This window comes from Nuphar pumila, chromosome 17 (assembly GCF_984573655.1).
Source record: "Nuphar pumila chromosome 17, dmNupPumi1.hap1.1, whole genome shotgun sequence".
Classification (NCBI taxonomy): Eukaryota; Viridiplantae; Streptophyta; class Magnoliopsida; order Nymphaeales; family Nymphaeaceae; genus Nuphar; species Nuphar pumila.
Genome location: NC_143265.1, coordinates 77,762,903 through 77,834,991, shown reverse-complemented (window position 1 = coordinate 77,834,991; position 72,089 = coordinate 77,762,903). Strand labels below are relative to the sequence as shown.

The window sequence follows — 72,089 nt, the reverse complement described above, 5'->3', positions numbered from 1 at the left end:
AAACATATACCTGCAGCAAACACACTCAAATATCCCGCTAACTAATACCACGACTAGCATGGAATCCGAACTCCAAAAATAAGAATATTTCTATTTTCATACATTAAAATCATGCTCAGCATGATCTCCAAACTCCATCAAAGCAGTCCTAGATATCCACAACTAAGTGAGTGTGTGAACAGAAAAATATTGCATCCAAGAAATTAAATAACCTGTGATGCACATGCATCACTTACTCACCATGGGTATTTACTCGATTTGCATTGCTTTAGTCACTTACTTACCATGGGTCGCGGGGCACAAGCGAGATCCGTTGCGGAATCTGCAGAAGACACTGTGTTAAAATGATTGTTATTTACCGAATGACAAGGAGGGTGACGCTCCCTGTCAGAAATAAGCCCAGACAGGAAGATGCAGCCCTCTGCGAAAAGCGAGACAGGCAGGGGCGCTGGCCCCCTGCCGAGGCAAAATTTTTCGGCAGAAAGATCCTCTCCATGTCGGGAAAACAGACAAGGGGCTTTGGTGCTTAGCCCTCTGTCAAAATTATCGAGGACAGGGGGGGCAAAGCCACCCCCTGCCAGGGAAAACAAAAGGGAAGGGGGCTTCTCCCCTGCCAATCATTCTCCGGCAGCGGGGCGAAGCCCCACTGCAGGTGAAGTCAAGAGGACAGGGAGCTTCATGTGGGAATTTGAAAGGACAGGGCTGTCGGAGATCGGGGCAAGGGGAGGGCCTGACAGAGGTGATCGGGACCTTAGCCAGCCCCCGCCGACTACAGAGAGGTGGGAAGGGCTTGACAGAGGCTATCAGGCCTCTGCTGGCCCTCCGACAACCATAGGGGGGGGGCTCCAGCATAGGAGAAAGGGGGAGGGTTACCTGCCGGCGGGCTGGGGTTGTCGGCCCTCCGACAATGGGAGAGAGAATGAGAGGTCGTCGATAAAGGAGGTCATCGACTGGCAGGTGGGCGATGGGAGGTCGACGGGCGGCGGGCAGGTGGGCGATGGGAGGTTGACGGGCGGGCGACGAGTGGTGGGCGAGCGACAAATGAAACAGAAAGATAAAAGGGTCTCACAATAGGGATTTACGAGAAATTTAGCGTCGAATTAGCGACGACAAAATTCTATCGCACATCTGTCGCAAATTTGCGATGAAGTAGCGACATAAAATTTATACTGATGATTCGTCGCGAAGTTGCGATGAAGTTTGAGACAAAATATTTTCATCGCGAATCTGTCGCTAAGTCGTGACTGATACACGATACATGCAAGATGGAATTTGATCTGTCGCTAATTCCATAAATAATTTGAATGTTAGCGACGAATAATTTTCTTTAGCTAATCCATCATAAAGTTACGACAGAAAAAATCCATCACAAATTTTCGTCGCTAATTAGAGTTTTTCTCATAGTGTTATAGGGTTGATTGGGAGTCATCTTGATTATTTGTGTTCTTTTATAATTATTTAATTGATTTATGGTTCTTGAGTCATCGAGATGGCATGTGAAGACTCTAGATAGAAGTAATATGAGTCATGAATTATGTGAGTATGCAAGTAAGTATGGATTGTGTTTTTTGACATGAAAATATGATTTTTCAAAGCTCTTGAAAAAGCTTCACATACATTACAATCTCATTAGTTTCTACTAAAAAGACCATGTAAATCACATCTATAGGGTCATATCTTCTAAAACAGTAAAAAATACAATGTTTCCAACTAGCTAGTCAGTACGTACAGTCGACTATCCATATAGGGAAAGTATTTACCACACTGATGGGTAATGAACCCCCAAGTTGAAACTCACTAGAGAGGTTTTGATCAAATCTCACCCATAGATGTATTAAGCATGGTTAGAATAGTAAGAATCGCCATTATTATTATTGTATTTTTACAACATAAAAATATGACTTCTTGAGGACTGACATTATAGGCCATTGATTTTTCAACTCCCAGAAAATCTAACATACACATCAAAAAAATAAGATCCAATGGTCATTTTCTACTAAATAAATATGTAAATCACATCTAGAGGGTCAGATGTGTTAAAAAAATAACAAAATAAAAAAAAGTTACAGTTTTTCACTATCGAGTTCCTTACCCATGAGAGTAGCAAACATTCCCCCACATATATATATATATATATATATATATATATATATAAAATTTATTTATTTTTTTTAGTGGAGAACATTTATTAGATGTTTTTTATGTTGAGATATGTTTTGCGAAGAATCCAAAAATCATATCTCTATATTGCATCAAAACTTCGCAACTAAGAAAATCACGTTTCTTTGCAAAACAATTTTATCCAAAGCATGACTTTTAGTAAATAAACAGTGATAAAGACATCTACGATCTCACATTATTTAAAATGCACTCGCTGTTATGACCTTTTGAAGTTGTCCATAATCAAATCAGGTATAACAATATATATATATATATATATATATATATATATATATAACCCATTAAAAAAATGGACCCAGGTCGGGTCTGGACCTGACCCGGGTCCCGGCCTATTGATGGGGGCTTACGGGGGGTTTCAAGGGGCGACACACAGATGGCGCTCGTCCCATGTGTTTCTTTTATAAAGGGCAAAGGGGGGGAAAGGGAGAGGCGTTCGAAACCCCTCCCCCTTGACTCCCGCTTTCCCCCCTCTCTCTCGGTTCTGACCCTCCCCGACGCCTCTCTCCTCTTCAGTGAGCTCCCATTCCGGCGACCCTCACCCATCGGCTCTCTCTCCCCCTCTGTCGTCTCTCATCTCCCCTCTCCCTTTGTGTCTCTCGTTCGGCTCCCCCTCTCCGATGAGCTCCCATCTCGGCAACCACCGCCTGACGACCTCCCACCTCTCTGGCGACCTCCCTCCTCTCCGACAACCTCAGGTGAGTCCCCTCTGTCTCGCTGCCTCCTTTCCCGTTAGCTGCAGGCAGGGGCCAAAGGGCCCCTGCTTTGTTTTTCCAAAGCATCGATAGGGGCCACTGGCCCCTGCCTCGATAACTGTCGAGGTCGACAGGGGCCATTGGCCCCTGCCCTCTCCTCTTTTAAGTCTAGCAGGGGCCGATGGCCCCTGTTGTTTTTCTCAATGACCGACAAGGGCCATTGGCCCCTGCCTCCTCTCCTGAAAGCCGCAGGGGGGCCTTTGGCCCCTGCGCTCCCTCTCTTCCTTCTCCTATGTTCGGTAGGGGGCCATCGACCCCTGCCCCTCTCTTTGGTTTTTGGCAGGGACCGACACCCCTGCCCCTTTTTTTTTTCTCCGGCAAGGGCAAGCCCTTACCCCTCCTCTTTTATGAGCAAGTAGGAGCCATCGGCTCTTTCCCCGTTCCGTTTCAAGTCAGAAGGGACTGTTGGCCCTGTCTTGTAGTTCAGAGAAGCTGAGTCTTCTCCCTGTTCTTATTCATTTAAATGCATGCTAACGACGTACTTTTATAGTTTGCATAACGGAGCCCGTTCGTGCCCCGTGAACCGAACTAACACCTACGCTCGTAGATGACTTCCTCCTCGCAATACCCCAAGGTAGGGGAAGTTGCACAAAGACTTAAATAATTGAATCAGGCTTGAATAATTAAAGATCGAAAAGACTTAATTACATATTTATATACATATACGTATATAAGTATGCTTTTAATTTAAGGACGCGATTTTGCGATCCTTTTCCTTTGCTTTCGCATTTCCTATTTCTGTTTGTCGTCGCGCTTTGCTCTCAGGCTTTTGCTTTCATATTTACTACTTACTATCTTTTGCTCAAGGACGTGGTTTCGCGATCATTGTCCTTTGCTTTCGCATTTCTTGTTTTTGTTTGCCGCCGCGCTTTGCGCCTAGACTTTTGCTTTCGTATTTACTACTTACTGTCTTTTGCTCAAGGACGCGGCTTCGCGATCCTTGTCCTTTGCTTTCACACTTCCTATTTTTGTCATTTTGCTTTGCCATCGCGCTTCGCGCCCAGGCTCTTTCTTTTTGCATTTTGTCTTTCATTTTTTTTCGTCATCGTACATGTTTTTCCCTGTTGCATTCTTCACGTAGAATTTCATGGTTTTGACCTCATGAAATGTGCTTCGGCCTCCACCACTCTTGCTCTCGCAACCGTGGTGGATTTGAGGCTTAAACGACACAACCTCAAAGTTAATTGGGTCCTTTACGAGGTTTCCAGTTCTTCGATTGCATAGTTCTGCAGGTAAAGTTTGAGCCCCTTCTTTATGAGTGATGCGCTATTGCATCTAAGCCTCCCCGACTCAGCGTATTCGGGAGGAGTACCTTTTCTACTATTTTTGTTTACCCGATATGTTTTGGGAAAATCCTTGATCTGGGGCAAGATCAAGCTATTGGGTGATGGGTTCTTTTACGAAGCCTATTTACCGAGACCAGTGTCGAGACTTGCGTAGCATCGAGACACTGCATTATCGGGTGCGAGATTCAAGAAAATCGCATGCCATATGTAGGCAAGTTGTTGATCATTTTGAAAGATTTAGAATATTAAAATAACTTTCTAAAACATTATATCTTTGCGAAACACACTGCTGAGGCTCCTATTGAGGACCTATATCCCTTTTCTCGTAGTGTACTCTTGAACATGCGAGGCATGTTAGTACTACGACGATTGGATGAGATGGTCTTATGACCTCGATTAGTGCTTTGTGCATGCTGTTGAAAACACATAAAAATGGGATCACCTTTATAGGCAAGATGCTCGTTTGGTCTAATGGACCAGAGCATGAAGAATGAGGCGACGACTAAGAAACTCTGTCGCTCTCAATTCAACCTGGCTTCGCCAAGAGAGAGGACGAAGGGTACCAACTTTGATAGACATGTCATTAATGGCTATTTACGAGCAAAAGATCTGGCTTCCCCAGTCATCGAAGGTTAGAGGATAGGGGCTACATAAGTCAACCTAACACTTTGCAAAAGTTGGATGCATCTCTGTCAAGCCTTTGGGGGCTTACTCTTTCAACCATTGATCGTCCCCTTAGGAATATGATTCAGTCAGACAACCGAGGGATCTTAAAATAAATAGCATAATGAATTCTCGGCTTGGTCTCGACTGTTTTGACTCACGTGCCATGTAGGTACCCACAATGCCGGTTAACAAGAAATAACTAAATTGAGCATGCTCACCTTTTAGTTTGTTACACATTCAACTTTCTAGCTTTTAGCTCGCGTGCAATTCAACTTATGTGTTAGCTCATGTGTTAGCTTTCATGCTTGACTTACTTGCTTAAGTAGGATCACTTAGCTTATTTGCTTAGTTTGCTCATTTTGCTTACTGTTTAGTTACTACTTGCTGCATTAATTATTTATGCCTTATTCAGTTCTTTCTGTTTTTGTGCTCACCTACTAGTTTTTCGCAAAACTAACCCATTTTATGGGTACAAGTGATGAATAGGTGTGCAACAGGCGATGACGTGACTGCGAGATGGCTTTAGGATCCACTGTTTCTGCTCGTAGTTCTTCTCCTGGATATTTTGGGTTTTTGTTACGATTTTTCTAGAGGAATCCAGATTTTGTACAAACTTGACATTTTTTTTTATAGAAGAAATGGTTTCCTAAGTAAATTGCAAATCGTCCATGGTAAATCCTTGTTCCCTCGCTAACGTGCCCAAAGTTGTCAAACTTAAAAAAAAAAATTCAACTATTTCAAAGGATTTATAAAGTTTAAAATTTTTGGGTGTTACAATATATATATATATATATATATATATAGAGAGAGAGAGAGAGAGAGTAATGGGTCAGTGTTAAACCCATTTAGTGTTAAACCACGTGCTAAATGGTTTTTTTTTTCATTTTATTTTTAAATTATGACCATATACATGTGATCTATGCACTTGATTTTATAGGGATAAGCTTTTGAAGCATTTGATTCCAACACATGGGTGGGTTTTTATAAAGTTCAAAAAATCAACGGTTTAAAATCATTTGTAAATTTTTGAGGCTCCAAACATTTTTTTTTTCATCAAAGACACATGATCCAAATGTGGATCCTTAGTAAATTGACCATGCCCAACACATTTATAGGGCTGAAACCGCATAAAAAACACCCAAGAAGCTGAAAACCCCATTTACAAACAGTTTAGCACTAAATGGGTTTAGCATAGACTCATTATTCTCTCTCTCTCTCTCTATATATATATATATATATATATATATATATATATAGAGAGAGAGAGAGAGAGAGAGAGAGAGCGAGAGACTTTCATAGAATCTCATCTAATTAGTGAAAAACAAAGAACCATGTTGATTGTGCAATACCTTTTCTGGAAGAGAGAGAATTCTTACCTACTTTTTAATTTAATAACATAATCCATTGGTTGTATACTGGTCATGTGAGCTCTCATTGTGGGTCCCTTGCTCCCCCCACTTGGTATTCCTTATCCACAAACTTTATTTTATTAGTTTATTACATATGCTTTAAATAATCCCATGGAAGAGCATTATACTATCACACACTAATTGTGCGTGATACGGGGAATGGTGGTTTAATCTATGCAGTTGACCACGACTCAATTCCCAATGCGTTTTCATCTTGCTATGGAAACTGCACGCTTCCTGTCGCTTTCTTATCTTCATATATCTTTTTCTTTTTGCTGTGAGGAGACAGGAAATAGAAAGCAGACAAAATTGAATTACTCAATTCAATCTTTGGTTATATACATAATCAGCCTTATTCTACAGGATAATGACAAGATACCCCTGTTCTTAATAATATTATACTGTCATCGATCTTGAAAAATGTTAAGATGGATGCTCATGGACCGCTGCAGAAAAAGTACTTATTATTATATATATATATCTATATATAGAGAGAGAGAGAGAGGAAAACTGAAATATGTCAACCAGTATCAACGAAATTTTCAGAGTTTATTTTACAAAGCTAATTCTGTATATGCATTCTGATCCATTTTGTGTTTGCTTGCTTTGGACGTCTTGCTGCAGGCTGAGACGTGCCATGGTTAGGGTTGTCACCGGGTCGGGTCAGGGTAGGGATAGTAGTGGATCGGTGAAAATGAGGCCCTGCCTCGTCTCATCTTGTTTGGACCGGGGATGGAGGATATGAAACGGGGATGGAGGCGTGGATAAAGGTTAAAGTCAAAACCTGTGTGGGGATGGAGGTGGGGATGAACTTATGGTTTTTCCCCATCCCTGATCTCCGTTAGTAAAATAACTAAAATACCTTTAGGGATGACAGTGGATGGGGGAGAAATGGGGTCCACCCGGCCTCACCCCATTTAGACTGGGGATGGAGGGGGTCCACCCCGCCTCACCCCATTTAGACTGGGGATGGAGGTTAAAATCGAAACTCGTGCGAGGATGAAGGACAAAATTTTGAAACGGGGTGGGGATGGAGACCTTGTCCCCCACCTCTGCTATAGTTCACTACCATCCTAGGTCAGGGTTGACCCGGACCCACCCATATAATAATTGATCAGGTTTGGGTTTTGCCGGGTTACAAAAATAAAATCTCAAATCCGGACCCACATAATTTCAGAAAATCCTTTATTAAAAAAATATATAAAATACTCTAGTGGGGTTGGATGCCAGACAAAAAAGCTAGGTCTGGTTACCCGGCAAAATCATGATCCAAATCTGCCCCACATATTGCTCGGGTTGGGTTCTGGTTGACTCAAATATTATCCGGGTCAGCATTTTGCATGCTCATACTTGGAAATTCAGGTTCAGGTCAGGTCGGACGCCTGATGCAAACCCAACCAGCTGACAGCCCTAACCATGGTCCATGATCAACCGTGGCGTTATTTGAGTATTTGCAGTTTGAAACTCTACAAGAACTCTCGTCCTGCCAACTTGGGATAGTTATTGGCTTCAGGCTTGCAACAAGGGACGTCCTTCAGGAACCAAACTCTTTGTGTTCAACTGTTTTTTTTATTGAGAGGCAAGCTGTGTTTAGGCAGACCCCCACCAGGTTATTATTCAATGTACCACTGGGGTTTGAACCTGCAACGTCCCACCACAAGAAGACGTGCACTGACAGTTTGTTTGTGTTGTTCAACTTGCACGCCTTAAGCTGACCAATTTTAGCTAATGCGTAGCTCTTTTAGGCTATACCCTTGTTAAGGGTACCTTTCCTAGGGCCTACTTAGTCGTGTCAAGGGTCTTAATACATAGAAATAGAGAAATTGGTTCCTTCTAGAAATGTTATTTTTTAATGTTCCAAGTTATATTTTGCAAATCAAGCGACATAGATATATTCAACATATTTTATTTGTTAGCATCTGACTGTTAGAACATGTTTTTCTGATATAAAGGTATGGTTTTATGAGTTTTGAAATTTATGAAAATTTTAGGTCGATTATTCTTTTAACATTATAAATAAGAGTTGGGTTTACCCGGACCCATCCCGATCCTAACTCTTTAGGGTTCAGGTATGGTGATAAATAAGAAAACCTGGGTATGTACCCGAAGGTCCGATTAATACATGGATCCGAGTATAGTTTATGAAATTTTATGCCAAACCCAGGCCCGACCCGATTTTCGATTAAGACCCACAAATTTTCAATGTAAAAATGATAAAAAATATGATTTTACAGGGTATGGCCCAGGTATGTGTGTTGGTTCTTTTTTTCTAATTTGACTTTTGAATCATCCAAGTATGACATGTGAACAAGTTTATAAGTAGGGTTGTCAACCTCCATTCCCGGTCCATCCCCGGGGATGAGGCGGGGGTGAGGACGGGGATTATTATTTTGAGACGGGACGGGGGTGGAGGTCCAAAGTCCCCCCGCCACGGGGATGGACTGGGGATGGAGGTTGAATTTTTGAGACGGGGCAGGAGTGGAGACCCTGTCCCCCGTCCTGGTCCACTGCCATCCCTATAGAACAATAAAACGCGATAATCTTAAACTTGAATTCTTGTATAATAATTCTAGTCTATTATCATTAAAAGACATCATATAATGCATTCATGTTAAAATGCATGAAGAATCATGCAACTAGAAAATGAAGTATGGTCATCATGAGCGAAGCTAAGAACACGGTATTGCCTATGTCTACCATAAGTCCAACCATGTTCTTGAAGTGAAGTGGCGTGTCAGGTGTAAGGGTGTCAATGGATAGGGTATGACCCAATCCCAACCCATACCGGATCTTATAGGGTCAGGGTCTGGTTACAAAGAAGGGGTCAGATGAACTATCCAGGTTAGACCATGAAGTCCAATTATTAAATGGGTTGGGTATGATTTATGAAATTTTATACCAAACTTGGGTCCTAAACCCAATTTCAGTTAGAGTCCGCAATTTGACATTATAAGAAACTTTTAAAAATATTATTTTATTGGGTGTGAATAGGGTCTGATTTATGTAATCCTTATTGGATTCCGGTATGATTTTTCTTATAAAAGGTCTGGCTGATCTGATAACTGCATCACTTAGTCAGATCCGGGTTTGGACCCACCCATTGTATCGGGTTTGACCCGTTGACAGCTTAGGTGTTGCCTATCACAAAGGAAATATGCTGAGGAAAGTGTTCTTGTGACAAATAAAAACTCAAATCTTTGATGAGTAGTAAGCGTACCCCAATGATTCTTTACAACAACAATAATAACAACAACAACAACTACACCTTCATCCCAAAACAATTGGGGGTCGGCGATATGAACCAAAAAAGAAAATCATTCTGGGTCCTCCACATGAATCATTCTCCTCCAATCATTTCTATCCAATGTCATGTCCTCAGTGAGGTTCAAAGCATTCATATCCTTTCCTATCATCTTCATCCAAGTCTTCTTAGGCCTACCCCGACATCTTTTAACTAGTATATTTTCCCATTTCTCCATCCTTCTAACTGGAGCATCATTAGGCCTTCGCCGAATATGCCCAAACCACCGTAAATGATTTTCTCTCATCTTATTTTCAATGGATGTAATGCCTACCTTCTTGTGTATCTCCTCGTTTCGAATCTTATCTTTTATTGTATTTCCACACATCCATCAAAGCATACGCATCTCAACTACACTCATTTTTTGAATATGATGTCTCTTTGCAGCTCAGCATTCCGTACCATATAGTAAAGCAGGCCTAATTGTCGTCCTATAAAACTTTCTCTTCAACCGCAATGGCATTCTACGATCGCACAACACTCCAGTTGCATTTTTTCATTTCATCCACCCAACCTTTATCCTATGGTTTACATCTCCATCCTTTTGAATGATAGATCCCAAATATTTGAAATAGTCATCTACCGATAATTTTTGCTCGCCAAGCTTCACTACACTCTCATCACTACTGTGTTGCTTACTAAACCGACATTCCATATATTCTGTCTTACTCTTACTCAACGTAAAACCTCTTGCTTCCAATGTCTGTCTCCATAATTCTAACTTAGCATTAACCCCAGCTCTAGACTCATCAATCAAAATAATATCATTAGCAAACAACATACACCAGGGCACATTTTCTTGAATTGTTTTCGTAAGCTCATCCATCACTATAGGAAATAGGAAAGGGCTTAATGTAGATCCTTGCTGTAACCCAACTGTTATAGGAAAATTGTTTGTCACCCCTTCACAAGTGAGGACATTGGTTACTACTCCTTCGTACATATCTTTAATTATACTAATGTACTTGAGAGAAACATCTTTCTTCATCATTGTCCACCAGAGAACATTCCTAGGTACTCTATCGTATGCCTTCTCTAAATCAATAAAAACCATATGCAAATCTTTGTTCCTCTCTCTATATCTCTCAATAATTTGTCTAAGAAGATGTATAGCTTCTATAGTTGATCTTCCAAGCATAAAATCAAATTGATTCTCCGATATCATGACAACCTTCCTCAGCCTATGCTCAATCACCCTCTCCCAAAGTTTCATTGTATGACTCATGAGTTTTATACCACGATAGTTTGTGCAATATTGTATGTCACCTTTATTCTTATATAGAGGCACCAAAGTACTCTTCCTCCACTTGTTAGGCATCTTATTTGTTCGCCAAATCTTGTTAAAAAGATTTGTCAACCATTTTAAACCACTCTCACCCAAGCATTTCCAAGCCTCGATAGGTATACCATCTGGTCCAACTGTCTTTCTTGATTTCATTTTCTTTAAAGCCTCTGCAATTTCTTTCTTTTGAATCTTGCACATGAAGTCACGATTCATCTCATGAAAAGGAATGGAGAAGTCTCCAAGATCCTGAGCATGACTTCCATTAAAAAGCTTATCAAAATAATCTTTCTATCTATCCTTAATCTTCTCATCTTTGACTAAAATCCTTTGAGTTTCATCTTTGATGCATCTAATCATACTCAGATCCCTCGATTTCCTATCTATCATCTTTGCAAGCCTATAAATATCCTTCTCGCCCTCTTTGGTATCCAACTTATCATAAACCTCCTTATATACCTTATCTCTCGCGTTTCGAACTACTTTCTTAGCTTTCTTCTTTGCTATCATATACTTTTTCAAATTCTCATTATCATGACTTTTACTTAGATTTCTATAACACTCTCTTTTAACCTTAATAGCTAATTTGACATCCTCGTTCTACCATGATGTATCCTTACGTAGCGGTGCACCGCCTTTAGACTCACCTAATACTTCTTTAGCCACCTTTCTCATGCAAACCACTATTATATTTCACATTGATTCTGAATCCTCCTCGAAACACTAATCAACTTCCTTAACTACTTGTTCTACAAACATTCCTTGTTTAGCTCCTTTTAGTGCCCACCACTTAATTCTAGGATCTATCTTATGTCTATCCCTTTTGTGACATTTTCTAATTCTAAGATCTAAAATTAAGACTCTATGTTGTGTAGCTACACTTTCTCCCGGTATAACCTTACAATCGATGAAACAACCCTTATCTATCTTTTTAAGTAGGAAAAAATCTATCTGACTCGTATTAACCTCACTTTTAAATGTTACTAGGTGAGACTCCCTCTTCCTAAACCAAGTGTTGGCTAAGATCATAGCATAGGACAAACCAAAATCTAAAATCCTTTCTCCACTTTCGTTTCTTTCTCATATACCATAGCCTCCATGGATACTCTCAAATCCATCCCTATTAATGCTTACATGCCCATTAAGGTCACCACCGATGAAAATCTTTTCTCCATGAGATATCCTTTGTACTACTCCGTCTAAATCTTCTCAAAATTGATGCTTGATGAAAACATCTAAACCTACTTGAGGTGCATAAACACTAATAATATTAATAATATCCGTACATAATACCAATTTAATAAGTAAAATCCTATCACCCTTCGTACGGACCTCAACTACATTATCTATAAACTCACGACTAATAACAATCCCTACTCCATTTCTATTCTTATTTATTCTTGTATACCAAATCTTATATCCCCAAAGGTTTATCACTTTTGCCTTTTCACCTACTCATTTGGTTTCTTGTAAACATAAAATATCAATCTTTCTCATACACATAACATCTATTAACTCTACCAACTTACCAGTTAAAGACCCTATGTTTTAAGTGACTAACCTAATTTTTTAACTTAATTTTTTGGTCTTGAACTATCGTCTTTACCTTCAAATGAGGGAGCCCCAATGATTCTTTAAAAACATAAAAATGAAAGAAACAGATGAAAGGGTAAAATAGTCATTATAAAAAAACCTTAAGCCCCCGTTTTGGCACCGATTGACTCCCATCCCTAGCGTGGTTGCCAGCCCCGTCATAAGAGACACGTGGCAAGACCCAACTAGTAGCAAACTCTCATCTGACGGTCAATATAGCTCATCCTGTGGCCCACCAGTCCCAATCATTGGTCACTCCACCTAAGGATGAAAGAAACCACCAACTCCCTCCTCCACACCACCCACCGGGCCCCTACTGACATACCACGTGGCATAACTCTTACACGTCATCACCAAACGAAAATCTACCTGAGCTGAGCTGTCTTGTCCTCGGTACCCTCGGCCTAGTTAATTACCTATGTACCCTAGGGAGTAATTAGATATGGGTAGCACTAGATCCAATTGGATCAGATTTTGTTCCACCATGACCCGAACCCTATGATACAGTTAAATCCCGATTCGGATCTCCACAACAAATGCCCATCATGCTCTGCTGGTAGAAGCGACTTGTGAATGTCACTAAGCTGACAAGTCTTCACAAGTTCAAAATCCACGGGCAGCGTCGCTTGTCGCTAAGTCTAAGGTGGGTTGTACTCCCGAATGGGGGTAGAGGGAAACTCAAGGATTTTACCGCCAGGCAATGCGCAGTCATTGAAGGGGAGAGGTTTTCCCTTGGATTATAAAAAAAAATCTCTAATATTATGATTTTATTGTGATATTCTTGTTACATTTTAAAAATATCTCCTGCTATAAATAAAAGTCAAGATAAATATTCTTCATAGTATTTTATATTTTTTGATATTTTTCGAGTATTTTCCAAGCCGATCGCCACCGTCCGTCTTTCAGATCAACAGCCACAACCGGGGGCACGATGATGATGACATCAAGAGCGTACTATGGTGGGTCCCGCCTTTTGCAAAATGAACGGCAGAGATGAACTCGACGGTCGGTGCCGATGCCACGACACGGATGAACAGTGATTTGGCACATCACCCGACCGTTGCGTGCGATGGAAGACAGGCGGGGTGATTTCGTAATTAAGCGAGAAAGCAGGGGCGAGACGAGTGGCCTTTCTGGATCAGGACGAGAGGCCGACAGGGGGCCGCCGGGGGAGTACGGAACGACGGAGAGAGATGACGTGTCAATCCGGTCGACCTTAGGGCTCTGCGTAGGCACCAATAGGAATGATACACGTCATCAGAAAGCATATGATGCCAGCTTGGGGGAGTCAGTGGCTGTGGGCCCTACACATGCATTCAATTTGCTCTCTTGTTGCTTCGGTGGTCATCATCGTTTCCATCTGTTTCGGCAAATTTTTCCATGTGTGAGAAAGAGAGGATAAAGTTGCACTAAATTTTTAAAAAAAAGTGGCGGAAAAATAAGAAAAAAAAATATTTGTTTCAGATAATTGTTATTTTAGTGAAGGGAGGTATAAATAGTTAGGGAAGAAGGCAAATGCAGTCAAGAAAAGTAGGGTTTGTTGGTGTAGGCGTGTTAGAGAGAGAGAGTGTTGGGGGTGTTGACCTAGTTTCGTCCGGAATCGAAGGCATCGTTATCCGAAGGTAAATGATTTCTAGTTGATTTTCTTCTTTTTCCTTGACTTGTGAGCTGTTGTTGGTTTTGCTTGTGATCTTGCTTCTTCCTTTCCTTCTTCTTTTGTGGGTTTGTGTGATTTATTCATCTCTCTCTCTCTCTATATATATATATATATGTGGAGCGAGTTTAAGCCTGGTATTTCATCAATCTTTTGCTTCATTTCTTTCTTATTTGGCTTCCTGATTTGAAGGAAAAAAACCATTTTTTTTCTTTTGTATTTTTTTTGGGTGCTGAGTGATCTTGATTCTTGTTGATTAAGATTAGTGGGTTCTTGTTGCTTCTACTGTTGTTCTTTTTTGGTTCCTGGTGTGCCTTTCTGTGCTCTCATCTGGTTCAGGTGCTTTTACTGTTTCAGATAATGAATGAGATTGAATGACCCATTAGTTTTTTCTTTTTTCTTTTAATCTTCATATATAGTGAAAGAGGAGAACATTCCACCATGGATATGAATTTTTGTGCTACAGTTATGATCATCCGATCACCGTTTGTGTTTGAAATGGGCGGACCTCAGCATGGTTTTTTTTATCATTTCACCTTGTTTGATGTTAATGATGATCTCTAGTTTGCGCTGGTAGCTTGAATGTATTCTTGGTTTGTTCCTTTTCTCTAAAATCCCGTTTCTTCATTCATCTGGGCCCGGTCGAAATGGCATTTGATTTGCTCCTATAAGAAAATTAGAGAAGTAGAAAAGAAAGGGTTTTTTCTTTCTAATAATTCTAAAGGAAAGTATTAATGGTTTTCAAGATGCAGTGTTTTTTTCTCTAGTTACTTCTGATGGGTCTCCTGAAGAATTCTAGATATACCATGCTATCTTTGTATTTTCTCAGGATGATTAAATTGTTGGTTTAACATTTTCTTCAAAAAGAAGAAAAAAGATTTTTTCTTCTTATTCTACTTTGTTTTTTAAGATACTCTCTCATAGAATATCTTTTATTTTCTAGCGGCAAGATAAGGACATAGATGTTGTTTTCATTGTTTCAATTGTTTGCATTTTTTTCATATCTGCTCAAATTTCTTTCTGGGAGTGGCTTTAAGTTCACGTGGAAGGACTTTTTTTTTGGGTCTATGTTTGTTATGGCCACTAATTGTCAAATGGATGAATCTAACTGGTGGTGTTTAATCAAACCAGGAACTCCATTTAATGGAATTTGGGTTGGTTGATCGGAAGCAAAAGTCCACGGAGGCGCTCAGGATTGAGAATCCTTTCTGCTACAGCGATTATACTGTATATCGAGGTTTGGAAGCTGGGGATGGCTCTGAGCTTTATGGAGAACTTGTGTTGATTTGTTATTGAAAGATGGGTGTGCTGTTTGTAATTCTTTGATTTCTATATGTGCTTGCAGCATTAGGTTGCGGATCCTGTGGGGTTTGCGGTGGCTAATTCTTTGTGCTAATTTGCTATAGAAGATCTGATTTCCTGCTATTCATCCTATCGGAATTGATTGTTACTTGTGATACTTCAGTTTCCCTGTTCAACATGTCTTCTAGATCATATTCTAACCTTTTGGAACTTACTTCTGGGAATCCTCCTTCTTTCAATCGTCTGGGGAGGAGAATTCCCAGAGTAATGACAGTTGCTGGGATTATCTCTGACATAGATGATGATACATGCAACAGTGTGAGTTCCGACCCACCTTCATCGGTGACCCAGGAACATACAATTATTGTTGCAAATCAACTACCCATTCGAGCACGAAGAGCGCCTGATAACAGAGGATGGAATTTTAGTTGGGATAAAGACTCCCTTCTTTTGCAGCTGAAAGATGGCCTAGGTGAGGATGTTGAGGTCATCTATGTCGGTTGCCTCAAGGAGGAGATTCCTTCCAGTGAACAAGATGAAGTCTCTCAAATTTTGCTGGAGACTTTCAAGTGTGTTCCAGCTTTCATTTCACCTGATCTTTTCAGCAGGTTCTATCATGGTTTTTGTAAGCAACAACTTTGGCCTCTATTTCACTACATGCTGCCTCTTTCACCTGATCTTGGGGGCCGTTTTGATCGTGCTCTCTGGCAGGCATATGTTTCTGTTAATAAGATATTTGCAGATAAGATTCTAGAAGTCATCAACCCAGAGGATGATTTTGTCTGGGTGCATGATTACCATTTGATGGTGTTGCCGACATTTCTACGGAAGAGGTTCAATCGGGTGAAACTTGGTTTCTTTCTGCACAGCCCATTTCCTTCTTCAGAAATTTATAAAACCCTGCCTGTCAGGGAAGAGATTCTTCGAGCCCTTCTAAATTCTGATCTCATTGGCTTTCACACATTTGATTATGCTAGGCATTTTCTTTCTTGCTGTGGCAGAATGCTTGGCCTTTCCTATGAATCAAAGCGGGGTTACATTGAACTAGAATACTACGGGCGTACTGTGAGCATCAAGATTCTTCCTGTTGGAATTCACATGGGCCAGCTTCAGTCTGTGCTGAATCTTCCAGAAACTGAAGCTAAAGTGGCTGAGCTAATGGAACAGTTCCGACACCGAACCATGTTGCTGGGTGTGGATGACATGGATATATTTAAGGGCATAAGCCTCAAGCTTTTGGCAATGGAACAGTTACTCATCCAGCATCCAGAGTACAGGGGGAAGGTGGTCTTGGTACAGATTGCAAACCCTGCTAGGTCCCGAGGGAGAGATGTGAAGGAAGTGCAGGCAGAGACTTTCATGACCACAAAGAGAATTAATGATATTTTTGGAAGGCCTGGTTACAAGCCTGTAGTGTTGATTGATAGACCACTTCAGTTCTACGAAAGAATTGCATATTATGTAGTTGCTGAATGCTGTCTTGTAACAGCAGTGAGGGATGGAATGAATCTCATCCCGTATGAATATATCATCTGCAGGCAAGGGAATGAAAGGCTGGATAAGATCTTAAAGTTCAGTCCATCAACCCCTAAAAAGAGCATGTTAGTGGTTTCTGAGTTTATTGGATGCTCACCCTCTTTAAGTGGTGCCATTCGAGTGAACCCATGGAACACAGATGCAGTTGCCGATGCAATGGATTCTGCTCTTGTAATGGCTGAGCCAGAGAAGCAATTGAGGCATGAGAAACATTATAGGTATGTTAGCACTCATGATGTAGGCTACTGGGCTCAGAGTTTTCTCCAAGATTTGGAAAGGAATTGCAGGGACCACACACGACGTAGGTGTTGGGGTATTGGTTTTGGGTTGGGTTTCAGGGTTGTTTCACTGGATCCAAATTTCCGAAAGCTTTCAATGGAGCACATAGTATCTGCCTACAAGAGAACAAAGAATAGAGCAATTCTTCTAGATTATGATGGCACCATGATGCCTCAGGCATCAATCAATAAGACTCCTAGCTCTAATTCAATAGATATTCTAAACAGCTTATGTAGAGACCCAAGTAATGTGGTATTTCTTGTCAGTGCCAAGGACAGAAAGACTCTCAGTGAATGGTTTTCTCCTTGTGAAAAGCTTGGAGTTGCTGCAGAACATGGATTTTTTCTAAGGTGCTTAGATTTCAATTTTTTCTTTTGTGATTTTGTTTATTTTTTCTTTGAGCATTGGTTTTACTTTTACCTAGCATTCAGCACATACATCATTCATCGATCTCTTGATGGCCTTCGATGGATTGCTCAACTCTTTTTATATGAACCTTTACAATATGTTATGTAAGCTGGGTTGATGTGTATTTTATGTTCAGGTTGAGGCGTAATGCTGAATGGGAAGCATGTGTGCCTGTGACAGACTTGGATTGGAAACAGATTGCAGAGCCTGTGATGAAGTTATACACTGAGACAACTGATGGTTCCACTATAGAAATCAAAGAAAGTGCTGTGGTTTGGAACTACGAGGATGCTGATCCAGATTTTGGATCATGCCAAGCTAAGGAGCTTCTTGATCACCTTGAGGGTGTTCTTGCCAATGAGCCAGTTTCTGTCAAGAGAGGTCAGAACATTGTAGAAGTTAAGCCACAGGTTGGTGTAATGCCTCTTTCATAGTTGCATCCATTTGTCTAAGTATTAATCTATGCTCCCAACTTATTTGCATGCATTGCTCAATACGCAGGGTGTCAGCAAGGGGCTTGTGGCTGATCGTCTTCTTTCGACAATGCTACAAAGGAACATGGTGCCGGATTTTGTTCTTTGCATTGGAGATGACAGGTCTGATGAAGATATGTTTGAAGTGATCTCTAAAGCCATGGCTGGACAGACTTTGTCTCCCTCAACAGAAGTATTTGCATGTACTGTTTGTCGTAAGCCTAGTAAGGCCAAGTATTATTTGGATGATACAACAGAGATTGTGAGAATGCTGCAGGGTCTTGCTTTGGTTTCAGACCAAGGCCCCAGGATTTCACCTTCATGACGCCCTCCAAATCACGACCTGCAGGATATGAATCTTTGGTGCTTCTTATCGTCGGGGGGGGGGGGGGGGGGTCAGGTTTTTGAAAGGTGATTGGTTGACACAAGTCTTGTACCTATACCTACACTTTTTCTTCTGTTCTGCGACACTGACAAGCATCTGGTTCACATGAAGCATTGGACATGAGTTTCAATGGCCTTCAAGGATCTTCCACTGTTTATGCAGTAACTTCCAAGTGCGCTTAATGTCCTTCATATTACAATAACATTTTGGTTGTTGTAAACAGAATCACCAGATCATTTGTATGTTGTGTTCTCATCCCATCTACAGTGTAAATTATGTTCTTGTCCTAGCATGTTTTTGGGGACGTACTTTTACCGAGTCTGATACATACCCGTTTTGTGTAGCTTGATCAGTTTCCCAGAAAGTATTAATAGAAAAGCTTGCAAGCATAGCTCTTTCAGTCAAACTTCTCTTTGAGTGGATGATGAAATGTATTTTAAAGTGTTGGTTAACTGATGTTCAGCATACATTAAACTACGTTTACTGGGAATTGAAGTCGTCTGTCATCCTCAATGCAGGTTAGTCTCACTGCCGCCATAGCCAATCTAGTTGTGAGCAAAATATCATTGCTTCAGCTGCACGTCCATCCTCGGTGTAAACGTACTTTGAATTTTAAGTTCAGATGTACATTCGGTATTTTCTGACTATTTTTTGCCTGGATATCTTTTTTTACTGAGTGAAGAAGACCTCTTTCTTCCATTCGGATGGAGAAACCGTCTGTGATAGGGTACCTGGTCGTCTTGGTCCTTAGCCTGCCGTACTTATGGTCATCATCCCAGTGGCGTAAAACTTGGTGATGGCCCTTAAATCTCCCCCCCTAGGGAGAGCCTCCTTGCTTTGCCTTAAGGAAGGGGATGCCCTTAGGGGGACTCAAAACTTGGGGTAGGAGAGGCTTCCTATTCCTAAGCCCAAGGCCCTTGGTGTCTGAGTGAAGACTTTGCATGATTATTTTTTCAAGAGTTGCTAGAATTGGCATGGTAAATTCAGCATTCAATTATAGAGTAGGAGTTCCATTTTGTTTATAATTCTGATTGACGTAAAGAATGGTTGCAGTTCACAGGACTTTGATTATCTGATAAGGAACTTGTGTCAGAAAAATCTGTTGGTGGTGGGTCACAAGATATTCGATTCTGATTTTTTTGAGTTGTCCCATTTGTTCATTATCTATAACAAATTCCCATCCAACAAAATACCAGCGGTGATGTTGTGTATTTCTGACAAAATTTTCAGGGTTTCTTGTCTTGGGCTGATGCGTGGTTGCCAAACTTTTTGGTTCCATTTAGGGAAAAAGGTCAAATGAACAAGTCGCATCACATTTTTTTTTCTTTTTGGCAGTTTGTGAGTGCCACAGGAGCTTCAGGAATTTGGATCCCAGTGGCGTTTTACTTGGATCTGTTTCAGAGGTTTGGGTTGAGTAATCTTTTTTTGGACCACTCTTTGCAAACAGTCTGCGGGTACAAATTCGTTCTGTCCCTTTAGTTGTGGGCAGAAGCTTTCCACCTCTGATTTCTTCGACATTCTATTGCTGCAGCCCGCATCAGACGACAAGGAAATTGAAACTTTAGCTTGTTGAGAATATTACTTCCCAGTCACCATGAATGCAATGTGGGACTTATCATTTGCCTCACCAGGTATCTGAGATGTTTTCTTTTCCTTTCTAGCATGTTTATTGTTGTGGCTTGTCTATATGTGAAACACTTGAGATAGAGATGAACCAAGCAGGAAGCTAATGCATCATGTGAAAAATCAGTCTTGGTAAGGCCTTGATGCAACACAAGCCATAAGATTGCTAAATTACACATACTCACGTTGTGGAGGCAACGCAGTTTAAATTCTTTGAAAGTTGGCTTTTAGTGGTCTCACATCAATCGTCCTCCTCAAAAAGGAGAAACAGACAACAATTAGCCTCTTGGCCCCATTACCTTTTCTGGAGACAAGGACTCTCTCTCTCTCTTTCTCTCTCTGGCAAGTGTTAACACTGCCTTGTAGGTTGCACGGGATGACTGAACCATAGTTACCAGGAAACAAAATGGATAAGAGATATGATGCATGAAGTGAAAGCAGGGAAGCAAATGAAGAAAGAAGTGGGGGATACAATTGTGAAGCAATTATGGAAGCACATGAGAAACGAAAAGAAGACGCATGGGAAACAATATGAAGCATGGCCAAGAGTGAATAAGATGCAGCATGAAAATGATTAAGTGATATATAATCAATACACAATCTTGTCATAATTTTTTCTTAATATAAAAAAGCTAAGAAGTGAGTGGGAAGTGACAAGAAGCTAGAGGAAAATGCTAAAGAAGCAAGGGAGTAAGAAAACTTTTCATTAAAGAGAACAGGCGTTTCATATTTCTGAAGAGTTTCTCAAAGCTCTTCTGATTTAGAAGAATCGAGGAGTTTTGTACTTCCTAAGCATGCTTTATGAGAAATGAGCTTCTCCATGTAGCAAAAAGTTTCGAACAACTATGAGCCAAACCAACAACTTTCTTTCACCAAAGTAACAAAAACAATGGCACATGTCTTAGCTGCTTCTTTATAGCCTCAAATGAAAATGACCATTGCTCTAGACCCAATATAAGTTATTCAAGCCACTGGTTTTTATTTAAATTTCAAAGTCTCTGTCAGTACTAGCAGAGACAGGTTTTCTTAGGTATGAATCTGAAATATGAAGAAAAACTAGGTGCGTTTTTGTAAATAACCTATTTTTTTTAATTAACCATGAAAAAATTTAGGTGTGTTTTTACAATATCGAAAACTTAAGTGTATTTTTATTATGGCCCAAAGTTTAAGTGTGTTTTTGAAAAACTTCTAAAAAATTATAAAGAGAAAAAAAAAACATCTTGGCCAATCATGAAATAAAAGGTAACATTTTTTGCACCTTAGAGTCTAATGACAATTGTTTGAAGACCCTAATCAAAATCTATCAATTGTATATTTTTCTAGTGAAGTTATGGTGTATCGTGGGCCATTAAATTATATTTTTTTAAAAGCATGCACGAACATCAAAATCTTTCAATTTAAGTTGTGTGCTCCAATGCAGAAGCTATAAATATCATAGTGATGCAATCAAATTTATAAAACATTCAATGCAAATATTAAATAATCAATAAGTTTGGCATCTCTTATGGTTTTATGAACGGGACTATTGTATATAGTGATTGGTCGGCCCCAAGTTTGGGTATGGACCTGTATAGGCCACATTATTATTTTTATTGTTTTGGCGGTATTCTTTGTATATCAAATCCTACAAACATGATCCATCTTTTTTTACTTAGATGGGGTTTCCAAAAGAATATGAAATTCAACGGTTTGTCTTGCATTATAACTTTTTTTTTTTTTAGAAGATCGCATCATAACTTTTTAATTGAAGGATTGGGTTTTGGTTGAAATAAATCAATCCAAAGTAAGCTTTCTAGTAAATAATCAATTTATAAGTGCATCTTTAAGTTTAGATTGAGGAAAAAAACAAAAACTACAGCTATGATCTTTTTGAAATGGAAGAGTCCATACCCAAAATGGCTATGCCATATATATATATATATATATATATATATATATATATATATATATATATATTGGTTACTAATGAAGGTATGGAACTAATGAGCTAGAAATCAAAGGTGCGAGTTGTATCGACTCAATCTAACCACATAGATGTGTTCAGCATGGTTTGTTTGCCAAGGATCAAGCCTTGGATCATGCTTTTCTGATGTAGAAATGTGATCTTTTGAGTTATGAAATTTTGGCACATTGTGGGCCATTGATTTTTGGACCCTTTAAATACCTAATTACTTGTCATAATCACATGATTCACAATAAGTTTCCTACTAAACAAACCATGTAGATCACATCCATAACATTTGATCTACAAAAAATTAGGAAATTTTGAAGAAAAAAGTGATTTCTACGTACTCATTAGTTCCATACCTTTGTTAGTAGCCAATATTAACCTATATATATATATATATAAATATTTGGTCATGTCGTTAGTACTGTCATATCCAGTGGAACATTATAGGTGCGCTTTGTTTTGCTCGTTCTAAACCTATAGACACATCCAACATGGTTCATTTAGTAGAAACCACAATGTAAGAAGATGGTTAAACAAGCTTTCGTATCATATCTAAAGGGCATGCTCTACAAAACAATAGAAAACAATGGAAAGGGAAAAAATATTTTGGTTTATTTATATACATGGCACATAACCAACTATTAGCCTATGCATACACTTTTTTTTTTTTTAAGAAATCAGTGTATACATATAAATACATATGCACACGCACACACCAGATTTTACCTAATTGGGTGAGACCTAGATCATGCCGTGTCATTTTTAGATCACTGCAACACTTCCAGTTGGATCTAGATCTTGAATTTGTTTACGCATTCGAAAATGAACCGAGGCCTGGATCCACCAAGACCCAACCCGTTTTATATAGCTCCCAAGTGTATGGTTGGGAGTTGGGACTGGGAGAGTCTATGTTAGAGCCTGATGTCTTGAGGTGGAACCTCGTCCACTGTCCAGTACATATTTGGTACAACCAAGTCAATCCCACTCCATTAGTTAATTACTATTAAACAAAGAAATGTTCACAAATCACAATAGGTTTGGTGACCTAAATACTCATAATAAGTGTCCGTTTGTGTGCAACGGGGGCTAGGAGTGCGTAGTGCACGTCACCTTGTGTTGGGACATTACACGCTCGAAACCCCTTGGTGGTAAGGTTGTGCCTAACCCCAGCTTGCCTATCTAAAAAAATTGAATTAAAAAAATTAAAAAAGGGTCCTCTTTTGTGCAGCGGATGGGTTGCCTTCTTCACGCTGAAAACGGGGCAGCAGTTGCGTTTGCCACAGTAAGGCCTGCCTTAGGTTTCCATGTGTGTTTGCAATCCGTGCAAACACGGTGGGACCCACTGAAATGCTTTGTGCGTTTATGCCGAAACCCCCACCGTTTCCGTGACACACAAATGCACCCTAAAGCCTAGATTGATTGAGGAACGCCAAAATTTCACTAATCTGACATATTTGTCTACTTTACGATGATAAGGATTGATGGATGCACGCCATTACTTATCACTTTCTCTCTCAATCACCCGTACTTATTAATTATGATAGCCACTGTTGTTTTCTCGCTTTCACACTAATGATTGATCATCTCTCTCTCGGGAAAGAAAACTAAACATGATCCATACTTTTTCAAGGCACTTGGCCACTCAAAATGTGACATACCAGTCATCTTAAAAAATTGTTAAACAAAAACGATTTTTGAAATTTGTAGGTTTAACCACTGATAAAAGGTGTATTACTACTAGGGTTGGACAAGAGATACTAAAAACTTATTAGATAGGTGTGAAGCTCGTTGTTTTCTGAAAACTCGTTTTGAAGCCATGATACTTCTCGCTTTTGAAACTTGACGAGAACTTCGATTCCGTAACACTTCTCTTATGCTTTTCACACGCTTAATCTATTCTTTTTATATGTTCTCTTATTTAACTTTTCATATTTTGTATGTGTTTTCTCGCACTCTTCTCACTAACTTTCATGTGCTTTATCTAAATTGGCAGTCATCATTTTTTAGATTTTTGTTAAAAATTTATTTTTTACACAAAAAAACATAAAATTTAATATTAGTAACTTTTATTTTAGTTTTTATTTGTGTTTCATGTTGATTTTCATTCAATTCTTATATTTATTTTTTTATTCCTCACTTTTCACTTTTTATATATTTTAAAATACATCGTTTCTCGCTTCCTATTTTGACAACCTTGGGCTGAACAATAGGTTGGGCCTCTTATTAATAGTTCACAACATGGCACACAATGTAACGACCTCAACTCATACCCTAGAAAAAGTATATATATATATATATATATATATATATTTAAATCAATTGCAAAAATCTTTTAAGAGACTCGATGCCTTTACAGTTCCACCACAACTAAAAAACTCGACACACCTTAAGGGATCTTACACCACATCTTTCAATCCATACTCAAATTGAATCAACTTTATTAATTAAGAAATCATAGAGTTATGAGACAAATAAATAAGAACATCAGAGTGCAAAAATAAAAATAAAAAGAAAGAGTCCCGCTGTCCATAGAAGTCTGCCAAACAATTATGTGATCCCCTCGCAGCTCTTCTCATGAGCAAGTCGCTTCACTAGACATCTGAGGTTAAAAAAAATACCAAAAGTAAGGCGTCAGAATCCAAGAAAATCTGTGTACAAATCTCTCTAATGAAACAAATGAGCATAAAGAATACAAATATGATTCATACAATAATTAAGAGGAATGCTACTAGAACACTTTTCATAAGCAGTAAAGATATTCATCATACAACATGATATAATATCATAAAATTCAACCATACATTATAAGTAAAAAATATAAATAAATATGCATGATCTAATGCATAACAGAAAAATGCATGAATAAATTATTATCTTTATCAAGTTCTCTTATTATATGCATGTCCCTATTAAGAAGCACACAATTTAAGTTTTTTTTTTATTATAGTTGCCCACAGATACACCAAATGAGTAAAAATTCTCGAGGTCAAGTAGGGTTTACAAGGTAACTTAGCACACAAGTTGTATTTTATTATTAGGTTTCAAACTTAGCTTTCGACCGAAACAACCTTTGGAACATTAGACCACCCATCTAATATCGGGACACCAAGAACCAATCATTCACAAGTACTACCAAAACAACAACTGTGTCTGCACACCACCTCTTGGTAAAGTGACAGACTCTCCCTAAAATCGTGACCAAGAGAAATAACCTCAATATCGAGTTCAAGGGCAACAACAATGCACACAGAGTTTTTATATCCTTTCGATTTTCTCAAAACCGCAACTCCAAGAGTCTCATACTCCTGATGAAACATATCTGAAAGTACATTACAGTGTTCTTTTTCTTTACGTTATTATTAATAGTTGTTTCATTAATTTGCAATTCAACATGCCAAATTAATATCACAAATTCGCATCTCCAAATGCGAGGCTCATCACGGGACTCCAGTCCGTATAAAAATACAAAACAATGCAATATAGAGAAAAATATCAAATGTGATTTTTGCGATGCATAAACACAAGTAAATGAGCAAACCAAGCTCAAGGCTCACCAGGCCCACGACGATCCATTGATTATCGATGCATCATATGCAAAAATAAGAACAATCATGTTATAAATGAAATGATGTCAACATGCTTTTAAAATGTACATTCATATATATATCGAATAACAATGTCCATGTATTAAAACATTCATATGCACATGTTCATAACTTTCATGTACATGTGCTTTCATGTAATCAATTTCACATACAAGCCTTCGTGCATGAATCATAAGTACATGTGCACCTTCATGCAATAACATACATGTGAAGAACACATTAAGTTTCTAGTAAGCACATAGAACAACTTTGGAATAACACTATAAACAAGCATGTCATAATAATTAGGCATGTGAAACCCCTATAAATTTATACATGTATAGATGTTTTGTGAACTGCAGACATAGCACCCCAATTTCTAACATATGAGCTGGTCCGATTGAACCCAGCCTGTTGCACCTAAATAGGTGCAGCAGCCGCTGCCACCCTACTCAACAGGGCACACTGCATCTGCTACGTTCAGCAGGGTGCAACACCCCACTGTCCAACCATAAGATGGTAACTGGCTGGGGGTCGACAGACCCCAGTCACTTACATAGCCCCTTATGTTGGCATGCTGCCAGGAGCAACAATAGCATCCAACGAGAGTGCTATATGCCTCCCACTACGTCCAGGTCATAGCCAAAAGAAGAAAAAAACAGATTATAAAATTTCTATTTTAACACCCTTTTTTTTTTGAAGAATAAGATGCAGCTCCAGCCGAGCCCACTAGGTTGGGACCTGCAGGCCTAAGCCAGGTGTGGTAAACAAGCATTTGAGCATTCAAAGTCATTTTTTTGACTTGATCAACATTGACTGAGTAATTTTTCTTTCCTTTTTATTAATACTTATAACATTGTTGTGTGTGTGTGTGCTTTATATACTCACCTGCATCTAATCTTTTCACAAATTCTTGTGTCATACCTCATACCAATACCCGTACCTATGTGCCATTGCAAACACATGTATACAGACCAACGCATGCAAGCACACCCATATGTTGTTTTTGAGAAAACAAAATCGGATTTATATTATCACCTGCACCAGACCTTGCTGAAGTGATTAATCATGGTTTGTATACACCAGACATAACTTCACATCAAGTAATTTGGATATTAACTATGAATCTATATAACATAGCCACATCGGTTCTCATAAAGGCTTTATAATAAAATGAATATCTTGATCTAAAGCATGTTTTGTATCAAATGAACCATGACTATCACACTTGTTACATCTAATCAAGGCAACATAACATATGGAAACACAATATATATATATATATATATATATATATATATATATATATATATATATATATATATATATATATATATATATATATATATATATATATATATATAGGCATCACTAGTGTCATACACATTAATAATAAAAAAAAATACAGGTATATAGACATCATATACCTCTATCCATGCATTCAAAACAAAGCGTAGACCTAGACGCCATGCACCTTTTGGCTCAATCAATAGAACATCCATGTAGTAAAAAACTAATAAAGATCGAAACCTTAAAAAAATACTTTTACCACCAATAAAAATTCTGTTTTAACATGTACAAAATTTTATTTCATAGAAAGAATAGAAAAATTCAAGCGATGAAGGAAGATCCACACATCCTCCTTCATGTGTATTTACAAAAATATGGTTTTAAACACCTTTTTCATGGATTTTCATCAAATTATTGTATGAAAATCTAATATATATCAATTTGTCACTTGATTCAAGAGAGAAAACCCATACCTTGAATAAAAAATGAAGAAAAATGAAGGTGAAGGTCGAAAAATGTGGGTGGAGGGCTGGAGCAGCTCTCCTCCTCCTCTCCTTCCTTCGTCTATTTCCCTCTCTTTTTCACTCCTCTTTCTTTTCCTCTCTCTCTTTTTTTCCTCTTTCTTTCTTTCTCTTTCCCTTTTTTTTTTGTTTAAGTAAGCCAAGAGAGAGGTGATGCCCTCCCCCTTCTCCAACCCTTTCTAGATGGGCTGGAGATGGGGAGTTTCCTCTTTTGAGGATTCTCTCTTTCCATTTCTAAACTTTTCAATTCTTTAAAAATTTGACTTTTCAAAGTTTTCAATTTTTTTAAAATTCATTCTTAAAACTTCTCAAGTCTTTTTAGGCATGAGTAAGGGTTCTATTAAGAAGTCCCAATCAGCCATAAAAATAAAATTTCAGAATAAATAAAATTAATTAATTATTTAGCATTAAATAATTAATAATTATTTAAAAGTTTTCAAAAATAGTCAAATTAACTAGAAAAACTTCTTAACCTTAGTTAACACTAATTTAAAGCTTTTAAATGAATTTAAAGCTTGAAAAATAGTTAGGCACAGATTTGGATCTGGATTCAGATTCAAATTCAAGATCCAAATCTATTTCTAAAAATCCAAATAGATTTTGGACTAGATCAAATCCAGATTATTATGGGTCTTGGATAGAGTCTAGATCCATAATAATTCGGATCAAACCCATTGGATTAAGTCCAATCCAAATCCGAATTCAATCCAACAAACTGTTCATTTTTTGAAGAACTATGATTTTTGGGCCAACTGGAACTCAAATTCGGAAAAGTAATATATCATTGCGCTTGACGTTTCAAGACGCATCCAACGATATATCACATGAATATAAATTCTGAATTTTGCCCAAAAATAACTCAAATTTTGCTTAAATTTAAAGGTAAAAAATAAAACCCTTTCTTACATTTTAAACGACTCGTTTAGATCTAGCTAATGAGACCTGGCCAAGCTCAGACTCAAAAGTATCGATCTAAAATTGAGGTTCAAACGATTTTTTTTCTATACTTAGCCAAATTTTTGAAAAACCTAAAAATGATTAAGTATGAAAATACATGATATTACACACAAGCAGAACGAGAGGCACACTACCAATGGGGGCTCTGCTTTCGTGGCAGGAGCCGTTAGTGCATATCACCTTGTGTTGGGACATTGCAAGTTCAAATCCCTATGGTATAATTGTATAACTGGCAGGATATGCCTAACCCCAGCTTTCTCTGTCAAAGAAAAAAAAGAGAACCTGAGGGCGCACTAACTCGGCCTCCATCTGTCTGGTAGGTGCAGCTTGTGATGAGACGTTGCAAGTTCAAACCCCACAGGTATGGGTGGTTGAATAATGGGACACACCAGTAGGGCTTGTCTACTGAAAAAAAGAGGGGGGCATTAATCCCTCAGCTTGATCATCAAAAAAGAAAGAAGAACCGGAAGCACTTGTTGCATTTTTGGGGCCAAAGTACCTTAAATAGTACTCAGCCATTTGATTTGCTCTCTAACCACCACTGCCACCAACCACCTCCTCTCTCATTTTTTCACATTTTCTCATACTATACAAACAAGTGAAAACTTTTTATTTTTGAAAAGTTATCATATCAAAACTTCTCTTCCTCTGCCAGTTTTTCTCGCTTCCAAACGTGCTCTAAGAGAACTCAGCAAAATTGCTTTTCTTTAGTTTTTCTTTGAAGCCCAAAATTAATGACATGATAGAAAATTTTAGCCGTTTCAAGATATCAAGCTCATGTCTGGGTTAGTCTGGGTCCGAACCGAATCCATCACATGCGTGCTGATCCTATTAGTGTATGAGATCAAGCAGATGAATTATGATATGCAAGACCAATTTAAAGACAAGTTCAGGCAGATTAATAGTTGAAATTTCAATAATAAATTAGAAAACAAAAAGTACAAACAATATAGGTTAGATACCAGTGAGTTTGGTCCTGACTCGAGAACTGACGGACCACCATGAGGTCAGGATTGGATCCACCCCAAGTCGGGCAAGCTTAGACGATTGGGCTTGGTAAGATCCAAAGGATCCACAAACATGACCTGAGTTGCATCAGGCATAACTGGACCCACTGCATTCGATTCTAAATCTGGATCTGGCCTAAAGACCTGGATCATTGTAAGTCCCTAATTTAGTGCGCAAGACCAAAAAGAAAAGGGCCGTGTGACAATCAACATTAGGGGGTGTCAACGGGCCTAGTTTACCCAAATCAGACCTGAACCAAACACTATAGGGTCAGAGTATGGTGATAAATAAGAAGACCCCATTAAGACCCGGGCATAGTTTGTAAAATTTTATACCAGATCCGTACCCGACCTGGGTTCGGATTAAGACCCACAAATTTTTAATGTAAAAATGATAAAAAATGTGGTTTTACCGGGTATAGTCTGGGTTTGGTTCATGTAGTTCATATCGGGTCCGGGTATGATTTTTTTTTTATAGTATACCCGATTAGACTCGGGCCCGATACCATAACCCAAAATCTGGTCCAACTCTGATTTCACCAGGGTCCGAACCAAACCCGATCTGTTGACACCCCTAATCAACATGTTGTTCGGATGTAGTATTTGGATTCTAGACAAGAATATCTAACATGACATGTCTATTCAGAAGACCCATATCTTAGAATATGAGTAGCCACGCATAGTGTTTGCTTGCATAAACCCAATGGTAAAAGGATCATTTCCAAATTGGAACCTAAGTTTTCAGCAAAATACAAAAATGCACCTAAACTATGTTGTTTCTAATAAAAAAAGAAGCAAAGGGCCGTTTTGTCATTAAACTTGGTGAAATCTCAATTTTTATGTCTCCTCCTTCCGGATATAAGGTGTGGGCGGTCTTGATTTTTCATATTTTATTTTTTCTAGTCTTTTTTTAGAATCTGACCTAGGGATGGGGGAAAGCGGGGCCCGCCCCGCCTCGCCCTGTTTGGACAGGGGATGAAAGGTATGAAACCAGGATGGAGGCAGGGGCGAAGGTTAAAATCCATCCCCGTTCGGGGATGGAGGAGGGGATGGACGTACCCTTTTCCCCGTCCCTGCCCCGCCCCGCCTCATCCCCGTTTGAACCGGGGATGGAGGTTCTAATCTTGAGGCGGGGCGGGGGTGGAGACCTTGTTCCCCGCCCCGCCCCACCCCACTGCCATCCCTAATCTGACCTGACAGATACCATATACATGGTTTTGTTTAGTAGGAACTCTGTAACAAATATCGCGAGAAATTGCTGAAAGTTTAAAATGGCAATTTCTCGTGAGATTTTCAAAATATCGTGAGATTTATAAAAAAAACATAAATACCGCTATTTTAAACGGGATATTTAAGTTTTGACAGCTGTTTATCATGAAAAAACTGTGTATTTTTATTTTAAAATAATTTTTATTAATATTTTCTTATAAAAAATAGTTTATATATTTTTCAATTAATTTTTTTATTGCCAAGATTTTGCCGAAAATGCGAGATTTATGAAAAAATTTCAATTTCTCAAGAGTTTTTGACAAACGAGATTTCGCTGAAAAAAATGTTTGTTACTATGAGTAAGAATCAGGTTTTGGATGTTCTAATTAGACATCTGAGTAGGTTTTTAAAATCAAGGGCTTAGAATTTTCAAAAATTTTAAGGTTCAAAAATCATATTTTTTTATGGAAAAACACAATGCAACAGCTGATTCTTAGCAAATGGATCATGTTTAATACATCTGCGGTCAGTTTTGCAAAACATAATTTAATACATAAAAAATCAGCAATGTCCATACCGTATGGACGTACAGACGATAGGAGAAACCAATTCATCTAGACATGTGACCTATGCCTATAATGAATCCCACTAGATTCGAACTTGGGACCCCAATTGACCTAACCATCCGACTGTCTTATTTGATGACCCTATCTCTTGGTTAAAGGAGCTTTGTTTAGTCAAATAAGACTTGTAATTAATTTGAAGTCCCAATCTTATATTTTTCATATGAATATCAAGGATATTAGCGCATATTTGGAAGGAGAATGGTAGAAAAAATGCAAGTAGGAAAGAAAAAATGACAACTTTTCCAACCATTTCAAAAAATGCAAGAGATTTTTTTTTTAAAGTGTGATTTTTTATTAGGGCAATCATTCACCCACAACACATATCCTCCCATGGCTAGCCACATTAAGAGCTTCCTCCATCTTCATCTTCCTTCCACCCACCACCATTTCCAGGTCTCTCTCTTTCTCATTTTTCTCAGATTTTTCATTCCACAAGTGAAAATTTTCAAATTTATCATAACAAAAATTCTCATAGGCAATTTTTTTTCCTGTCAGAAATTTTCTTGCTTCCAAACGTGCCCTTAGCCTACAAGGGCTACACAGCTAGTTAGGTGGGTCAGGCTTAAGACCTTCAAGTTCAAGGACATCACGAGTTTAATACCTAGTGTATGCATCCCTTGAGGCAAGGCCGAAGCAGCAGGCTCTCTAGTGGTGAGGCTGACAGTCTCAGGGTTTTATGCCATCGTGGTAACTATAGCTCAACAGGATTTTCCATGTAGCAGGCCTTCCGATCGGATGCCAGTTTGCTCATGTAATAAATGAAAAAATGAATATCAAGGATATTCATATGAAAAAGCATGCTATCTTTGGTTATCATTTGCAGCAAGGCCAAGTATTGGTAGATTTAGTGTGATCTTACTTTATGGTGTCAAACTAGATACTTTCTAGCATAACCATGGGCACAAACTGATAGAAGGTATTGGCAGTTCCATGCAGATCCAAATGAAAGAAGAAATTTTCAAATATCTATTTTAGCTAACTGTCATGCATTAGTATGATGCAAATCTATAGTGAACCATCTCCCTTGAGATTGTGATTGTGAAAGATGTTTCACTATAAATATTCTTGTTATTATTTCTCTTCATATTGCTCAAAAAGTTCATCCTGCTCTAATAGCTCCAAATACATGCATTAAGATATGAAGGCCAATTATTCATCAACGACAAAAGCACTTTTTCTTGGATTCCTGTAAAGAGAACAGCTCCTTTGATCAATTACCTTTCAAGGTTTTGGCTCTTTTGTCAAAAAAGTCATAAGACCGGTAAGCTTCTAATAATATGGCCATGATCTGCCACTATTTGGGGGGAGAGAGAGGAGTTAAACTGCTCTGAAAGCCCTCTCTTAAGTAAAGTTTGTTTACGAAGAAGGTTTTTCGTTTTTGATGATGAAGGAAAGCCCTCACTGAGAACCAGGTTACTTAGGCTTTGTTTGTGAGCACGTTACCAGAGAATTTGTAGAATATCCAATGTGGCATTCATCTCAAGGATTTAGCTGCCGTTTGAGAGGATTTGGTGGGAGGCAACATTTTCAGCTGAGAATCAACCGAAATACACAAATGAACTCTTCTTAAAAAAAGGAGGTATCTGTGATTGCGGAATTCACCAAGATTATGATGAGTCTCCTAAAAATTGGATTTTCAAATGTGTCACAACATTTACCAAATAGTAAATGCTTGAGATTATATATGGTTCACGAACTTCGCAAATAATAAAAAAATCTTGCATATATATAATAAATTCACAAATATTTAAGTAAGATATTTGTAATATTGAGACATTCAGTTTAAGTGAAGATTCACAAATATATTTATGTGAATTTGTGAAATATATGTGAATAAGAAAGATTTATAATTTTAGTGGTTTCAGTCTAACCGGATGTGCACAAATAAATTTATGATCATATTATATATACAAATAAGTAAAATATTTGCAATTTTAGTGGTTTCAGTTTTACCGTATGTTCGCAAATAAATTTATGCAAGTTTGTAAGGTCTACATAAGAAAATGTGATTTTGAATAAGTGACAGTTTGCACTAGTCAAAACAGTACAATTTTATCGCAATAACCCATCAGTTCGCAATTGCGAAGGGTAAAAAGGTCTTAACAAAGTTGAGTATTTGCGAACATAAAGCATCATAAGAACCAATCATAAAGAGTCTTACACAACGAAAGAACGAGCTCTACATGGAACACAATATAAACAGACAGAGGTTAACAGAGTGCAAACGAAAGACCTACCGAGCAGTCAGATGAGTCCTCAACAACATTCACTTCAACCTCAGTGAGCCCATGAGGTGTCTCAATTGAACAGCCCTGGCCCTTTCAGACCTGATCTTATCTTTCTTAATGGTTATGAGCTTGTCATAGACACACCAAGGGAAGCTGATGAAATGTGGTTGGTTTCCCTCACCGTAGGTGCCCCAGTAATCAGGATGATATGTGACATGATACCAAGCAGATGCTTTTGCATACGGATCATCCTCGTAATCATCTCCATACTGCTCGGACTTGCTAGATTTTTTAGCAAACCAGCCTCTAGCTTCCTTTCTGAGAGACCTGACAGCCAATAGGATAGCTTCGGCATCTCTGTTCCTTTTAAAAGATCCCGAGAGGACCGTCACGTTACCGCAGAGGACCTCCGCCTCTATTTTGAACCCATAATGCTGCATGAGATTATCCAATTTGAGATCATACTCACTTTTGTAATAATATGCATCATCCAAGTAGTCCTCATATCCATCAACTTCCAAGTCTGGATCATACGCCTGTTGGGCAACCCTCTCCGTGAATGGCCCTATAGGAGCAGTCTGTGACTTGTCCTTCACAGCCCTGAAAAGTTTCCCAATTATTCCATTGGACTTGTATGTGGGCTTATCTGTTTTTTCCATGAAGTCAGGATATTCTCGGACAATGAGATGAGATGGCATAATAGCAGGAACACCGGTCTTGGGAAAGTCAACTGCAACTGAGAACAGTTTGGCAAGCTCTATGCATGATTCACTCTCCGCCTTCCTAGGCTCCTTGTCAGCAAAAACAGTGTGAGCATTCGAAATTATGCCCAAACTATCGTTGATCATGTAATTTGCGAAGTACTCTTGAACATCCTGTCAATGAATGTAGGCCGGAGGGGGCAAGGTTAGTGGCTAGCCAACTGGAGTAAACACCTTGCTAAAATAACCACCTCATAAAAAATAAAAAAAAGGTGGCAAAAATTTTCTTCCTGCAGAAATTTATTCAAAGTATTAGCACAACCCAGAGAAAAATTAAATCCTATTGAAGCATTGAAACAAGTAAGCAATCTGCCTCAATACCAGGCATAACCAACAGCTGTCCAATGCTAGTCTCGTCGGTTTGTCAAGTTTAGGTGGCAGAAAGTGCACCTAAGCACAATTTGAGGAGAGAGAAACATGTGGCTGTCACTATAATTCAACAAAACCCCAACATTTGGCAGAGTTTGTAAAAGATTAAGAAATGAAGATCATGTCTGTCCAATGGCTTTTCCCAACCATCTTTTTCTTGATAATGTACTTATGTTGTTTTTAGAATTGTGATACTTTCAAGGGTTGTTGATTATTATATAAAGTCAGAGGAATCAAGATTCCAATTTCATTTTAATTGGAAAGATTCTATACTAAATTCTCATTGTTTGACACTTCCTCCTAAAATCTGTGACCGTTATACATTGTCAAGGCTTCAAAAGATGACAGTATAACAATTCTGACTACCCCTAACATATATGCTTATCAACATATCTACTATCAACTACGAGAAATGACCATTTGGAAGAACTAGTTTATAAAATAAATACCTCCATTGAGACATCACAATCCAGATCTTTTGGTGGTGCAGGATCATAATCCATAGGATTTATTTGCCGGGGTGGAATAAGTGCAGGATCCCAACTCACAAAGTACAAATCTCCGTCCAGATCACTCCCAGAGCATTCATTTGGATGTGGCCTTTACTTGAAATAACAAATCCAATGTTAGTAACAATTATGACATGGGGATCATTCTAGTGACATTTCTGAAAAGCCTTTCCGTTCAAATCATGATGTTAATGATACAAAAAGGCCAGGGGTAGGTCAAATATATATTAGTGAATGCATCTGTTTCATAATGTTCTCTTATTCATGCATGTACATTGTCTTATGTCTTAGGCTGTGATATATTTTTACAGAGTAACTGAGCTCTTCGCTCCTCTCAAGTAACGGCTCTTTGTCTCCTTCCAATCTTAAGCATTAGAGCTACCATGATGAACCAATAGAACACCCAAAACAATGTACATGGATCAGCCCTGAAAATCTGCCAATCATTAAAAATAGTCACAACTGTGTGATCTGTCCCTACAGGAAATACTTTGAGGAGATGGCCTCAGTGAAACTTGTGGATCACACTCCTAGGACAAATGAAACAAGAGCCAACTACGACATTCACAAAATTTGGGTCAGAACTCCTAACTTTTAATCCAAGTCAGTTTGTCTTATGAAAGCTGCACAGTTGTATACACTGCACCACTCTACTACTTTTCATGGTGAAGTCTTCACCCTATCGAGAAGCATATGCTCCTAAGGAATGACAGGGGTGCCCTGAAGTAGCTTCAAACAAAGGAAATAAAGAAAGGAGTTCAAGATGGAACTAGATGGTACACATCGGCTTTATACTCCAATAGGTGTCTGATCAACACTGTTTATGACTGTTTCATGACATTAATAAATGATTTTTTCACATCAGACAAATATAGAACAATAAGGCTTATTTTTACGTGAAAATTTTAGCAAAAAATAGATAACCAATAATAGTGTGTAAAGATCATCATACCTTTTCCCCTTCTGTGGAAAGACAACACAATCAACCATATGATGCAGAGCCGGGACATCAATAGCCCGCAAGACACGCACATCACCAGGGTGTAGGCAAGGGTTTTTGGCAACTACAACCGAGCCCTGAACAACGGAAGTGCGTTGACACTCTGAATCTCCAATACCGGAAAATTGTACAAAAACCTGGCCATATTCCAGAGTTCTAGTTTCATCCATGCAACCCATCATGGTTCTTCCCTCTGGAACAAATATCCTTGCTTTTCTCTTAAGTTCCAACAATTTAGTTGCCCGAAATGTTTGCAGCATCATTGAAAGAAATGGTTCAGAATCTGGCATATAACCACAATGTAGCATCTCTGTAAGAACCTTAATGTTTTCGCCTGGAGACATGGTCTCAAGGGCCTTCACGGCAACTTCTGCATCTGTTAAAATTTTATCCAGTTGATCTACAGCTTCATTTTGTTTTGTTTCAAAGATGTGATCTTTAACCCCCAGAGTTGACAAGAGATTGATTATTTGACGATTCAGGAAACAAGGCTGGTACTTGCTCCAAGATAAAACATCCAGCTGGGTGTTGTTTGACTTGTACTTCCACATGCTCTTTCTCAAGGACAACTTAAAATTTGATGTAGGATCAACAGCAACAACACCTTTGTAGCCTCCATATCTTATTTGGAAGGCAGAAGGTGTCCTTATTTTACAGCGGCATTTTTCAGTCACCTTTTTCGCAAAGGAAGAAGAGATCTTTCCTATTCCGTCAGAAAAAATGTACTTACCATATTCTACATCAGGAATGTTTTCAAGTTCAGATGCATAGACATTAAGAGTTTCTGTTGATGCGCTGAATGACTGCCCCAATCGAGCAGCATATTTTGCGACATTCCTAATGGAACTAAAATCACCCATCCAACGTCTGATGTCAGCTGCACTAAGTCTAGGGTTTGATGCAAACATCCACAAAGAATTGTCCCTCAGCTGGCTTGATGAGAAAGCCAGGAATTCAAATTTTTTATCACCAATCTCTATGCCTTTTCCCAAAGTAGATAGCACTCTTTTGTATATAGGAGTAACACTTTCATCATCTACAGTTGCAGCACGCCGAGATAAGTCAGTTGACCGAATCTTTTCCAGATCCTCATCAATAACTGATACACGTAGAAAGTTATCTATCTCATCAGGATATTGGCGTATTACACGATTAGAGACATTGATCTCTGGTCCATAGAAGTATACTTTTGAAGGAGTTACTTGAACCCTGTGAACATAAACCAAACCCTGGTCCAGTGAAATGGCTGTAGAATTTGGAACATAGCGAGTTGTATCAAATTTTCTGAATTGTACTTTCAACCACTTTTCAGGTTCAAAGCAGCAATCTCTTAATTGAGAGAGCTTTTCCAGGGCTAGTTCTATGTAACGAAGAGGTGTCACAGAAGGACTCAGCAACTGATAGAACTCATTTGTAAGTGTTGGACCCACAAGATAGCCAAAGTGAACCAAATAATTTATCTTAAACAGTATCTTGAATGGCAACCTTATTTCAGATGGAGGTTTGACAATGGGAACCAATTCCAGACCATGTGAATAAGAAAACCCTTGTTGCAATGTGAATTTACCTGATACATCTTTGTAATAAGCAAAATATTCACGGATATCTGGTAGAGAAGACCCACTCGGAAGTTCCAGGCAGAGTGTTGATGACTGCCCTAAAGAACAGAGTGGCGTAAAATCTGTTGTTCTAACCCACTGTTCATCTGGGAGATCTTTAAAAAAATCAAGTAGATCTCCATAAGTTACAGATGAGCTGCACACAGGTTTCTCAAATATGCGTGGTGCACCTTGCAGCTGCAGATCAGGAATACAAATTGGTTCATGGTTCATGGTTTATCCAAGGGATAATCATAAAAATGGTTCAAAACTGAAACTGCTTGCCATAGTGCATTAGCTTGTTGAAGCATCTCATTGTATTCAATATGCAATCTATGATGTAAGAGTATAACGAAATAATAACAAATACAAGAGAATGCCATTAAGGGCTACAAGAAAGCACAAATACAAAGTGACCACTAATGGGTCAATCACAATCTCACAATGGAGATAATCACAAACACAAAGTCACAGTAAAACCACAATATAAAAATATAAATTGTATTGAATAACAATTATGCTTAGAAAAATCAAATTTAGACAATAGGAAAATACCCTATTTATAAAGCACAAGAGAGGGCAAAGGGGGAAAGTCCAATTAGTCATTTGACTAGCCCCCAACGACTAGTTGGGCTGCATCAACAGTCACATGACAAAAATAAAAAAAGTTTAAAAAACAAAAAAAGATGAATACAGATTTACAAAACAGCCCTTACTAGGCTAACCCTTTTACAAAAGATGAAATGCCTTAAATACCCCTGTTATTGTAAAAATGTCTACGAAGAGACAATACGCCTACAAGCACTAATACTTCACAAAAGATGTGCACAAAGGCACTCAAAGAACACTTGAACAAATACGCGAAAAGGCGTAGAATAATGCAAACATGCACAAATGCATGTAATACAAATATATTGAATAAAAGGAGAGATGCTTGAGACTCTCAAGCCTTACAAAATACAAGGGGAAGATCCGTATTTATACACAACTAAAGGAGTCACCTAAGGGGCTCCCAAAGGAGTCGTTGGGAGCCCCCAACGGTCACATTTGTGACCGTTGGAGGCTCCCCAACAACTCTTTGGGGAGCCAACCTAGGTGGCCCAAAACTCGAAAATGAAAAAGAAATAAGAAAAGAAAAGAAAAAGGAGAAAAATAAAAGAATAAAAATAAATACAATCATATTCCAAATGGAATATGCGTAAAATAGGAATTTACAAGAATACCCTTTTCGGGTAAAAAAGAGAATATATATATATATATATATATATATATATATATATATATATGACAAACTCGAATACATTTTAACACCCCCCCTCAAACTTACGGTGTGATAACCGCAAGTTTGCCCAAAAGAAACTGAAACCGAGGGGAGCAAAGTGCCTTATTGAAGAAATCCGCTAGTTGATATTCCGATGTTACATATGGAAGATCGATGATTTTCTTCAAATATTTTTCCCGAACATAATGGCAATCCATCTCTATATGCTTCGTACGCTCATGGAAGGTATGATTTTTGGCAATGTAAATCGCACTCTTATTGTCGCAACATAACTTTGTCGGTTATTGAATATGAACTCTCATATCTTCTACCAGATGCTGAATCCATACAATTTCCGTAGTTGTGGAGGCCATGGCTCTATACTCAGCTTCGGTGGAAGACAGAAAGACCTTTTGTTGCTTTTTACACCTCCAAGAGACCAAAGATTCACCTAAAAAGATACAGAAGCCAGTGGCGGAGTGACGGTTATTAGGGTCACCTCTCTAATCAGAGTCAGTATATGCAATTAAATTTAAATCAGAGGATGATGAAATAAATACTCCCTTATTTACCGTCCCTTTTATATATCTGATGATCCGGAGGACTGCATTCATGTGCACTGACGTAGGAGCGTGTTGGAATTGACTGGCAATATGCACTGCATGAGATATATCAGGTCTAGTGATGCTAAGATACATCAATGACCCAACTAGTTGTCTGTAAGGAGTAGGATTATCCAAAATAACCCCATCATCTATTTTCATCTTGGACCCCACAACTTCAGGTGTTTCACAGATTTTGTCATCAATAATGCCTGACCTGTCAATTATCTCACAAGCAAGCTTAGTTTGGGATAAAAAATGTCCTCTATGAAAAAAAGCGACTTCAATACCCCCAAAAATATGTCAGAAAACCCAAGTCTGACATCTCAAATTTTTCAGTTAGTGCAGACTTAATTTTTTTAATTCCCTTGATATCATCACCTGTGATAAACATGTCATCAACATATAGAAGAAAGATCACAATCCCTGCATCAGATTTTCTTACAAATAAGGCACTGTCAGTATAGCATAAGACAAATCCATTTTCTATCATTAAACTGTTAAATCGGTCATACCAAGCTTTGAGGGATTGTTTTAGACCATAAAGAGCTTTTCATAAACGGAGAACCTTACCATTAGGGCAATTCATGCCAGGAGGAGCAGTCATATAAACTTCTTCATTTAAATCCCCATTTAAAAAAGCATTTTTAACGTCCATTTGATAAATATTCCATTTTTTAATTGAAGCGATGATAATAAGACATCTAACGATAACCATCCAAGCAACCAGAGCAAACGTTTCATCATAGTCTACTCCATATCCCTTAGCAACTAGACGTGCCTTATATCTCTCAAGGGTCCCATCACTCTTGGTTTTGATTTTAAAAACCCACCTACATCCTATACTTTTCTTTCCTTTAGAAAGATCCTGAAATTCCCATGTTCTGGCTTTCCTAAGGGCGCTTAGTTCATTTTCCATGGCTTCTATCCATTCATTCATCTTTTGAGCTTCTTCAAAATTTTTGGGCTCAACATATGAGTGAATGGCGCTAAGGCACGCTCTATGTTTGGGAGAAAAAGAATCATAGGATATGAATCTAGAGGGAGGTCTCCTATTTCTCTCAGTTCTTTGAGAACTTATTGTTTCATTAGGTTCATTACATTTTTCTATAGCACTTTTAAAACTGCTTTGGTCTCTATGTCTGTATACAACAGGCTCTCTAAAAGTTCGATCATCAGCCTCATGAAAGATGAAAGGCTGAGGAGGATGGTTATTCTCTTCTACTTCATTTTCACTTGGTGTGAATTCATCATCACTATTGTCATCATTTCTTGATAAAAGTTAAAATAAAAAAGAATAATCCATATTTTCCTCATGAGATTCAGAATTTTCAAATCCACTAACATTTTCTAGAAAACTTACATTTGTAGACACATATAATTTATCATTTTTGACATCATAGCATAAAAAATCTTTTTGGGTCTCAGAATACCCAAGGAAAGCACATGAAATGGCTTTAGGAGAAAATTTATCATTTTTATCTGTCAGAATAAAGCATTTGCACTAAAAAACCCTTAACCTGCTATAATCAGGATCCCTTTTATACAAAATTTCAAATGGCGAGATTTTATCCAAATTTTTGGATGGAAGGCGGTTGATTAGATAAACAGATGCAAGAGCCGCTTCAGACCAAAATCTTTTCGGGATGTTTTGGAAAATGAGCAGAGTTCCGGTTGTTTCAATAATGTGCCTATGTTTCCTTTTGGCCAAACCATTTTGTTGGGGTGTTTTGGGACATGATTTTTTATGGATTATCCCATATTTCTCAAGATAGCTTTTAAAATCATTCGAGAGATATTCACCTCCAGAATCATATCTAAAGATTTTTAGATTTGCATCAAATTGATTCTTAATCATCATATGATAAGTCTTAAATGTTGTAAAAACTTCATGTTTATATTTAAGGAAATATATCCAGGTAAATCTAGAGAAATCATCTACAAATATCACATAATAGGAGAACCCTCCCTTTGAAATAATAGGGGCCGGTCCCCAAACATCCGAATGAATGAGTTCAAACATTTTGTAGTAAACATGGATCTTTGATAATATGACAAACTTCTTATTTTTCCAAGTGTGCAATCATTACAAACAAAATTTTCCTAACATAAATGTTTGGCAAAAGATACAAAATTTTTGTGACATTGGGGTGACCAAGTCGTTTGTGTCATACATTAATGTCTTTGTGATGCATCACATTACAAAAAAAATCTTTTGGAATTTGAAGAAAGTCAACATAGTAAAGATCTCCTTTCTAGAGCCTTCTTGATGCTGAGCAGGATGTACCAGGTCCATACAGCCTGACCTAGGCAGCGGACCAGATTCACATGAAGGGATTGAGGATCGGACCCAAGCAGAGGATCCAATCCAGCACACGGTACTGAGATGCGGGGATGTGGTGCCCCTGCGTACCTACTCCAGACGAGCACGAGGCACGCCGACCCAGATGACCCAGATCCAGCAAGAAGACTGCCCAGATCCCATCTCGGGTCCATGACTGGACCCAAGACCCATGATCCTCAGCCGACTTTAAAAAACCCTCTCCTAGGGTTTTGTGGAGGACACAGAAGCTTGAGAATCCGGCAGCTTTTATTCTTTTTGTTATTGCCTACTGTTTTCCCCTTTACAATATTGTCTTTTGTTTTTTTTAATTACTGCTCGTTGATCTTCCCATTTGTTATTGAAAGTTCATTGAAAAATAAAGAAAACAAGCCACACCGATTTTCGGTGGGGCATCGATTTGTTTCCTCCTTGAAGACGCTGCATCAAAGTGGTATCAGAGCCCAACCCCTCCTTCGTCAACGACATGACGCAAGAAGCAAGGAACGGTCCTATGAGCGGAAAGGCACGAGAGGAGATCATGAAGCGGATGCTCAACAAGTTGACAGAGATGCAGGAAGATATGCTATGCCTAGAAAAGGAGGTAGTCGGTCTGTCGAAGCGCATGGATGGGGTCGAAGCATGGATGGATGCGCTTGAATCCAAGGTGAATGCGCACGCAGTGCAATTGAATCAGTTAGGCACACCGCACACGCGCGATTAACCCTGTTGATACTACCGTCGTCGATTCAGCCTCGGTGACGCTCCAGCACACGGCGCAACGAGAAGTTGTTGAGGAGACCATGCACAGGGATGCAGGTAGCAGCAGTTTTTTTCATCTGATACACCCCCTCCAACTTGAATTAGCAGCGACAGCGGGTCACCCATATTCGGGTACCCTCCAACTCAACTGCCAAGGTGCGCAGCGGGTCCCTGCGACTGCATCGTAGGCCGGGCTTGAGTTGCAGGACCACAATGTTGCGCTGGGTCCTGTCCCGGGGCTGGGCTCGTGGTCGCGCACCCTGGGTATCACACCCCAGGCTGGTTCGGACTTGCAGGGTCCCGACGTCCCACCGAGAAATGCTGGGGACCCAGGTTCCTCTGTCCGACCCGGGAAGGCTGTGATTTTCTCCCTTGAACTCGTGCATGGGAACCCTAATGCCGCAAACCCACGAGTGGAAGCAGTGGGACCCAAGTGGACGGGTCTGTGAAAATATCTCAAAAAAGAGATAAAGTGTGCAATGAGCACAACACCACCAATGTGCACAAATGCACAAGAACACTTAGAACAAATGTACACAAAGGTACAATAAAGAAACTCAAATGCACAAAGGCATACAAAATATAAAGAATTTTATTGAGAAGCTTGGAGAACAAAAGCTCCAAGAAGTGCTTATTACAAAGGGGGAACTCCCCTATTTATAATGATAAAGGAAGCCTTGGAGGGGCTCCACTAGCTGTTGGAGCCCCTCCAACGGTTAGAATTCTAACAGTTGGAGAGGCTCAACAGCTAGTGTTGAGCCCTCCAAGTTGACTTTGAGTCAACACAAAAAAGGACAAAAAATGAAAAAGAATAAAGAAAAAGAATAAAAGTGAAAAAGCAAAAAGAGTTACAGCATATTCATAATTATGAATATGCGCAAAAATTGAATGACTAAAATACCCTTGCGGGTTTTACAAGAAAAGAAAAGAAACAAAAAAGAGACATATATTTACATATATATATAGAGAGATAGATACATATACATATATACGTGATATATATGTATATGTATCTCTCTTTATATATATATGTAAACATTTACATAAAGAGAGATACATTTTAACACCCTCCCTCAAACTTAGGGCATAATGACTGAAAGTTTGCTAAGGAGAAAGTTGAATCTTGGAGAGCAAAGCGCCTTGGTGAAGAAATCTGTCAACTGATATTCTGACGTTACATAAGGAAGGTCGATGACTTTTTGTAGATATGCCTCTCGGACATAATGGCAGTCCATCTCAATATGCTTTGTCCGCTCATGAAACGTGTGATTCTTAGCAATATAGATTGCACTCTTATTATCACAACACAACTTTGTGGGTTCTTGAATTTGAATCCCCATGTCTTGCAACAACTGATGAATCCAGACAATCTCCATAGTTGTAGACGCCATGGCTCGATATTCTGCTTCGGTGGATGATAGAGACACCTTCTGTTGTTTCTTACATCTCCATGAGATCAGGGATTCACCTAAGAAAATGCAAAAGCCTGTAGTGGAGTGACAGTTATTTGGGTCACCTCCCCAATCAGAGTCAGTATATGCAATTAAATTCAACTCAGAAGAAGAGGAAAGGAAAACTCCCTTGTTTAAAGTTCCCTTTAAGTATTTGACAACTCGGAGAACGACACTCATATGAACGGATGTAGGAGCATGCTGAAATTGGCTTGCAGTATGCACGGCATGAGAGATGTCCGGCCTTGTGATGCTAAGATACATTAGAGATCCCACAAGTTGCCGGTAGGGGGTAGGATCCTCCAAAGGTTTCCCATCATCGATCTTCATTTTTGATCCCACAACTTCAGGGGTCTCACAGATTTTATCATCAGTAATACCTGATCTGTCTAGAATCTCACAGGCAAGTTTAGTTTGAGACAAAAAATAGCCTCTATGAGAGAAGGCTACCTCGATACCAAGAAAGTAAGTCAGATACCCCAGGTCTGATATTTCAAACCTTTCTTTTAAAGTGGTTTTAATGTTTCTGATGCCCTTTATGTCACTACCTGTTATCAACATATCATCAACATACAACAGTAAAATCACAATTCCTGCATTAAACTTTTTGACAAACAGAGCAGTGTCAGTGTAGCATGAGGAAAAATCATTTTGAACCATTACATCATTAAATCAATCATACCAAGCCTTAGGGGCTTGTTTTAAACCATAAAGCGCTTTTTGCAAACGAAGGACTTTTCCCTTTGGTACGTTCATACCAGGAGGAGCATCCATGTAGACTTCTTCATTAAGATCTCCATTTAGAAATGCATTTTTAACATCCATTTGGTAAATATTCCATTTTTTAATAGATGCAATGGTGATCAAACACCTTACAGTAACCATTCGTGCAACAGGAGCAAAGGTTTCTTCGTAATCGATGCCGTATTCTTGACTGTATCCTTTTGCGACAAGACGGGCTTTATATCTTTCAAGAGTGCCATCACTCTTGGTTTTGACTTTAAAAACCCATCTACATCCTATTGTTTTCTTTCCTTCTGGAAGACATTGAAAAACCCACGTTTTGGCTTTGTTGAGGGCTCTAAGTTCGTTGTCCATGGCATCCCTCCATTCAATCATTTCCTTAGCTTCTTTAAAATTTCTAGGTTCTTGATATGAGTGAATGGCACTAAGGCATGCCCTATGTTTTGGAGAAAAAGACTCATAGGATATAAATCTAGAAGGATTTTTCCTAGATCTTTCAGTTCTTCGAGAGTTGTTGAAAGATTCACTAAGATCACTATATTTCTCTATTGCACTTCTAAAAGTGCCTTTATCTTTATGAGTATAGGTAATGGGTTCATTTATCATTTCTTCTTCATCATGAATGGTTTGAGGAATACTTTCACTTATATCCTCATTCTCTTTTAATTCATCATCGCTAAAAAAATCTTTATTTCTAGATAATAGTTCAAACAAGAAAGAATAATCGGCATTATCTTCATGATTTTTGTGTTCTTCAAAACCACTTATGTTTTCTAAAAAGGTTACATTTCTTGAAACATATAGTTTATCATTTTTAATATCATAACACCTAAACCCTTTTTGAGTTTCCGAATATCCCAAAAAAGCACAAGGGATAGCTTTGGGAGATAATTTATCATTCTTATCGGTGAGAACAAAACATTTGCAACCAAAAATTCTTAACCCATTGTAGTCGGGTTCTTTTTTATACAAGATTTCATATGGAGATATTTGATTCAAGTTTTTGGATGGAAGTCGGTTGATGAGATAAACCGATGCAAGGGCCGCTTCGGCCCAAAATCTTTTTGGAATTTTTTGAGAAATTAGCAAAGTTCTTGTAGTTTCAATTATGTGTCTATGTTTACGTTCGGCCAACCCATTTTGTTGGGGAGTTTTGGGACAAGACCTTTGATGAACAATCCCATTATTTTCAATATAACTTTTGAAATCATTTGAGAGATATTCTCCCCCGGAGTCGGTTCTAAAAATTTGCAATTTACTATTGAATTGATTTTGTATTAACATGTGAAAGATCTTGAAAGTAGAAAAAACCTCATGTTTATGTTTGAGGAAGTATATCCAACTATACCTTGAAAAATCATCCACATAAATAACATAATATGAAAAACCTCCCTTAGACACAACGGGTGCCGGTCCCCATACATCCGAATGCACAATTTCGAAAGGTTTGGTTGAAAACATAGTTCTTTGTCCAAAAGGTAAGCTTCTCATTTTACCAAGAATGCAATCATTAAAATTGAAATTGTCTTTACATAAGGTTTTAGCAAAATGTAAATACGAAAGTTTGACAATATTTGGATGCCCAAGGCGTTTATGCCAAACATTTATATCCTTATGTTGGGCAACATTACAAAAAGAGGTTTTTGGAATTTGAAGAAACTCCATGAGATAAAGATCTCCCTTCCTAGAGCCTTCCCCAATCAACTTCCCGGACCGGCGATCCTGTATCCAACATTTATTTGATGAGAATTTGATATCACACCCATGATCCGATAGTTGAGAGATGGAAAACAAATTTAGATTTAGTTTTGGTATAAATCTAACTTTTGGAATAAAAAAACCTTGTCTTTCAAAATCACCAATTCCTTTTATTTCAAGAGAAGCCCCATCCGCGGTGGAGACAAAAGAGGGTGACAAATTTTTTGAGTATTTAGAAAGTGAAAAAACATTTGGAGTCATATGAAAGGATGCACCCGAGTCTAAGAGCCAAAGAGTCTTACCGGGAGGAGAGAAGGTGGTCATGGCGGCTCCGGAAACGGATCCCTTGAGGAGTGGTTGAAGAGCTTCCATGATTTGATTGAGAGCCAAAGTAGCATGATTGGAAGTAGAAGGGCCTTCCTCCTTGGTTGATTGGAAAGTAGTAGACATAGCCACCATCTTCTTCCATTTAGGGCATACCGGTTTAATGTGACCCGGTTCTTTGCAAAAATGGCATATGATCTTACTATATTCTCTCCTTCCATAATGCCCACCATTTTCTCTTTCTTGATTTTTGTTAAAATGAGGGGGTTTATAGGTTTTAACATTATTCCCCGGTCTTGAGACGGCATAAGCACCCTCATTCTCATCTTTAGAGGGGACGGCTAACACACTTAGATTGGTTTTATTCATTCCCAATCTAGTTTCTTCTCCAATTAATTTGGTAAGCACATCTTCCAACGGAGGGGAAGAGAAAGAAGATAAGAGAGAGGATCTAGTTTGTTCAAACTCGGGTCTAAGCCCATTTAAAAAATTAAAGAAATGATCTTCTTCTAATTGTTTGGCTCTCAATTCAATAGCCTCACCACTCCATTTAGGTTTTTGGAGGGCAAGCTCATCCCAAATAGTGGATAACTCGGCGAAATACTCTCTAACGGACATTTCTCCTTGTTGAAGGGTTAAGGCCTTCTTTTGGAGATAGTATTTATGGGACAAATCTCTTGAAGTATACATTCTTTCAAGATATTCCCATACTTGACATGCCTTTTTGAACTTTAGAATATTGGCATTAATTTTGGTCTCAACCGAAGAGAAGAACCACGAGAGTATTTTGTAGTTTTTCATTTCTCATTCTTCATGCTTCTTATTGTAATCTTCAAAAGCCTTTTCTCTTTCTTCTCCCTCAAGAACCTTGATCTCCCCTTTGTCAAGGGTAGTAATTTTTGGTACGGGTTCGGGAATAGTTCCTTGAACATATCCCCAAAGACCCTTTCCTTTTATATGGGCCTCCATATTCCCGGCCCATACATGATAATTCGTTCCATTCAATTTGAAGCCAAGAGAGAAGTGAGAATCCTTTTCGCCCATTAGAGAGGATACAAAGAGAAATAAATGTGTACCACAATGCAAAATGAGTCCCTTCTTGATGTAGGAAGCTTCCAAAATATAGAATGAAGAGCCGAGTCTTCACCTCAACCACCACAACTTAATGACACACTTTACGAGGTATTCCAACGAAGAGAAAAAAGAGCACGATCTTCTTTTCCTTTAAGCCTAGCTTTGATACCATGTGAAAATATCTCAAAAAAGAGATAAAGTGTGCAATGAGCACAACACCACCAATGTGCACAAATGCACAAGAACACTTAGAACAAATGTACACAAAGGTACAATAAAGAAACTCAAATGCACAAAGGCATACAAAATATAAAGAATTTTATTGAGAAGCTTGGAGAACAAAAGCTCCAAGAAGTGCTTATTACAAAGGGGGAACTCCCTTATTTATAATGATAAAGGAAGCCTTGGAGGGGCTCCACTAGCTGTTGGAGCCCCTCCAACGGTTAGAATTCTAACCGTTGGAGAGGCTCAACAGCTAGTGTTGAGCCCTCCAAGTTGACTTTGAGTCAACACAAAAAAGGACAAAAAATGAAAAAGAAAAAAGAAAAAGAATAAAAGTGAAAAAGCAAAAAGAGTTACAGCATATTCATAATTCTGAATATGCGCAAAAATTGAATGACTAAAATACCCTTGCGGGTTTTACAAGAAAAGAAAAGAAACAAAAAAGAGACATATATTTACATATATATATATAGAGAGATAGATACATATACATATATACGTGATATATATATATGTATATGTATCTCTCTTTATATATATATGTAAACATTTACATAAAGAGAGATACATTTTAACAGGGTCATGATGAAATTGTGGTTGTTAATGTTCATCTTGGCAGCATTCAAGAAATCTCTTTGGTAGTGAATCAAACTTCATTACAGCGTGGCATGTTCACGGCTGAGTATATCAGAAGTTATAAATCTGAAGTTGACGTTGTGAAGGAGACAAGGAAGCATTGCAAAATGAAAGGGGCGGTAGATTTTGGAAAAATGCTCTGTGGGTATGGTAGGTCGCCAGCCTTGATGATGATGGATTCCCATTTATTGGTGCCAACTTGCAAGCTGGAGATGTGGTCATTGGTACGCTTGCAGAGTCAATAGCAAATCATAATTTTAAATGAAAGCGCCTATCTTGGGTGTGTCTGCTCTATATGCTTACTGTGGAGAAGATCAGTCGTCAGAGCCGACTTCTTCCCAACCCGGGGAGAATGATGCAGAGCAGGCCCAGAACATCCCAGGTGCCCAGATCCAACAACATGCATAGTTCGTCTCGGGTCTGGGTCTGGACCCGAGACCCGAATCCAGCCAAAACCCTTTAAATAGGCTGCCTAGGGTTTTGTGAAGGACAGACGTGATTAAAGATTGCAGCAACCTTTGCTTTTCCTTTTCAGCAGTTCCATTTCCTTTGTCATTTTCCTGCTTTGCATTTATATTTTTTGTCATTAAGTCTTTGCTTGTTCTGTTTTCTCCGTTTTTTTTATTTCTTTTCTGTCAGACGTAGACGCAGTGCTTGTCTTGTTTTCCTTTTACTGTTCCCTTTGATTTCCTTGTTGCTTACGAATCATTATTTATTAGTCAGTTCCTGTTAGTCTGAGTTATGCATTATCTCATTGATTCCTATTAAAAATAAGGAATAAAGTATCGTTCATTGCTTGGGTTCCCCTTTTCATTGTTTATTTGCACTGGTTCGTGGCACGACTTGGGTCGTGTTTTCAGTTCAACCCACAACACACGGGCAGCGCTCCTGTGTTTGTTGATTGTCATTGTGGTGTCTTGCACGACGTGGTGGACGAGTCCAGCCATTCAACATCCAAGAGTCGCAGCAGCTGGTACTCCACTGCATCACTTCCCCAATCAATTTCCCAGACAAGCAATCCTGTATCCAACATTTATCAGATGAGAATTTAATATCACATCTATAGTCCGAGAGTTGAGAGACAGAAAGCAAGTTTAAATTTAGCTTTGGAATAAATCTGATTTTTGGAATAAAAAACCCTTTTTCTTCAATTTTTTCAGTGCCTTTAATTTCTAGAGAAGTGCCATCCGCAGTTAAAACAAAAGATGGTGATGAATGTTTTAGAAAATCGGATAAAGAACATATGTTGGGGGACATATGAAAGGAGACACTCGAATCTAAGAGCCAAGAGGTCTTACCAGGACAAGGAGAAGTAGATGTAGTTACTCCAGAAACAGCTCCCTTAAGAAGCGATTGAAGTGCTTCCACTATTTGATAAAGAGAAACAGATCCATTTGAAGAAGTCACATTTTCTTCCTTTTGAGAAGTGTGGCCATGGCAAGCAGCTTCTTCCATTTAGGGCAAACAGGTTTGATGCGCCCTGGTTCCTTACAAAAATGACACACAAGTTTGCAGTAGTCTCTTTTTCCTCCTTGACCACTTGATCCTTGATTTTTGAAGTGAGGAGGCTTATAAGCCCGTACATTATTTCCCGGTCTTGAAACAACATTAACGACATCACTTTCTTCATTAGATGAAGTCGTAAGAATACTCAAATTGTTTTTGCTAGAATTCATACGAGTTTTCTCCCCACTTAGCTTCGTAATGACATCTTCAAGCGAAGGATAAACGAAAAAAGAGAGGAGAGAAGACCGAATTTGCTCGAACTCGGGTCTAAGACCATTCAAAAAATTAAAAAAATGATCATCTTCCAATTGTTTGAACCTAAGCTCAATAGCTTCTCCACTCTACTTAGGCTCAAGCATTGCGAGTTAATCCCATATGGATGACAATTCCACAAAATATTCCCTTATGGACATTTCATTTTGTTGAAGGGTCAAAGCCCTTTTTTGGAGATAGTATTTATGAGATAAGTCTCTTGATGTGTACATTTTCTCAAGATAATGCCAAGCTTCGGATGCTTTCTTGAACTTGATAATATTGACATTGATCTTAGTTTCAACCGATGAAAAAATCCAAGAAAGAATCTTGAAATTTTTCATTTCTCATTCCTCGTGCCTTTTGGAATATTCTTCAAGAGCCTTGACTCTTTCATCTCCTTCAAGAATTTTTATTTCTCCTCGCTCCATCAAGGTGATCTTAGGCTCCGGTTCGAGAACCGAGCCTTGGACATAGCCCCAAAGCCCTTTTCCTTTAATATGCGCCTCCATATTCCTGGCCCAAACGTGATATTTGGAGCCATTAAGTTTAAAACCGAGAGAGAAATGAGAGTCTTTTTCACCCATTAGAGAGAAGAGACTAGAGAAAAACTCACGTACCGTAATAAGATTTTTGGTCTTGATGTAGGAATCTTCTAAAATATTGAAAGAAGAGAAGGCCCCACTCCAATCTCCAAGAAGCCAAAGGCACGTTTTTCGAGGTACCCAAAAAACGAAGAATCACACTATCTTCGATCTTTGACCAAGCTCTGATACCATGTAAAAATGTCTACGAATAGACAATACGCATACAAGCACTAATACTTCACAAAAGATGTGCACAAAGGCACAAAAAGAACACTTGAACAAATACGCAAAAGGCGTAGAATAATGCAAACATGCACAAATGCATGTAATACGAATATATTGAATAAAAGGAGAGATGCTTGAGACTCTCAAGCCTTACAAAATACAAGGGGAAGACCCCTATTTATACACAACTAAAGGAGCCACCTAAGGGGCTCCCAAAGGAGTCATTGGGAGCCCCCAACGGTCACATTTGTGACCGACATTTGTGATCGTTGGAGGCTCCCCAACGACTCTTTGGGGAGCCAACCTAGGTGGCCCAAAACTCGAAAATGAGAAAGAAATAAGAAAAGAAAAGAAAAAGGAGAAAAATAAAAGAATAAAAATAAATACAATCATATTCTAAATGGAATATGCGTAAAATAGGAATTTACAAGAATACCGTTTTTGGGTAAAAAAAAGAAAAAAGATATATATATATATATATATTTATATATAAAGAGATATGTATATATATACATAGTATATATGTATATGCATCTCTTTATATATATACAAATATATATATATATATATATACGTATATATGACGAACTTGAATACATTTTAACAGTTGTATATATATATATACATATATATATATATATATATATAGAGAGAGAGAGAGAGAGAGAGAAACAACCATATTTTAACACTCCCCTCAAACTTGTGGTGAAATCAGTGAAAGTTTGTTAAGAAAAATAAATTGCAGTAAAGAAAGTGCTTTAGTAAAGTCTATTATTTGATACTCAGACGATACATATGATAGATCAATAGGCCCTTTAAGTGTTCTTCTCGAATGTAATGACAATTCATCTCAACGTGCTTCATTCGTTCGTGAAAAGTATGATTGCTAGCAATATATATGGCAAATTTAACAATAAGAGGATAAGAAAAGCCCTTTGAATAATATTTTTAACCATAGTTTGAAAACTTGTCGGGTCAACCCAGTGACTCAGTTGACTCAGCCCGAATGATCCAAGTACTGGGTCCAAAACTAGTACAACTCGCCCATGTACAAAACTCGACCGAGTCATGGGCTGACTTAGCCGAGTCATGGCCTGGTCAATCGAGTTTTAGCATGACTCGACCGAGTTTGCCCATGACTCAACTCAGTCATGCATAATATAAACATATATGATATATTTTATATATAATTACATATATTAGATGAAATATAATATAAATATTATGTATTTACATATAAAAAAATAGTTATACATGTATTAATAATATTATAAAAATATTATATAATGCATATTATATATAATATATTGATAACATACTATAAAATATACAAGGAATATATATATATATATATGTATATATATATTATATAAAATATAAACTTAACATGACTCGACCGAGTCACCGAGTTGACCCGACCGAGTCACCGAGTTGACCCGGCCGAGTCACGAATCACTCAAGGATGAGTCGAGCGACGAGTCACTGGGTTTTAAAACTATATTTTTAACGTATCGAACTATTCGCAACACTGCACTCATGTGAACCGAAGTTGGTGCATGCTGAAATTGACTTGCGGAATAAATGACATGCACTATATCTAGTCTAATAATAGACAAATAAATTAGTGATCCAATAAGTTGTCTGTAGGGTGTTGGATCATCCAACAAAACTCCATCTTCAGCTCTCATTTTGACATTAATTACTTTTGGAGTGTCACAACATGCTTTTCATCTATCAGCTGCAAACTTCATTTGGGACAAGATGTATCATCTTGGCGAATAGGCTACTTCAATACCTAAGAAATATCTCAAGAAACAAAAGTCAGTCATATAAAAAATTTATTTAAGCATAAATTTAGTTTCTTTAACTTTTTTTTATCACTCTCAGTGATGATCATATCAGCAACATACAGAAGCAAAATAACGAGCGTAGAACATCCATATATCCATTTAAGGTTCCAAACACCATATACCCATTACATTTATGTATAGATAAGAGCATCCATAAGATCAATGGCCAAAAGAAAACGAGTGACACACTCATACTTAGAGATCATATAACAAATCATTCTAGAGTCCCAAGGTGCCCATAACTCACCTCAACAACCATCTATAATATAGCAAGTGGACAATCTAAAATGACATAACACAAGGTGCCCATAACTCACCTCAACAATCATCTCTAATATAACAATAAGACCATAAAAAAGGATTGATGCATCATATAACTTGTGATGGATAAAATATAAATGCCATAAAAAGGCAATGAACTTTTAGGGAAATCATTTTCCAAATATGTGATTTTACAAAGAGGGCCGATTCAAAGGTCCAATATAATTAATCACAACAATATGCCTTATAACAATAATTTTGCATAAACATGAAATTATGTTCAATCATGATCATTATAAAAAAAACTTAATAAACACAACATGAAATATATAAGCAATGTTATGTGTGAGAACGAATTTGGAATAATCCAAGAATCAAATCAAGCCTTTATAAATTACAATTATATGCATACCAAGATGTAGAATAACAATAATCTTAAATGAACAAATTTAGTAACAAGGTATTGCGGAAGTACTTATAACGATAAAAGAAACAATCTCACAAGTCCATTAAGGGACAAAAAACAAGCCCTAAAGAAGGCAATATAAACATCTCTTTATTGAAAAGAGAGTACCATGTGAAAATGTCTATGAAGAGACAATACGCATACAAGCATAAATACTTTATAAAAGAAGTGCACGAAGACACTCTCACAACACTTGAACAAAATACGCAAAAAGCGTAAAAGTAACAAACATGCAATAATGCATGTATTTCATAAAAAGGAGCAAATGCTTGAGACTCTCAAGCTTACATAAAGATGGTAATATTTAAGAAGTCTCATAAAACCAATATTGTTATTTAAAAAGAAACTTATAGCAATCATGAAATCTTCTCAAAGAGTATATACTCATAAGAAGATTCACAAGGATCAAAAGGCCTCTCAAAGAGAGATCCAACACAAAAAAAACAAATCCCCAAATGAGGGTACATACGAAAGGAAGAGGGAAAACTTTATTAAAGTGGAGAAAATCTCAAAAAGAATAATAGGATTGCGTTATGGCATAAATCTATAAACAAAAATTCATAATATTATATGACTTAATAGATTATAACCAACTCCTAATGTAATAAGTATGCAACATTAATGAAGACCATAAATTTTATAATAAATCATATTCTTGAAATTGAATTGAAGAATGTAAAGAGAATAACCATATTTTATGAGATCATTTTTTAAAACTTAATTTAACCGGTATTGTAAAATGCCTTCTTAATCAAACATTGCTCGTAAGAAAAAGAACTCATTAGGTAGAAAAATAAAACATCATTTTTCAAAGACACATGATATTATGAAAAGCCTCATATAGGACATTTTAGAAGGTAAACACATACCTTTAATATGAAATAATTATGATGAGAGTATGTGAGCAATGCTACATATCTCATAAACATTTACTTCTAACATAACTTTCTTTAAGAAAACTTATTTTTCAAGAAAAGACATACGAAAGAAAATAATACAAAAAGTTCAATAGAATGTTAAGAATCCAAACTCATAATGACAAGGAGAACACATATGCAAAAACATATCTAATTCTTCATAATGCACAATACTTAAAGAAACATAATGCATACCAAATAATTTTAAGAAGCAAAAGAGAGAAACGAGAACTTCACCATTCTTCTTTAAAATTTCTTGAATAGCATGCTTCCCAATGCAACAAAGAGCAACTTGATCCCAACCTTGCTCTGATACCATGTAAAGAAACAATTTTGAATACATTAGGTTCAATAATGAACCAATACACAAGCACATGAAGTGCGGATATACCCACTAAAGGGGAAAACACAAGCACATAATGTGCTAACACATAAACCCACAAAAGGGGCAAAAATGCCTATAAGGCATAAGTTAATATTATTGAAAAGAAGAAGGGTGTAACACCCATTACAATGGAGCAAAAGCTCCTCCAAGAAGTAACAAATACATGAGGAAAAGCCCCTATTTATAATCCTTTGAGGAGCCACATTGGGGGCTCCCAAAGGAGTCGTTGGGAGCCCCCAACGACTCTTTGGGGAGCCCTCCAATGTGGCGCAAACCACAAAAAAATAATTTTAAAAAAATAAAATGAAAAATAAAAATAAAAGAGAAAATACAATCATATTCCAAAATGGAATATACGTAGAATGACTAAACTACCCCTACAGTTAATATAGGAAAATATATATTTTATATATATAAATAGGAAGATACATATACATATATACCATATATGTATATGTATCATCTTTTATATATATAAAATATATCTAATTACAATAATTGATGAGTACATTTTAACATATTTATCATGTATGTAACCTCCAAAACAAAGAAAGAATCATGACCCAAGGAGACATGAGCATACGAGAATACTATAATGCTCTTTCTCTTTTAGGATGAGTTAACTCTCTTAGAACCAAAATGAAATTGTCCTATGGACATTGAGCTCCATGAAAAACAAGTCAAAGTCGAACATTCTACCAATTTGTAAATGGCCTTAAACCTGAATTTGAGGGAGAACTAAGTTCGCTCTCCTTCATAAAGAAGGTGTTCCTTCTATAATTGAAACTCTAGAAGAATTAACTATGGAGGAAAATAGGCTAAAGAAACTCATCTCCTCCAAAGATGAAGACTCCGTTCTTGCTATGTCTAAGCCCAAAAATCATACACGGATTTACAAGCCTCCCCATTTTGAAAGTTCGAATGATTATTAATCCAAAAACAAGATCATATGACACTTTTGCAATGAACTGGGCCATATCAAGCCCTTTTGTCCAAAGAGGAGAAAAGAAGCTAGAAGAGACAAAAAGAAAGTGGCTTCCGTGGGGCCATATTTCTAGAAAAGTGGTATAGATGAAAGCTCAAAAATTATTGGATCCATGTCAACTGGTCAATTAATGAAGGCACTACAACCACTATTCAAGAACCAAGCTTCTTCCATCTTCGGTGCGACCGTATCTACATCATAGTCACAAATATTGATATCGACGATATTTCAGTAGACTATTTCTCCAGATATTATAGGTTTGGTGATAAATCTCAGGAAAATGTCAGGGCTTAAAAAATATAAAAAATCACAAAAATAAGAGAATATCATGTTTAGACAAAAAAATACATAAATAATAAATGAAATAAATAAAAAATGTAAAATAAATAAGAAAAATATATTTAAAATGTAAAAAATAAATAAAAACAATAAAACTAATTGATAATATCGTGATATTATCAAATTGACAATATTTTCCAAATATTGCAATATTTTTAAAATATCGCAATATTTTAACGATATTATCATTTGTTGAATTACAGCGATAATATCATGATATTTCAAAATATCATTGATATTTGTGGCTATGATCTACATGCATTGATCCCGGTAAAACTTCTTAGATTCTTGATTCGGATGCATCTTTCCATATGACTCCTAATGAGTCTATACTAACCGAATGTCATATTAACCCCTATGATTCTTATGTTTCAACCGCCGATAAGACTTTCATAAAAATCAAAAGTTTTGAGACATTAAAAGATTTTTTCAAAAATATTCAAAACTTTTATGTGTCAAACATTATAGTAGTACCAAAATTAAATTTAAACCTCTTATCCATTTCTCAAATAACCGATCGTAGATTTAGGATCTCTTTTTCATCAAATGATTGCTCAGTGCAGGATCTTCAGTCCGAAAGGCCGATTGGGCCAGGATATAGAAGTCAGGATCTCTACTTTATGGACAATCTAGAATTATCAAATCAAGCTTTCTGTAATTTTGTTGGAAAGAAAGATATAGAAAACTGACATAGGAGATTATGTTATCCAAGTTTGTCAAAATTGCACTTGTTTCCATTTCTTGAAAATTATAATGAAAATGATTTGACTTATAAAAATTGCATTCTTGGGAAAATGAAAACCTTATCTTTTGGATCTAGTCATTTTATCTCTCAAGAACCATTTGAGTTAATACAATAGGATGTATGGGGATCGGCGTTGATTATATCTAAAGGAGGAGTATCATATTATGTCATATTTGTAAATTATTATAGTAGACATAAATATATATATATATATCTTCTTAGACTCAAATCGAAAGTATTTGATTGTTTTAAAAAAAATTCACAGTTATGTTAAAAATCAATTTAAAGCAAATATTAAGACTTTCATATCCAATTATAAAAGAGATTTTTTATCAAATGTTTTAAAAAACTATCTTGACCATCATGAAATTGTATATCAAAGATCATGTCCCAATACTCCACAAAAAAATGGTTTAGCAGAAAGAAAACATCAGCATATTATTAAAACTACTAGGACCCTACTTATATAAAAAACATGTTTCTAAAAACTTTTGGGCCGAAGCCGCCCTTACGACAGTTTATTTGATTAATAGAATGCCTCCAACTACTCTTGAAAACATTTCACTTATAGAAAAATTGTTTAAAATTTGTTGAGATTAAGAGGTTTTAAATAAGTTTTCCTAGACTAGAGGTTATTTGATATTTAATGTTTAATGAGGGACTTGTGTGTAATTTCTTTCTTTGGCCTCTCTCTATTTAACATAGAGATTAGCCCTAATCTATCTTAACGTGTTTTCTTATTTCACAGCCATCTCTCTCTCTCTCTCTCTGCCTAGGTTCCTGCGCATCTCATCTAAACTTCTATATGGTATCAGAGCGGTTGATCTCGGGAGCGTGATCAATCGTGATTGATCTACACCAACGAAAAGAAAAGTTGGAACCAGGTGTGCACAATCATTTTTTTTTGCGTAGATCTGATAACAAATCTGGTGTCTGACTAAGGTCATGACCCAGATCTGTCATCAGATCTAAGGGACACGGTGGATGCGTGTCTTCAGGTGGTCTCTTGTCGTGATCTCTTGCTGTAACCCTATAGTTGTGGGGTTTTTTTGCTGTCGTGATTCCTGTGTCTGGGAGCAGCTGCCGTGATTTTTGTGTTTGGGAGCAGATGTTGTAACCCCTGTGTTGGGATTTTTTAAGCTGTCGTGATTTTTGTACCTGGGAGCAGCGGCAATCTCATTTCCTGTGTTGTTTTTGTGATCGGGATATGACAGTGCCCTGAAGAAACGATTTTTTTTTGTTGTCGTGATTTATATGTCTGGGAGCAGCAACTCTCGTGAATTTTATTTTCTGCGTGTGCATATTATTGTTGGTCGTGAATCTGGGTGCTGAGTTCTCAGATCTGTCGTGATTTCTATTTTCTGCGTGTGCATATTATCGTTGGTCGTGAATCTGGGTGCTGAGTTCTTCTCAGATCTTATTTGGTTGTTCGATTTCAGAATATGAATATCAGCAGTCGTGATTCCCTGCTGTGTCGTGATTTTTTTTGTAACATGTGTGTTGTGAAAGCAGCATGTTAATATCAATTGTTTTTCTGTCGTGGAAGCAGCAAGCGTGATTCCCTGCTGTGTGTGAAAAATATTCTGTTTGTGGGAAGTTTTTATCTACTGTCGTGGGATTCTGTGTTGAGTACAACTGCTGGTCGTAGTATTGGCTGATGCGTGATTGTAAAACACGCTATTTTCTGTGTCGCTTGTAGCCTGTCAAGATTTTATTTCTGGTGTGGCAAACTGTGTAGTCGTGGACTTGCCTGACGTGTGATTATAAAACTTGTTGTTCAAGTGAGTGAATTTGATTTTTTTTGCAGCTGAAATAGAATTAAATATTCAGTTTGGTGAAACCTCGAAATGTGATTCCAAAATTGAACATATTGGGAAGTATAAGGCTTTTGCAAATCCCTTCTTGTATGGCTCTTCTGTAAGGTTGAATGAAACTAACTATGTCAGGTGGTCCAGAACTTTTATGATGTCGGTATTTGGACATCGTAAAAAACATATTTTGTTGGAAGACGAACCTAATGAAAAGGTGGGAAAATACGTTACTTGGGATGAAGATAATGACAGTTATGTCATGGATCATGAATAGTGTTGAACCCCATATTGCAGATGGTTTAATTTACTATAATACAACCAAACAGGTGTGGGACAATCTTCGAGATACATACTCACAAGAGACTAATGTGAGTCGTATCCTGCAAGTCGAACAGGAGATATAATTTACAGCAGGGAGATCAGACCTTGGCCCAGTACTATGCCTCCGTCAAAGCTGCGTTTGAAAGACTCAATGCTTACATGCCTCTTTGTTGTTCGAAGCAAAAGGATCATCAAGAACAGACTATGGTTGCTTGGTTTCTTACAGGTTTATCTTCAGAATTCTCTGTTGCAAAAGTCCAAATGTTGACTGGATCAGATGTACCTACTCTTGCTGATGCATACAATCGTCTGAGTAGACTTACGATCTCTTTTCCACAATCTCAACCTGTCACCCAGTCATCTGCTCTAGTTGTCTCATCTGGTTATGGGCGTGGAAATATTCAGAATATCAGAGGACAAGGTCGTGGGCAAGGTATGGGAGGCAGAGGAAAACTTCAATGTACATTCTGTGGAAAATCTGGACATTTAGAAGATCGTTGCTGGGATAAGCATGGTCGGCCAACCTCTTCTTCATCAAAGTCATATGCTCCAAAAGCAAATGTTACTACACTAGAGGCAACAAATGTACATGATAATATCTCTGCAAGTGACAGTATCACCCTCGGTCGAGTTGAATATGATGAGCTGATAGCTCTTCGCCCTTTGAGTTTCACCTCTCCTATAGCCGGTGTTGCCTACTCAACAGAGAATCATCTTCATCCGAATGACAGTAAGTGGATTATTGACTCTGGTGCATCCAGACACTTGTGTAGAAATTCGCTTGTCTTTTCAGATCTAAAGGATATTATTGTTCATCGAGGAGTCTCATTAGCCGATGGGAGTTCCTCACCAGTTGTTGGTCAGGGAAATATTTCTATATCCTCCTCCTCACAGTTGAAAAATGTTCTTCATGCTCCCAACTTTCCTCAAAGTTTACTCTTTGTTAGTTGCCTTACAAAAGAACTAAATTGTAGAGTAATATTTGATCCAATAGGTTGTCATTTTCAGAATTTGCTGACGGGGAAGAAGATTGGTGGAGGCTATAAAGAAAATGGAGTCTACTACCTACATCATCCAGTGGGTAATGTTCATGCTGCAGTGGAACACTCATCCAGTCCTGTTCAGTGGCATCGTCGTCTTGGTCATCCTTCATTGTCAAAGCTTCGGTTTGTCTTTCCTCAAATTCCTTCTACTACATCATTTCAGTGTGAAGCATGTCAGTTGGGCAAGCATCATCGAAGTTCATTCCCTTCGAGTCAGAGTCAGTCTAGTCATAAAGTTTTTGAACTTCTTCATGCAGATGTATGGGGTCCTTGTAAGATTCCTACTAGGACTCAATGTCGATATTATCTTGTTATTGTTGATGATTTCTCTAAGTTGTCATGGGTGTTTTTAATAAAAGAACGATCTGAAGTTCCAAGTATTATCAAATCCTTAATTCTTGAAATAAAAACTCAGTTTGTATCTATTGTCAAGATTGTTCGCACTGATAATGCTCTTGAGTTTAAATCAAAGGTTCTGTTACAATTTTACCAAGATCATGGCATTCAACCCCAAACTACTTGTACCTATTCATCTCAACAAAATGGGGTGGCTGAAAGAAAACACCGGCACCTGCTTGATGTTGCCCAGACCATTATGATTCAATCTTATGTTCCTGCGTTATATTGGGGTGATGTGATTACCACTGCTTGTTATCTGATCAATCGTATGCCTTCATCTTCTGTGGTGATCAAATTCCATTGCATATCCTAAAACCTAATGCCCCACTCTTCTCTTTCTCACCAAAAATATTTGGATGTGTTTGTTTTGTACACAAACTTGGCCCTGACCGTGATAAATTAGCTGCTCAAGCTACAAAATGCATATTTCTAGGTTATCCAAAAAATCAAAAGGGATATCGATGTTATGATCCTATTTCTCGCCGAGAATATGTCAGTGCGGATGTATCTTTCTTGGAATCCACTTCATATTACTCTAGTACCGGTTCCCCGCTGCAGGTTGATCCAATTGACTCTTTTCCATTACCTATACCTCATTCTTCTTTGGAATCTGTGCCCTCATTACCGAACCAAACTTCATCCTCTTCACGATTTAATAATCCTCCATTGGTATATGTGCGTAGAGCTCCACCTTCGCAAGTGCCTCCATCCTCTTCTTCTCCTGAGGTAAGTACTACTGACAATAGTGATCTTCATGATGATGATAACAGGCCTATCGCTCTACGTAAGGGGACACGACAATGTACCTTATATCCCATATCTCATTTTTTCTCCAATGTCAGAATTGGAAATCAGATGAAAACTTTTATTTCAGCCTTATCTGCTGAAACGAATCCGCTAAACTATCAACAGGCAGAGCTAGATAACCGCTGGAAGCTGGCTATGCAAGAAGAAATAGATGCTTTAGTGTCTCAGCATACATGGGATCTAGTTGATTCCCCAGTAGATGCTGACATTGTTGGATGCAAATGGGTATATACAATAAAGTACAAATCGAATGGTTCTATTGAAAGGTACAAGGCCAGATTAGTAGCAAAAGGGTATACTCAGACATATGGTATTGATTTCTTTGAAACCTTTTCTCCTGTTGCACGGATGGGCACCATTCGTCTTATTCTCTAAGTAGTTGTTCATCATGGTTGGAGTTTGTGTCAATTAGATGTGAAAAATGCATTTCTATATGGGGATCTATCTGAGACAGTTTACATGCAACAACCTCCAGGATTCGAGGTTGAGAGAGAGTGTCAGAAGGTGTGTAGATTGAGAAAGGAGATTTATGGCTTGAAACAAAGTCCGCGTGCATGGTTTCAAAAGTTGTTTGAAGTGATGTCACGCTTTGGCTTTAACAGGTCAGCGACAGATCATACATTATTTATCAAGAAAACTAACTCAGGCATAGTTGTTATGGTGGTATATGTGGATGACATCATTCTTACAGGAGACGATGTGAAAGATATTAAAGCCACAAAGGCTCATCTTCAAAAACACTTTGTTACAAAAGACTTTGGTTCACTTAGATATTTTCTGGGTATAGAAGTTGCCAGGAGCCGTGAAAGGATGGTTTTGTCTCAACGGAAGTATGTTCTTGACTTATTAAAGGAAACGAGAATGTTGGGAGCTAAACCAACAAATATTCTCATGGACCATAAAGTTCAGTTGTTTGAAAAAGGGTCAAAACCGGTTGATAGCAAAAGCTATCGCTCACTAGTAGGGAAGCTACTGTATGTAACTGTGACCAAGCCGGATATTGCTTTAGCAGTAAGCAAAGTTAGCCAGTTTATGGACAAACCAACTGAGGTACACTGGAATGCAGCTATAATGATTCTCAGGTATTTAAAATCTTCTCCTGGAAAAGGGTTATTGTTCAGGAAAGGTGGAACTCTGGAGATAGTGGCTTATTCTGATGATGACTATGCAGGATCTGTAGTAGATAGAAAATCTACCACAGGATTCTGTGTGTTTCTGGGAGACAACTTGATTTCATGGAGAAGTAAGAAGCAAAATGTGGTTTCTAGATCGAGTGCAGAATCAGAATATAGGGCTATGGCCCAAACAACTGCTGAATTGATGTGGGTTCGTACTGTTCTTCATGATCTTCAGGTGAAGGTTTCCTCTCCTATGACCATGATGTGTGATAACAAGGTTGCCACATATATAGCGAACAATCCTGTCTTTCATGAGAGAACAAAGCACATTGAGGTTGATTGCCACTATGTAAGAGATATGGTTCAAGCTGGTCATATCATTACCAAATATCAAAAGTCGGAGGACCAAGTTGCAGATATGTTTACAAAGCCTCTTGCTAGACCAAATTTCTCAAAATGTTGTGACAAGCTGAGCATGATTGATATTTATGCTCCAGCTTGAGGGGGAGTGTTGAGATTAAGAGGTTTTAAGTTTAAGTTTTCCTAGACTAGAGGTTATTTGATATTTAATGTTTAATGAGGGACTTGTGTGTAATTTCTTTCTTTGGCCTCTCTCTATTTAACATAGAGATTAACCTTAATCTATCTTAACGTGTTTTCTTATTCCATAGCCGTCTCTCTCTCTCTCTCTAGGTTCCTGCGCATCTCATCTAAACTTCTACAAAATTATTTCTGATTACAAAAAAGTAAGATTTTTTTTTTTGTTAATGCTTTGTTTTTACTAACAAAAATGATAAACTTTCTGCTAAAGCTATTCCTTGTGTATTTTTGGGATATGACGAAAATAAAAAATGATATAGATATTATGAGATTGAAAAGGACAAACTTTATGTTTCAATAAATGTAACTTTTCTTGAAAAAGAAAATGAATTTGATAAGGTTGATTCGAAGAAATGTTAATTTTTTTATAGTGATGTGCACGAGAGTGACAATGATGACACTAATGATGCACATGAGAATGATAATGATATTCATGATGCTATAGTTGAACCGCACAATGAAATACAAGTATATACTCATCGTACCAATGATCATCCTCCATGTCCCTTAGAAAAATATTATCAAAATCAAGACATAGATCAATATAGTATTAGAAGATCCATGAGGATCTCCAAAGCCCCCAATAGATTCGTGTCCTATGAATCCTTTGAACCAAAGTATCGAGCATGTATTATAGTCATCCACTCGTACGTAAAACCATCTTCTTATAATGAGGCTAAAAATCACCAAGAATGAATTAAAGCTATGAAAAATGAAATAAAAGCCCTAGAAAAAGTAAAAACTTGGAAAATTAAATTATTACTTATAAGAAAAAAAATGATAAAGTGTAGATGGGTTTACAAAATTAAAACTAAAAGTGATGGGACATTAGAGAAATACAAAGTTAGGTTAGTAACTAAGGGTTACAGTAAAAAATATGGAATAAACTATGAGGAAACATTTGCCCCAGTAGCTACAATGACTACAGTTAGAACACTCATTGCTATAACATCTATTAGAAAATAACTTATTTATCAAATAGATATAAAAAATGCTTTTCTCAATGGTAATATTAATAAGAAAGTTTATATGAAACCTCCCCTAGGACTAGGGTTGGCACATGGTAAGGTCCTTCCCTTGCGCAAGGTCTTGCATGGTCTGAAGCAAGCTCCTAAGGCTTGATATGATCATTTTATTATTGTGATAGTTCAACTAGGTTTTATATCTTGTTACACTGACACTGCATTGTTTGTTAAGTTTTTTGATGCAGGTATAATAATTCTACTTCTCTATATAGATGAACGATTATCACAGGGTGATAAGCAAGGAGTTAGTCATATCAAAGATGTCCTCAAGGCCATCTTTGATATGATAGATCTTGGTTTTCTTCTCCATTTTCTTGGTATTGAAGTAGTTTATTCACCTCGTGGTTATTTCTTATCACAATGTTGATAAAAATTTTGTAGAGGGGAAGGATTGACTTACTCGAATTTCGTTAAAATCATTTTTGAAAGATGTGGGGACACCATTTGCAAGTCTTGACCTTCTTTTGCCCGAAGGAAAGGTAAAGCTCAGACAGGTTCTCGATTTTCATAGCTCGAATCACACAACCACAGGTTCAAGTATGCAAATAACGATTAAATGTGTATAAGCACCGATTGGCAGATTAAATAAAATCAAGATAAATGAGCCAAAGATATGAAAAGTACCTTTTTTGGACTCGAGGGTCCGTTTAGTCCTTTCAGGCTCCTTTTAGTCCAACAATACTTTCGCGTAGATATAAGGGTTCTTCAATGGCTTCGGGACAGAGTGTAGGCATGGCTCAAGTAGGATTCTTCTCCAGAACCAGCACTCAAGTATATGATTTTCAGATGATCAAACTATAAGAGTGAGCCCCCATTTATAGAATTTTGCATGGGATATGGATCTAGGATTTTTTTGTTTTGAATGCAACCCAAATGGATCTGTTCTTATCCTTATAAAAGATAAAACTCAACCAAGAGTTCTGCTTGGGAAAGGACTTTGGGTAGGATAGGTTAAGGATACTCTATTCTTTTAGGCTTTAGGAAAACAAGGATAGGCTTTTAGGTGATTTCTATCCAAATGACATGCGTGGATGGGGTTTCTAGAGGTTTTCTAGAGGTTTTCTATGGATTGGATAATGGAATTTAAGATTTTCATGCTTAAATCGGGTCGAGTAACTTATTTTGGCCATAACTTTCTATCAAGATGTCAAATTGAGACACTGTTTGGTGCATTGGAAAGCTAAAATCCTCAACTTTAATTCATCTTTTCAATGCAAAACCAAATCAATTGTTTTGATGATAAAAAATGCACTCGAAGTGGGACCTACTTGGAAACAAGATTTTCATTGAACAAGTTACATTGTTTTCGTCGTAACTTTCTACTCCGATATTGTATTGACCTGATTTTTAGCTTGTTGGAAAGACAGTTAAGCTAGCAGAATTTTGAAATGACCCGGTCAAAATTGAGGTGTCTACACACAGACTAAATATGCAGTTGAGATAATAGAAAGATCGAGACTTATTGATAAAAAGCGAATTGATACTCTAGAGGTCATCAATGCAAAGATGAAAGAAGATAAAAAACCTTCGAAAGATCCAACTCCATACAGACAAATGATTGGAGTTCTAAACTATCTTTCTATTACTCGACCTAACATTGTGCAAGCTATTAATTTTGCTAGTCAATTTCAACATTCTCTCATTATAGTACATATGAATGATGTAATGAGTATTATTAGATATATTAAAAATACTAGTAATCATGGTTTATTTTTATCATCTTATTCCCCATTATAAGTAATTGAATATTCATACTCTAATTGGGAGGAGATGTGAATTATCGACGCTCAACCATAGGTTTTTGTGTATTTGTAGGTGACTTCTTATTTTCTTAATATCATGAAAGTGCAAAATACAACAAAAGGTGGAAGCAAAATACCGGGCTATGACAAACACTACTTTTGAAAAGTGTGGTTGAGACAATTGTTAGAAGACTTGGAAGTTCACAAAGTAAACCCTCAAGATTATGTAGTGACAACAAAAGCGCATTCTATATCACTGGCAATCATAGGTTCCATGAGATAACCAAACACAGAAATTGATTGTCACCATGTAAGAGATTTTTTTTAAAGACCATTACATTGCCATATGTACCATCTGAGTATCAACTGGTGGACTTCTTCACCAAGGCGCTTCCATCTCCGAGATTTTACTTCCTTCTCAACAAACTCTCGGTTGTGACACCGTGAGTTTGAGGGGTGTTAAAATATTATTATTTAATATACATGATACATACATATATAAAATGTATTCTTATATTGTAATAGAAAATACCCTCTAGGAGTATTTTGATAATTCTGCTTTATATAATAAGGTCTGTCGTGACTTTATTTTTCTTTTTTCTTTTTTGTTTTTACTAGGGGAAATATGGTCTTTTGGACCCAAGAGTCGTTGGGACTCCCTAGCAGCTAGATTTCTAGCTATTGGGGGCTTCCCAACGACTCTATTGGGCCCATATTGCCCGCTTGTTGTGTGTGTATAAATAGGGACCTCTTGTCCCTTTGTTGGTTATGCATTATTTGTGCATTCGTTAAGTAATATATCCATTACGTTTAAGTGTGTTTTCTTGGCCCTTAGTAGGGGTGTCAACGGGTCGGGTTTGGCTTGGACCCAGGTGGAACCAGACTTGGGCCAGATTTTCGGGTATGGTATTGGGTCTGGACCCAAGCCTAATCGAGTTCACTATAAGAAAAACTAACTGGACCCGATAAGAACTACATGAACCAAACCCAAACCATACCCGATAAAACCATATTTTTTATCATTTTTATATTGAAAAATTGTGGGTCTTAATCGGAACTCGGGTCGGATCCGGGTCTAGTATAAAATTACACAAACTATACCCAGGTCCATGTATTAATCGTACCTTTGGGTCCGGACCCAGGTCTTAGTCGGCTTTTCTTATTTATCACCATACCCGGACCATATAGGGTTTGGTTTGGGTCCGGTCTAGGTAAACCAGGCCCGTTGACACCCCCTAGCCCTTGGTGGCTCTTGTGATTGAACCCTTTTTGGGTTGTGTTTTGCCTCTTGTGTGAGGTGTGAGAGCTCTTTCATTTCATTACAACCATATACCCTGATTGCCAACACAAACTTATAAATGCATGTCATAACAGTCTGAGAGCAAAATATGAATACCAAAGAACGAAGCAACAACCATATTCTCAAGCTATAAGATAAAGCATATACGAACATTGCATTATCAATTTGGTAAATCATGGCTACCTCCATATAAATCATTTTACTACAGCTTCAACTCTTAAGTGGGAAGTGCAGACACAAATTTGAAATTTGTTGCAAAAGGCATTATGAAAGAAGAGGATTTTGTTCCCTCTATCAATGCTAGATGAAACAACCATCTTGCAGTGTCACAGTCTAGACAAAAGTCCCGTACTTACATATGGTTGCTAAATCCAACATCCTCAAATATGAGGAGATGAATTCTTCCATTTCTGAATGAAGAATCATTCCTGAACCTCAATCTCATGTTTCAGGAAATTTTTTAAATCAGTTAAAATTCAGAAACCAAGTTAGTAGTATGTAGTTATGTACTAGGTCAAGCTACTATTCAACTCATGACTGATTCCCAATCATGATAGGAGCATGGAGTTGCATCGACTCTGAGCTCCCTTTAATGATAAAAACTTATATATGATCACACATCTGTAAATAAGAACTTATATTTGTGATGCACAACTCCTTGGACAGATGTACAGATAGATGCCTAGGCATCCTGGCACAACTAAGATTTGAACTTCACTTATCAGTCACTGAAGTGGAAGCCAAGGACATAACAGAAGGTAATATGGACAATACCCACTAAATAGATATAAGCAGACAAGACAGTTAAATCTGCTTAAAGCTAAATTTGTGCAATTAAAACACAGATCAGAATGTGTGGAAGTACATGAGGACACACAACACACATGCACATGATACAAGTAAAGCCACAGAAGCCATAATTTGCTGCAAAGGAACCACAACGTCAATAAAAACAAGTGAAAACCATCAATGCAGACTAATTAAGATAGTTCTCAGGGATCAAACCTGAAAGAGCAAATACTTCATGCTCATGTCTTTTTGGCGACGTAGCTGGATTTGCCACACATTCTCATAATAGAGATCAAGCTTATATTCTACACTGCCATAAGTTAGAAAAAAGTATATTTTACGCAAACCAAACCCAAAATCCACTTTGACATTTCGTTTCGAATAGAGACTGTAATAATTTTCTTTTGAAACAAGACATCCAAAGTGCAACACCACTTCTTCCAGAACAAAAAATGGAGTTCTTGGTTGTGGAACAATATCTCTATCCAAATTTCGAGCAGTAAGCCAGGATGTCCTGTAATATAGACGACGAGGTTGTGCAAGAGAAGTAATATATTCAGCACTTTTGATTGTCGTGAATTGAACAATTGCAAAAACTCTTGAGTTCCGCTGCACATTCTTTGGTTTCCTGACCTTGCATGCATAAACAGTCCCATCTCCTGTATGCATTTCAAGAAAGTTCTTAACAATCTCCGCACTAACACCAACTGGAAAACCAGAAACCTGAATAGTCCGCCCTCCCATCTTCTCAAGGCATATAAATCTGCACCAAGCAGGTAAATTCCAAGTCAATACACAACATAATTTATCTTTACCTTCTGCTAATTAAGTTAAATGATGCAATTAGCAAGTTAAATCAAGACCCTGCAAGCATAAATTATTCCGTTGAGAACCGAGACATTCAGAAGAGAAGCAATTGCATGACAATGTCATGCAAATTAAATTCAAGGCCCCAAGTTTGTGCTGTCGTGTAAATTTCTGATATTACTTGTCCATAATCACCTCTCCTCTTCTTTTAATTATCAAATGTTAATATTAAAGACTTGGTCTTTGTTCTTCTGTCGCTGCTCAAATTTAACAGCGACAAAACATCATTTTCCGCAGAGTACATTGATGAACAGAACAGGGGTACATTAAACACTAAATTAGCATAAATGGGTCAGAACCACAAACCTCTAAGAACACGTAATCATTATTCAAATCAAACATCAGCATCAGAAACCAATAGTTAAACACTAAAAAGGCATGAATTTAGACTACATGATTGATAGAATTGGCATCTCACACAAGTATTTGGAAAAGTGTAAAACAAAGGTTTAACCTATGCAACAGCTACTAAAGTAAGAAAATGAACATTTCATTCACCAGGGAACAGTCTCGATATCAATTATCTAAAAGATTTCATTCAAGTTATCTACACAAAGACAATGAAGAAAAGAAAAAAATCATTCAAATCATTGACCGAACTTCAGAACTCCAGAGAGAGAGAGAGAGATTTCACCACAAGATCATCATCAAGAACACCTTTCATAAACTTCAACTTGATGAGTGAAACTGTCAAAATAAGGAAAAAAACGGTTTCAACCCAAGATTTAAAGACATCCGACTCCAAGCATTTCAAAATACAAGCTCATCCAAAAAAACATCATTCTCCTAGAATATAAATGCCGGGATCTCTAGGAAAATCTCCCATTTTTTGTTTTTGTTTTTGTTTTTTCTATTGGCAAGCTGCAGGATTCGAACTCAAGACCTCTTGGTTAAAATAGTGCGACTCACCTAACCATCCAGCTATCTTATTCGGTCCCAAAAGACTATAAAATTTACTTCCTAAGAAGCTCGTCATGAACAACCAGTATCGTGCCTTCACGCTTCCAAAATCTTAACTTTATAAGCAGCTCCACAGTAATAAACAAAACTTTGCAATTTTATGTTAGAAAAAATATATTTTATCTTTAATAATCAGTTGTAAAATTTACACGTATTTTTATAAAAAACTTAACAATATATTAAGAAACGCATGGTTTATCTACAGTATTATGTCACATCCTAAGAATAGAATTCGCTGTCGCTTTTCTCCCTAATTTTATCAAACGCTTCAAACATTAACACTTCTGGTACCACTTCTTTGGTAACCATGGTCTACAATGACTCTCAAACTTCTCCCCAAACACAAAATCGTCCGAAAAACTGATCGTTCATCTCGTAATCAAGATCGAACAAAAGAAACTAAAACCTAAATCCTACAACAGTAATCCAAAAAAAAAGAAAAAGAAAAGGAAGAAGTACGTACCAGAAGTTCCAAACGATCTACTGCTCTCACTCCCCCTTTCCTGGTGAAACGAAGGACGATTCACGTCGATCAAAAGCCTAAATGCATATATATAAGCAAATCGCTCGAAAATTGTGCAAAAATTAAGATGAAGGCGGGCAGACGTCTCCGGTTGCTTGCTGAACATGCACAAAGAGAGAGAGAGAGAGAGGTATTACCTACGCTCAACACTTCTCTGTATTCACCTGCTGCAAGTTAACGGAACGAAGGCTTCGGAAATATGCACTCGCCTACGAAACCAAGGAAGAGAGAGAGAGAGAGTCTCGGCTTCCCAAGCGGACGGGGTGCGAGAGTTTGAATTCCCGACGACTCTGAGTATTCCCGCATAATTCAGTAAACAAACCCTATTTAAAAGGGTGGGGGGTGTTTGCTGTGAGTCTAAAATGACGAAAAATTCCCTCGTTTTTTTTCTCTACAAAAATACCACTACGGGAGCAGGTGAAATCACATTGGACAAATGCAATGTGCCGCAGCATCTGATCATCCTCTATCTGCTGTTCATATTTCATATGAGAGATTGCTCGTTTATAATTCAATCCCCACCGCACATTTCACTTGATAAAAATGGTGTTTTTTTATTTAAAAGTAAATATTGTTTTGGTTTTGTGCAACAACCAGCAGAGGCTTCCAAACACGAACGTCTTAGAAAAAATTTCATAATAAAAATTCTAATATTTTGTGAATGATCATACCAGGGGAACATACCAGAAATAAATAATGGTGATTTTTTCATATCCACGTCGGTCATACTTTGTATATGATATGGACGTCATATATTAAAAACGTTAAGCATATATTCTAAAAAAAAAAAATCCGTTTGCTTCCTTAGAAAGGAAGTGCGCCGTGCTCTTTCTAGAAGGCTTTTCTGTGTCAGGCTGATAAAACTGGAAGGCTAAAAGGGTACTTTTGGAAGAGAAAAAAACTCTGCTAGGAAAAGAAAGTTTGGACTATAAGAGTTTTTTATGAAAAGTTTTTCAAAAGAAAGTTTTTCTTGTGTGTAACATGATAAAAACTAGAGATAGAAAATATGAAAAAATGAGGGTGGTGGTGATGGCCGTGAGATAGATGGTGGTGATGATGAGATGGGTGGTGAGGAGTGTAAAAATAAAATTTCTATTTTGGTAGAAAGCATTCCTCCACTCAACTCATGGATGAATGTTTTCTATCAAAAAACTTTTTAAAATAAAAACTCTCTCAACAAAAAAGTCTTTCATTTGTAAGTGTCAAAAAATCTATAAGGATTTTCTATTTTGCATCACTTTTTCTACATCTTTCTCGCTTCCAAACTTGACCAAAAACACGCGTGAATGAATGATGGGTTAAAAGGTAAAAGAAAGTTGTTTGAGGATAAGAAAAAACTTGAAAAGAAGGAAGATATAAAATCCTCCTTGTTTTTTTATTGGATAATCATGCCTGAGTTAGTCCAGACCAGTACATCAAATAAATAAAAGAA

The 72,089-nt window shown here is 37.7% G+C and overlaps 2 protein-coding genes across 3 annotated transcripts; one reads left to right on the top strand and one right to left on the bottom strand.

Annotated features, from left to right (window-relative positions):
- Positions 1-13,993: 13,993 nt before the first annotated feature.
- Positions 13,994-18,913, top strand: LOC149812338 (alpha,alpha-trehalose-phosphate synthase [UDP-forming] 6-like). The gene is made up of 5 exons (XM_089993126.1): positions 13,994-14,092; positions 15,256-15,361; positions 15,470-17,591; positions 17,786-18,059; positions 18,151-18,913. Exons 3-5 carry the CDS (start codon positions 15,604-15,606, stop codon positions 18,445-18,447), a joined length of 2,559 nt encoding a protein of 852 aa, XP_089849252.1. The 5' UTR covers positions 13,994-14,092; positions 15,256-15,361; positions 15,470-15,603; the 3' UTR covers positions 18,448-18,913.
- A 14,395-nt stretch (positions 18,914-33,308) lies between these two features.
- LOC149812337 (putative RNA-dependent RNA polymerase 1) lies at positions 33,309-70,958 on the bottom strand. 2 transcript variants are annotated; one of them, XM_089992867.1, is made up of 6 exons: positions 70,795-70,958; positions 70,598-70,674; positions 68,524-69,070; positions 36,095-37,938; positions 35,083-35,233; positions 33,309-34,378 (listed from the first exon to the last, which is right to left on the bottom strand). In XM_089992867.1, the coding sequence occupies exons 3-6, from the start codon at positions 69,049-69,051 to the stop codon at positions 33,542-33,544; spliced, it is 3,360 nt and encodes a 1,119-aa protein (XP_089848993.1). In that variant the 5' UTR covers positions 69,052-69,070; positions 70,598-70,674; positions 70,795-70,958; the 3' UTR covers positions 33,309-33,541. The 2 variants fall into 2 exon arrangements, with proteins under 2 accessions (XP_089848993.1, XP_089848994.1); XM_089992868.1 differs by lacking the exons at positions 70,598-70,674; positions 70,795-70,958 and adding an exon at positions 69,809-69,942.
- Between the last annotated feature and the right edge of the window lie 1,131 nt (positions 70,959-72,089).

Bases quoted from the DNA above. Each gene is read 5' to 3' on its own strand.
- LOC149812337 (XM_089992867.1), bottom strand. From the start codon at position 69,051: ATGGGAGGGCGGACTATTCAGGTTTCTGGTTTTCCAGTTGGTGTTAGT. The intron at 35,234-36,094 runs GTATGATGATCT...TTTCAAGTAAAG, and splicing joins TTTCCACAGAAGGGGAAAAG to GCCACATCCAAATGAATGCT. The intron at 34,379-35,082 runs GTATTTATTTTA...ATTCATTGACAG, and splicing joins ATTGTGATGTCTCAATGGAG to GATGTTCAAGAGTACTTCGC.
- LOC149812338 (XM_089993126.1), top strand. From the start codon at position 15,604: ATGTCTTCTAGATCATATTCTAACCTTTTGGAACTTACTTCTGGGAAT. The intron at 17,592-17,785 runs GTGCTTAGATTT...TTTTATGTTCAG, and splicing joins GAACATGGATTTTTTCTAAG to GTTGAGGCGTAATGCTGAAT. The intron at 18,060-18,150 runs GTTGGTGTAATG...CTCAATACGCAG, and splicing joins TTGTAGAAGTTAAGCCACAG to GGTGTCAGCAAGGGGCTTGT.